General features: G+C 40.4%; 3 protein-coding genes and 3 long non-coding RNA genes across 6 annotated transcripts in view; 5 read left to right on the forward strand and 1 right to left on the reverse strand.

The window, feature by feature from the left end:
• LOC143711991 (uncharacterized) overlaps positions 1–1,419 on the reverse strand; it is a 1,902-nt gene extending 483 nt beyond the window's left edge. Inside the window, exon 1 of the long non-coding RNA XR_013194950.1 lies at positions 200–1,419. This is a non-coding gene — a long non-coding RNA (uncharacterized LOC143711991). The remainder of the gene's footprint in view (positions 1–199) is intronic.
• A 4,874-nt stretch (positions 1,420–6,293) lies between these two features.
• LOC143712076 (zinc finger protein 862-like) lies at positions 6,294–9,601 on the forward strand. Its single transcript, XM_077204293.1, has 7 exons — positions 6,294–6,461; positions 6,566–6,735; positions 6,828–7,066; positions 8,541–8,795; positions 8,892–9,074; positions 9,154–9,384; positions 9,452–9,601. Exons 1-7 carry the CDS (start codon positions 6,331–6,333, stop codon positions 9,599–9,601), a joined length of 1,359 nt encoding a protein of 452 aa, XP_077060408.1. The 5' UTR covers positions 6,294–6,330.
• Positions 9,602–10,958: 1,357 nt separating this feature from the next.
• On the forward strand, positions 10,959–13,047 carry LOC143712077 (zinc finger BED domain-containing protein 4-like). Its single transcript, XM_077204294.1, has 2 exons — positions 10,959–12,295; positions 12,525–13,047. The coding sequence occupies exons 1-2, from the start codon at positions 10,959–10,961 to the stop codon at positions 13,045–13,047; spliced, it is 1,860 nt and encodes a 619-aa protein (XP_077060409.1).
• A 6,829-nt stretch (positions 13,048–19,876) lies between these two features.
• On the forward strand, positions 19,877–21,336 carry LOC143711992 (uncharacterized). Its single transcript, XR_013194951.1, has 3 exons — positions 19,877–19,955; positions 20,902–21,087; positions 21,255–21,336. It is a non-coding gene; the product is annotated as an uncharacterized LOC143711992 (long non-coding RNA).
• Positions 21,337–41,452: 20,116 nt separating this feature from the next.
• LOC143712179 (uncharacterized) lies at positions 41,453–42,282 on the forward strand. Its single transcript, XR_013195021.1, has 3 exons — positions 41,453–41,561; positions 41,899–41,969; positions 42,142–42,282. It is a non-coding gene; the product is annotated as an uncharacterized LOC143712179 (long non-coding RNA).
• Positions 42,283–44,935: 2,653 nt separating this feature from the next.
• LOC143711993 (axonemal dynein light intermediate polypeptide 1-like) lies at positions 44,936–46,980 on the forward strand. Its single transcript, XM_077204226.1, has 6 exons — positions 44,936–45,285; positions 45,411–45,547; positions 46,013–46,182; positions 46,270–46,448; positions 46,635–46,799; positions 46,875–46,980. The coding sequence occupies exons 1-6, from the start codon at positions 45,205–45,207 to the stop codon at positions 46,914–46,916; spliced, it is 774 nt and encodes a 257-aa protein (XP_077060341.1). The 5' UTR covers positions 44,936–45,204; the 3' UTR covers positions 46,917–46,980.
• Positions 46,981–72,089: the final 25,109 nt, after the last annotated feature.

A 72,089-nucleotide genomic window follows, 5' to 3' on the forward strand; every position in this document is an offset into this window, starting at 1 on the left:
ATTTGGCAGACGCTTTTAGCTATTTAATTGCAGTTGTAGCAACTGGGCAGCTTAATCATTCTCTGAAGATGCTGCATGCAAACTATATAAGGGCAGCATTGTCCCCCCCACTCTCAGAACAAGCATACAACCTCCACACCCTCACAAAGATAATGGAAGAGCAGTTAAAAACATTAGTTGATACCAGTGATATACTTACAATTCAGTTACGTTCTATTTCATGCAACATGGGGAACAAAATGAATCCTGTGTCAGCTTCACCAGGGTTGGCTGGCAGACAGACAACTTTACGAATCAACTGCTGTTTGCTGATCAGTCGACGTGTAGTTCTACTGATATCTCTAACACGGATGATGTTGATCAGTTTAGAATCACAAGGATCAGTGAAGAAACTCTCTGTGTTGCATTTGCGTAGCACATCGCAAACCAAGGTGCCTTCTTCATGCATTTCCTTCACAAAGACATAGTCCTTGTTCTGAAGGATGAAACAACAATCTCTTGGCCTTGTGGATATGCGAGTAAAGCTCTCTTTGGTAAAAGGCCTAGATTTTGTAGAATTTTCTAGTTCTGCTAGACGCTTGGCAACTTGGGCTATAGGATTGAGAGATTGTCTGACCATTTTCTTTAGATTCTGCAGGTAGTTCTCAAATGGAAAGCATGAAATCCCATTCAGTGAACAGTTGAAGTGTTCCACATCATCTGGTAAGTGAATTAGTGAATGAACATTGTATGCAGCAAAGGTGTTTCCATATATAGCCTCACACTTCTTTAAATAGTACATGAGTAGCTCTCGGGCATAGTCTAAGTGTTCCTTACGGTCTGCATCATCCGAATTCAACAGGACTGACACCCCAACCATCAAGGAAAGAAAGTGATGTATACAGCATGTGAAACCACTTTTCTTAGAACCACTGGTCCAGTATAAAGGAGAAACTGTCTAAGTTCCGTAGCCTTCCATCGGTCCAATTCCAGTAAAGTCCTAGGTTGCCGTGCAAACTCACTAGGTAGTTCTCCATTCAATGCCTTCAGTTTATCTGAAATGTCACTCCTTTGCTGAAATGACAGTCTGCATCTGTGGGGTCCTCTCTGCATGTAGTGAAGCATTCTCCCAACTACACCCAAACACCATAAGTGCATGTAGTCCAATGCAAATGGCCGAACACATGGAATTCCAGCTAGTGTCAGTGGGGATTTCTCAATTTGATGGTCTTTGTAGGCAAGTCTACTGAAATCTGCTTCAGACCTTGCAACAACACCAGGCGCTGTAGCACCAAGAGCAACTCGTCCCACATAGGTGCCTTTAACTGTGCAGCGCTCACAAGCGAAGTAGCTATTGTGATTCTTTATGCATTTCAGGAATGATCGAGCTGGTGCATCACAAACAAAGGCTTTGACAGTCACTTGCAGTGCTTTCTCTCCATGGACCAGGGTTTCCCGCAGCACTTTGTTACTAAGGCGGCCGCCAAAGCAACACACGCCTGCTGCCTTAACTACGTCGTCAAAAAAAATTATGACCGATATCCGCCGTGTTACTCTGTCCTGTTTTCTCCCTTTTTAATCTTTAAATATGTGATAAGCCTTCGTGTTCGCTTCAGTCTTGTTATCAGCGCGTTCTTCCGCAGCGGCGCCAAGCACGTGAGAACTAACAGAAGACAGGGTGTGTGTCTGTGTGTGTTCATCTGAGCCTCATTGGTCTGTCACTGGTCGTCAATGTCAGAATATTTGAGATGACAATCAAATCAAAGTAGGCGGGCTTTATGTTCGCAGCGCGAATTTTAGTAGAGCGACTCATAGACAGGAGCGACTCGACGCACTTCAGTTTACGGTCGGTCAAGTGCGAGAAGATGTAAGTTTCTAAACTAAACATTTCCTATTTGACAGTTTTTTTAGGTCATAAATGTTAAACGAATCACACAAATAATCAGGCAAACTAATCAACTTTTGTCTATTTTCGCCATTTTGAACTGAAAATAGGCCACTATGTGACGTGACTCATGTAATGTAACCTTAGCCTAATAATTAGTTTTTACTGTCATTGTGAGGGGACAAGACACATTAACCAGGGTACCTGCGGGATCTTAAAAGCATTGAAAAATAATCTCAAATTAAGGCCTTACAAGCCATGAATTTGGTATACAAAGTCTTGGATTTTGTTACAAAAGTATTATATATTTTTTGCCTTTACTAGGATTAAGTTCATCATAACAAAATTAACTGTTACTAAAAATTCATGTAACGATGAGTGCACCTCGCACTCCACGTCATAGCAGAAAGACCGAAAGCGTGCGCACCGTTACTATGGTTACTAGGCAAGTGAGTTACAGAACATGATAGTAACGTTAGCCAAGCGTAGTTTGTCGTCTGAAATAGGAAAGTTTCAGTTTAATCCGCTGTGGCCACAAATGCCAGAATTCAATAATTTAACCCCCAAATCAGAGCTTTTCTGTTAAAAGAACTTGTTTTCTACCCGGTCTTTTCAATAGTAGCTGGCAACCATGCGCGCGCGCTCTCTACACTGCTCAAAAAGCACGGATGATCTGAAAACGCAGACAAGCTGGAGTTCAGCAATCTTCATTTGAGACTTTCAACTTAAATTGAAGTGTCATTCAGTCGGTCTATGTTCTGTCACGAGCCGCTTGCGCTGTTTGTGCGAACAAAATGCAGGCTGATATCCAGCAGTGTTTTTAATGTTGTTGATGCAATGTTTCCCGAATATCCACAAGATTTCAAATGTGACATTGATTTTATACAACAGTTAAAAAACAAAACAAAAGGGTAACATTAAGTGATTTACTACATTTAAAACAGTATAGTCAGGTGTAACCCCTCCACCCGGGTCCCACTCGACCCGCTCCGAGGGGGCCTCGAACCCGGGTCTCCGGCATGAGAGTCAGGCGCTCTAACAAGGAGGCTAAAGACTGCAGCCTCTAGCATCTGTCGCTAGAGAGCCTTTTGATATCAGAGGAGTGAGGTTTACTCGCACAGCGACTACTAGCTGGCCTTCGTTACACTCACCCCCCTAAACCTCACTCCCATCCGGGTCACGGCACCAATGTAACCCCTCCACCCGGGTCTAGAGATGCTCCGATCAGCATTTTTGGGGCCGATCACTGATTACCGATCACCAAAATCATGATCTGCCGATTGCCGATCACTGCCGACCACAGAATGGCAGGGGAATGGGAATCTTTTATCTATAATCTAGCAGAGTTTGCACCATTTGTAGAAATGTGTTTATTTAATTGTATTTAGAGAATTAGATGTCTTAAGGCTACTGTAGGTCAGCTTTCCCAAATAAGGCAGAGTAACATTAAATTATTCCAAAGAAAGAGGGGTCAGGCAGACCAACACACATCAAATCAGCCTAATGGGAGGGGATCAAGTTACACTTAGGCATATTTGGAAATTGTAGCCTCTTAATACACCCACTACATTTACTAATTGGCAACAAAGTGTACAACTTGTTACACCAAAACTGGCTACTGATAAAAGGACAAAACTATGGCAAGTTTTCGTCTGTTATTATTATGAACGTCTGATGTAGTTGAGCAGAATGCTCTTTTATGAAGTTACTTCATTAAATGACATATTTAATGAGATTATGCCTGAAAAGGTTTTGGATTTTTTATCATATGTTCATTTAAAAATATATATTGTATAAAATGACTTCTTGTTTATATTCGTTTTGTTTTATTGTATTTATATGATATTTGTATTTTTATAATTTAATTTTTGCCATGAAAATAGCTTTGAATGCTGACATGGCATTACATAAAATAATCTGAATCTGAATCTGATGTAGTTGAGGAAAAAAAAAATACCACCACCACTTTTGAAACATCTCGCGGCACAAATGTACCAATACAAATAAATTAAAACATCTACAGTTAACTCAGAGCATTCATTTTGTTCGTTGTTAAATAAGAGGCGATCTAGTGCTGAAATTTCTTTTTTTTTTTATAAAGTGATACGCGCAGATACCGCGTTCTGTTGTGGCTCGCGCGGTGCACGGTCTTCAGTCGAACGCGCGCTTCAATCCGTTGGGAGACTCCCTATTCGTTCCGGTGAGGGAGAACTCATGTTGCCACTGCCAAGCTCCACTCTGCTGTTGTGTGCCCGTGCGCCACACATGCACGTGGGAAAAAGTCGCGCGAGTAATTTACGTCACGTGATCGGCTTTTTTGATCGGCGCTTTTGGGGTTCGCCAATCAATCTATTTTTAGCCAATATCGGCCGATCATGATCAGCATCCGATCAATCGGAGCATCCCTACCCGGGTCCCACTCGACCCGCTCCGAGCGGGCCTCGAACCCGGGTCTCCGGCATGAGAGTCAGGCGCTCTAACAAGGAGGCTAAAGACTGCAGCCTCTAGCATCTGTCGCTAGAGAGCCTTTTGAGATCAGAGGAGTGAGGTTTACTCGCACAGCGACTACTAGCTGGCCTCCGTTACACAGGCTTATTGCTCTATTTTGCAACGAAATCTGTGGCTTTGAACGAATCGTGAGATTCAATGAATGACTCGATGACACACATAAAGACAATGAGTTACCGCCACCTACTGGCGATTTTAATACAATATTTTTATTAATATTAAACGATTTTTAACATTGCCTATTGAACATTGTTTTATTTAATGAATTATTTATTTTTTAAAGGTATTACAAAGGTAAAAAAATGAAATGGAAAAATTGATTAAAGGGGGCAAATATTGTCCCTCAATGGAAAAGGTGTGACTGCAGTCTAAGTGGAAGAGGGGGTACGGCACTCTAAAAAATTGGAGAACCACGGAATTAAGGAAAAGGGATATATATGTAGAATTGCACAAGTGCTACTGCTAAAGAGTTTAATGTCAATAATTTCTCATAATCTTAATTGAACTGGCCTAGAGAGAATAATTATGACATTTTCTCTCTAAAGACTACATATTAAATAGCTACCAATAGTAAAGTAACTGAAGCTTGGCTAAAAGTAATGACTAAAAGTTTACAAAAAATGCAAAGACTTTTCGTCAACTAAAACTATGAAAGACAGAATGACTCAAATGTGACTAAGACCAATAAGCATTTTCGAGCAAGATGAAGAAGACTAAATCAAAAATGGCTGCCAAAATTAACACTGGCCTACACACACGTGCGCGCTACAACGTGGTTGTGTATGTATTAAATATGACTGATAATTTAAATAAAATGTTTTATTCAATTCAAGTAGCCTACTTGTACATAATTATTTTCTAGGGTTGAAAATGTATACAGATTTGACATTTTCCCCTCATTCTTCTGTCGTAATGGGTACGAAGTTGGCATTGAATTTCGTTTGAAATGGTATTAAAAAGGTCTTAAAAAGCCTTGAATTTAAGTTTGAGGATCCTGGGGGTACCCGGTTAACAAACCGTTTTCATCATGTTAGGGCACAAGATTGATAATGAATGTGTACATATTGATAATGAAAAATACAATTTGTAGCCTTCAGTAAATTAAAAAAAGCGAAGATGGACCGAAACCCAGGCTAAAATTGCGGGCTTCTTCGTACAACGAAGCAGGCCTACCTCACCTTCCGCACCGCCTCCCCCACCTCCACCGCCGGGTCCCCCGCAATCCTCTAAACACCGAGGTAGTGGGTGGAACCCGGAGTGGGCTATAGACCCTAAATATGCAGGGTGGCTGTACCACACAGAACATGGTGAGTAGAGTATTACTATTTATTTTATATTAAATGTTGAAATGACTAAGCTATAATAAATGAGTTATTGCATTATTCCTAGGGATGTTTTGCAGATTGTGCAGGATGCACCGTCAAAGGGCATCACGTGGCCCCTCTCAAAGGCCTTTCATAGAGGTCCCCTGCACTAACTACAGGCGTGATGCCTTGGACTCACACTTGAGCTCAACCAATCACGTTCATTGTATGGGCATTGCAGCCCAAACAAGCCGAAGTAAGTGTTTGAGTTGTTCAGGAATAACAAACTAGTGTGATTTAATTATTAAATTTAAACTAACAGTAACAGCTATTGAATGTTTCTTTATTAGGTCTTCCCATCAGTGAGGCATTTCAGCCCATTTTGAATGTGGAGCATGAGGCCGTAATTGGCGGCTTTAAATGTCTTTACTGGCTGGTAAAGCATGAAATCGCGCACCATACAAATTACCCGGCATTGCTGGATCTGGCAGACCTCCTAGGCTGCCAATATTTTTGGCAAATTGAAGGTAAGAATTTTATTTCATTACAGTGTACATTTGCTGTCATGGATTTGTAATAAAACTATGATGTAAGAATGTATTTTCCTAGATTGATCAAAGGACCAACTACAGGTCCCACAGGATTGTGGACGAAATGCTACAGATTCTGGGAGAAGTGGTTGAGGAGCCCATTTTAGAAGCCATTAGAACACCAAAGGCTATTGGCTTGGAAATTGATGAGTTCACAGACATCTCTGTGACAAAACAAGTAGATATACATGTCAGGTACAGTAGCAGTCACCTTCTTATTAATTTTTAAATGGGTCATGATGACATCCTGTAAGTGTAACAAAACCAGGATTAGACTATTATTTTCGTAAATATTTCAGGTATACAGTCAAGGAAGGACAGGTGTTCTGTCAATTCCTGGATCTTGTATCCATTCCAGATGGCACGGCCAGAACTATTGCAGAAGCTGTGAAGCAGGTCATAATAAAACAAGAAATTCCTCAGGACCGCATCTTTGGCCTTGGCACAGATGGAGCAGCAGTGATGACCGGTAATGTGAATGAATGAAGGAAAAGGACAGTTAAGTTAATGTCGAAACACTGAATAGGTTGCCTTAATCTAAAACTTTATGTTTTATTTTAGGAAAACAGAATGGCACAGCAAAATTGTTGACCGACACCTGGCCAGGATTAGTGTCGGTGCACTGTGCTGCTCATCGCCTGGCCCTGGCATGTAAAGATGCAGCAGAGGAAGTGCCGTACATGAAAACTTTCAGAAAGCACCTTCAGGAGCTGCACCTTTATTTTCAGAATAGTGCAAACCGCACTAGTGCTCTAAAAGCAGCTGCCAGTGTTCTCCAAGTAGCGGACCTGAAAGTCACAGTAAGTGAAAACATTGTAGGCTACACCAAATTCCTTATCAGGGTTTTTCCTGCATAGACAATTATGAGGCGGCCGCCTCAGTCAAATTTCCTGCCGCCTCCGCCTCTCGACAAAACTCGGACAGACAGTCACGTGCTCATATACACTTTTTCCACCGTGACAGTTCTGTCGCGATTCCCGCTTGTGTCCATTCTCTAACCGTGTAGTTTGCCGATAGTGCTGCACGGATCATAATCCGCGGGTCGAGCGGGCCGAGTAATAAAAACATTCCATTCAATCGAGGGTGGATGACAGCTAAATGAGTGTAATAAAGACACAGAACTCCCATCATGGTACCTAATGTACGGACGGTAACAGAGTTGCGCTGTTGAGTCTCGCGCAGTTATTTATAACATTAATTATAATTAAGAAACAATATATAGGCTACACACGACCAGAGTGCTGTTTTCCTGAATGCCATCACGATTGAAACCGAGATATTAATTTCATAACAGTTCAATAAACAAATAGTTAAAATTAAGTTACTTACATTTTTAGACTGTTTTTGTCCTGTTTTAGCAGCGAAAATAGTTCCAAACAACAAAACCATATCGCGTCTCACAGCAACACTCATCCATGATTCATTACTGAATCATTCAGCGTTTTGAACTAATCGCTTGAGTCAAAGATTCAATAGCCCATTATTAAACCGCCTCATTCTGAATCAATCAGCCGTTTGAACGAATCGTTTACATTAATGACTCAATGACTCGCTCATTAAGACGGCCGCCTGCCGCCTCCTACTGGCGGTTTAGTTTCAAACTATCATTCTTTTCAACATTCCTTGTATATTCAAAAAATATTAAAAATAATCTCATTTAATACAGTTATAATTTTTCAATGTAAATTATTTAATTTGATTGGTAACAGCCTAGTGTCTTATTATTTTAATTGAATGTATTGATAAAATATAAGAATTTTAAATGAAATTTAGAGCATACATTAAATAAAATTAGGGGGAAAATGCCCTTTATAAAGGTACAAAAAATTGTTCTGATAAGAGTGTTTTCAAAAATGAAATATTGACAATAAGTTTAAAGGGAGTAAAGCCTCTGTTTAGGCTATAAAGAAAATGTAATTTTGCCAAAAGACGAACTTTTAATTTAAATAAATGTTAATTGTGTGATATGTTACCATATTATCATGCTTAATTGAATAATTGTAATGTTATGATCAGATGCAGATATCTAAATCAAAGAATATGGGTGGTTGGCGGGTGGATTATTATTTATTTTTAACAACAGATTCGAGTGACTCAAAGTGCACCAGATTAATGAATTTATCTTTAAAATGTAAAAATAATCTCCCGGGGGGGCATGCCCCCCCGACCCCCCTAGTGTTACAATTTTACCACCTCCGCCTCATTTTGAGCTACAAAAAATCCTGCCTTATAGAAATATGGATTTGAATTAATTGCCCTACCCCACCGCGGGAGGTTAAGGACACTAGGTGGCTATCACAAGAGAAGGCCATTTCAAATCTTCAAAGAAATCTTCCTGCAGTGCTTGCTACACTTGCTGAGCAGGCAGATATAAAGAAGGACCCAGTGGCACGAGGGTTGTACACATACTGTGCAACTTACAGATTCGTTGCAGCGGTTTACCTGCAGGCAGACATCCTACCCTACCTGGCACAACTTTCCAAATTGTTCCAGAAGGAAGATGTCAATTTCATGGCAATCAAAAACCACGTAAGTTTGTCATGTCACATTTATTTTTATTTATAGAATTAAATGACAGTTTTCCTCTGTAAATTAAATCATGTTTAATTTGCATTGTCTATTTAGGTTCCTGTTACTATTGAGACATTAAGAAAAATTAAAGCAGCAGGTGAACAGCAACCCGAGGGCTCCTTTCTAGCTCAGGTCAAAGAGAAGGTGACCCATCTTAATATCGATGCCGAAGAAGAGAGGGGGAGACGTGGGGCGCCTCTTTCCAACCTCACCTTATCGGCACGTTTTCAGACACAAGTAAGCAAGCTCAAGAACGGATAAACAATAACGATTATCAGATTAAATTAAAATTTTCTCTCACATCTAATGATAATAGGTCATGGAGCCCTACATTGACAGCCTCATTCAGCACCTGGAGCTGAGGTTTCAGCAGCTTGCAATTCTTGGTGCCTTTAGTGCAATGGGACCACCAGGACCACAAGGTGATGAGAGTCGTACCATCTCAGACCTACAAATGCTGGCCAAGCAGTTCCGGCCCATCAATGAGAAGACACTTCTTCAAGAATGGCAGAGCTTTAAAGTGCTTACAACAACTGGAATCTTAAAAGTGAGTCATTAACATCACGCATATGTATCACGCATATCTGTAATTGACCAATGTTCTAACCCATCAGGGCAAGTCCCAACTAGACATCATGACTGCAATGGCATCTGGGTATGATGAGCTACATCTGCTTTACCCAAACCTGTCCCTCCTATCAACAATCGCCCTCACAATATCGGTCTCAAGTGTGAATTGTGAGGGATTTCCCTGCGATGAATAGGGTAAGTCCATCATCATCACTAAATCTTGATTCTATCAAAATTGTAAATATTACACAAAAGTATAAATTAATCTAAACTTCAATCACTTTCCATGTATAGATCAAGACAGACTTGCGTAACAGACTGCAGGGGAACAGTCTGACAGCCTGCATGAAAATATGCATAAATGCTCCACTCGTAAAAGAGTGCAATTACCGAAGGGCCCTTGAATTGTTTTTTTATAAACCAAGGAGGATAGCCTGTAGCGATGCTAGGTGTCAGCTCTGCCATAAGCAGTGATTGTAACATTTTTGCACATTTTGACGGAGGTGGGAAATTACTTGAGTAAAAGTGATTTTCTGAGTTAATCTGAGGTCACAAGTTTTGGGAAGTCCCTAATTAAACCCTTTAACCTGTTAAGCTTCACCAGTGCGCCAACACACTGAATCGTTCTTTGTTTAAATAGGTCAAAGTTACTATCAGATGTAATGTTATTACCTTGACAAACTAAAAAGATATAAGACTCAAGTTTCACTATTTGTCTTAATTTGTGTCAGGAGTTATGCAATTTCCTCCCGGACACCAGGTAATGTTTTAGGTAATGTTATATTGTTAAAACTGGTTTCATAAAATTGGTATCGAAAAAAGTATCGTTCAGGAACCGGTATCGAAGTCAAGGTATCGGTATTGGTATCGAAAATTTTGTTACGATACCCAGCCCTAGCCCTGTCTCTGTAAGTCAAGAGCGGGACTCATCATTACTTGGTACTTGTATTATTATATTATCAATATGTAATTAGTCACATAAAATATAAGATCTGGGGCAGCGCATCGTGAAATGTAATTGAAGACATGATAATCGTGATCGTATTTATGTGTTTTGGTGAGGGGAAAGATGTGGAACTCGGTCCATTGTTACACCAAACAGTACATAGAGGCTGATCACATTGGATCTGTGTTTTATTCATTTTTATTTTGGCGATAACTGTCTGTGCTGTTTAGCTTGTTGCGTTTTTCGTCTTTTGTAAATGTGATGCATTACCTAACATTACTGTTAGGGATGGGGCCGATCCGATCCAGTATCGGTATCGGGACCGATACCAGCGTAATTCAGGTATCGGATTTTCCCGATCCAACCTGCGTTGATATCCGATATCCATGACCCATGTCTGCGCTTTAATGTTGTCTGCTGAAATGACTCCAAAAGTGATTCCCGCCGGCGAGTCTGCTAGCTGGCTGCAAACTGTGGAATGGATTTTGCTGAACAGAGGCGTGGCTCAATGAGACACAGAGTTATGAGACCGCTCAGGAAATCCATTCCGCAGTTTGCAGCCAGCTAGCAGGATAGTATTGAGCAGAATTGTGGCTAGCTAAAAAATGTCCGCTGTGTGGAAATACTTTTCACTGGAAACACCCCAGAGCAAGACCGCGAGATGCAATGTTTGCAAAGCCGTTATTCAGCGAGGCGGAAGCTCCCTCGCGTCGTACAACACAACGAACGCTATCAAACATTTAAAAAAGCACCACATTAAAGAGCACGAGGATTTTTTAGTCGGGGGGCAGAAAGACAACGGGAGCCGTCAGGAATCACTTTTGGAGTCATTCCAAAAGCAAGGTAAACTCCAGGCAGACAACGTAAAGGCTATAGGGATTACCGAAAAGTTGCTCAACTTCATCGTACTCGATGACCAACCGTTATCAGTGGTGGAAAACCCTGGATTTCGCAGCCTGATTGAACACTTGCAGCCACGGTATAGTTTACCATCCAGGAGATATTTATCAGAGACTGCGCTACCTGAACTATACAGCCGAGTGTCAAACAAATTAGCTGAGAAGTTAAAAGGAGTCCCAGCCCTGAGCTTTACTACAGATATTTGGACTTCAGATGTCTGCCCAATGTCGCTGATAAGCCTCACAGTGCACTGGGTTGACTCAGATACACATAGCCACTGCAGTGCGGTGCTTCAGGTAAAAAAGTGCAGGGGTTCACACAACCGAGCTACAATCGCAGGCTCCATTTCAGAGATGTTAAATCACTGGGAGATCCCTCTGGAAAAAGTGCATGCCATTCTACGGGACAATGCACGTAATATGAAGGCTGCGATGGAAGACTTGGCAGTTCCTAATTTGGGCTGTTTTGCTCACTCGTTGCAGCTCGTTGTGCACGAGGGACTAATGTCACAACGCAGCGTTAGTGATGCATTAGCAAACAGCAGGAAGATCGTAGGACATTTCAAGCATTCACAACTCGCACAGTCTCGCTTGGAAGACCTGCAGCATGAAATGCAAGGTACGGGAACCACGACCACCCCAACTCGTCTTGTTCAAGATGTTCAAACAAGATGGAACAGCTCCTTCTATATGATCAAGAGCCTTCTGAAAGAGAAGCGACCTCTCTGTGCATATGCTGCCGACCACAACTTGCCAGCAACATTGTCAGCCAACGAGTGGGGTTTGCTTGAAAAAATAGTAACTGTGCTGGAGCCCTTCGAGGAGTTAACCAGGAAAATCAGCTCAGCGACCTCCACTGCAGCCGACGTAATCCCAGCCGTCACCGTTTTAACACGCCTGCTCGCCGAAGAGAACAGTACTGACAGTGGCATCAAAACAATGAAAAGCACGCTCCTCCAAGCTGTCAGCAGGCGATTCAGCAGCATCGAAAGTGAACCCCTCTATGCAGTTGCCACTTTAGTGGACGCTCGATACAAAGATAGGTGAGTCAGTCATATTTTTATTAATGCCCTATTTATTAATGTTGGCTAAGTTTTAAAACTGAAAAAGTTAAATCCTGACTACAAAACCAAAACTACATGTTGATTGATTGTTAATGTGGCCTACAATTAATTGGATAAGGGGGGAGGTGGCTATGTACATGCATGCAGGCTGGGTTCTTGCAGCAGCAACAAATAAAGTTGTACTCAACCCATTTATTTTTTGTGTCAGATTCTTTATGGGTGAAGAAACTGCCAGGAGTGCGAAGGCTCTCCTGACACAAGAGCTTGAGAAGATGGAGCAAGCACTGCTCAGGGCATCAGCTGATGAAGCAGGAGCAACAGAGGCAGAGCCAGCAGAAAAGGTTGCTCGCATGGAAGCTGGTCCAAGTACTGGTTCTCCTCCAAGCACAAGTAAGAGCAGGTTCAGCAGTCTGTACGACAGAATTCTGGAGGAGCATGATGAACCTGCAGTAGGTACCCAGGCAGCGGTTATCCAAATGCAAATGTATTTGAAAGAACCAATGATGGGCGAGAAAGACAGCCCTTTCCAGTACTGGGCAAACAACCATGCTCGCTTTCCTCTCCTTGCTGCTGTTGCGGTAAAGTTCCTGAGTGCCCCTTCAACCAGTGTGGAAAGCGAAAGACTGTTTAGCACGGCATCCAATATCGTGGATGAAAAGAGGAATCGTCTGACAGCAGAGAGAGCAGAAATGCTCATATTCCTCAAAAAGAACCTGCCAATGTTTAAGTGAGATTTGTTGGACACTACATCACTTCCTCGGTGTTAACTTTTTGAGGAGTCATTTACTTTTTATTGTTTTCTTTTGAAGAATAGTTAGACTCTGGCGTTAAGCTTAATCCAGGTCATCTTCAGTGCCAAACCTCCTACTGTACTTGATTTGTGCTGTTCAGATGCACACTGTTTTATTGATAAAGTGTGTGTGTTTGTGTGTGTGTGTGTGAGTGTGTGTGAGAGAGAGATGTTTACAGTTATTGCACTTTTCTTATATTTCAAATATTTTACATTTTAAAACCTTGATGTGTTGATGCTACAAGAGCCAGTGTACTTGATTTGTGCTGTTCAGATGTACACTGTTTTATTGATAGAGAGAGTGTGTGTTAGTGTGTGTGTGTGTGTGTGTGTGTGTGTGTGTGTGTGTGTGTGTGTGAGAGATGTTTACAGTTATTATTGCACTTTTCTTATTTCAAATATTTTACATTTTAAAACCTTGATGTGTTGATGCTACAAGAGCCAGTGTACTTGATTTGTGCTGTTCAGATGTACACTGTTTTATTGATAGAGAGAGTGTGTGTGTGTGTGTGTGTGTGTGTGTGTGTGTGTGTGTGTGTGTGTGTGTGTGTGTGTGTGTGTGTGTGTGTGTGTGTGTGTGTGTGTGTGTGTGTGAGAGAGATGTTTACAGTTATTATTGCACTTTTCTTATTTCAAATATTTTACATTTTAAAACCTTGATGTGTTGATGCTACAAGAGCCAGTGTACTTGATTTGTGCTGTTCAGATGTACACTGTTTTATTGATAGAGTATGTGTGTGTGTGCGTGCGTGCGTGCGTAAGATATTTACAGATTACAGTTATTGCACTTTTCTTATATTTGAGACATGATTTTTAAAACTACAAGAGGCAGTGTACTTGATTTGTGCTGTTCAGAATGAGATATTTGATCTGTTCAGAATGAGATTTGTGCTGTTCAGAATGAGATTTGTGCTGTTCAGAATGAGATTTGTGCTGTTCAGAATGAGATTTGTGCTGTTCAGAATGAGATGCACACTGTTTTATTGATAGTATGTGTGTAAGATGTTTACACTTGCACTTTTCTTATTTAATAAATATTGACATGACAATCAATTTGAAAACCCTTACAGACAGTTGCATATTTCTTTTCAGAATGGGATTTTTCCTGTTAACAGGATTTCCTGTTTTTCTGACATTATACTTACCTCAAGTTGCCTTTTGGGACATACATGCATACATACGTACATATCATACTTGCCTGTTGAGAGGAGTTTATTACAGCATCATATAAAATCAACAATAATGCTAATAATAACATTAAAGCAAACACAGGTCTGGTATCGGAATAGTATCGGTATCGGCCGATATCCAAATTCAAGTATCGGGATCGGATCGGAAGTGAAAAAATGTGGATCGGTGCATCCCTAATTACTGTGGTGTGTTTTTTTGTGGGGGTGTGGGGGGAGGGGAGGGGATTTGTCGGGGCGCGCACGTCATACTGGTCTCCCATCAGACAAATTTAAATTGTAAAATATTACTGATAGGCTTTAAAAAGGCTTACATCTTCTAAAACTGGCCTTTCATATTCATAGACGAGTCATTTTACATTCATAAGGTGTATTCTCAGGGTTTTTCCTGGTTCAAAATGAGGCGGAGGTGGTGTCATCCTGATCTTGACTCTTACACACACACACACACACACACACACACACACACGTAGGCCTACCGTACCTTTAAGTGGCTTAACCAAAGTGACTTCAACTTATTATTTAAAAAAAAAAAAGATGAAAGATTAAGATGAAAATGACAATTATTAAGTTCTAAGTTATATAAAACATTACTTTTATTCAACCAAACAGGAATATTTATTAATCAAATAAAGCTTTTTTATCATCTACAACTAACTTTTCAGCCCACAATGGCTAACTGAATTAACCAGTCTTACTAAATGATCAAAGCTCATTCACATCTGATCTTGCATTCTCTATGGTTCACTTTAAATGATTAAATGATCTCTTATATTCGCTTTAGTGACTGAATATTTCAATAGCTTAAATGAAGCGGTTCAAATGAGTCATTCGTGTGCGAGTCGTTCTGAACGCAATGTGCGTTCATACTGGCGAACTCGCTGTGTACAGTATACGCCGATTCAACTGCACTGATAAAGACATTACAATGATGTACGTCATGTTAACTTGAGAAATTTCAACAAATGAAACGTACTTGGATGCAAAACAAACAGCTGTGGAACATAACAAGCTCTTGTTCTGCAACTCTTTTAAGCGCCTCGTTGAGCTCAGAATGAAACAGCGCCACTATTGTGGCGTAATGCCGCAACTGCAGTTACAAATGATTATAATGGGTTATGTTGCATTTTGTCGCATCGGGAAAGAGATTCAAATTAGGGCATTTTTAGTAGCCTTCGAACAAATATTGTAAAACTAACATTACTCGAAACATTTCAAAAAACAATAGTTACATGCTTGATCTAAATCTACCTCAGAAACCTTCACAGTAACGTTACATTAAATGGCGGGAAATTTCAATTCACCAAAAATAACAAAATACTCATTGCAACGTCAAATATTTAATCAAAAAACAATCTTCTAAGTTTTCAAAGTTACCCAATAGAACTTGTTTTTTATTTCATGAGATGTTTATTACTCACCTGATAAAAAGCGCCAACCTTCACGAGCTGCTTGGACTTCACCCATAGAGACTTCACGGCACAGCGCGCACTGGCCTGTACGCAAGACGTGATGACGTGCGTTTCAACGGTCATCAACATAAATCCTCCAAATACATTTTTTTTTTCGTGTAACATTTTGTCATACTAGATTTCCATCAAATTACACACAAAAAAAAAATCAATTGTTGTAGTCCATTCACTAACTTCAGCTGCTGAGAAACCCTAGAATGTGAAAAAGCTAATGGCGCCATCTACAGGTGCTATTAGGAATAGAGAATATGAAAGGGCATTGTAGGCCCTGCATTTTTTTAATTTACAATTAAGAAAAAATGGAATTTGTGAAAAATATGATTTTTTAAGAGCACTAGCATTGCATCTATCAGTTGAAAACAAGAAAACCTAAATAACTTTGAAATATGTAGACTGTTCATTATGAAAAATTTTGACTAACGTAAATTTTCCATAAATGAAAATGTAGTTGTAATACTGTATACACTTATATAGGGTATTACAATTTCACTATCAATTACAGCTAATGTATTTTAATTTTAAAGTATATATCACTATAAATAAAAAAATAAGGATATACATATACTTTATGTGGGGTTACAGCAAAAATGCTGCATATGTTTTTAATTTAATTGTAATTAAGCAAATCAGTATATTTTTTGTAAAATATAATAATTACTGTTCACCTCTTATTTCATATCAGTAATATACACTTTAAATAGTTTTTTGTTTATTTGTTTTTAACCACAGAAGTTACAGAAGTCCACTTTCATGCAGAAATCCAACAACTACATATGATTCAAAAGATGTGTCAAATGGATGCATTTTGAGGCCCAGTAAAAAAAAAATGCTATAATTTACATTGATATCAATAGGCTTGTTTGAGATGCGCCTTATTTAATTCCATTCCAAATAAGTGTTTATCAATCACTTTTTTCGTTAATACAGACATAGGCTTTGGGTTTTTTTTGTGTGTGTGTGTGTGTGTGTTTTATAATAAAATTACATTGAATAACCCATAAAGATCGCACTGTCCGAGAGTTTGGGAATATTCACACATAACATATACACATAAAACATGATATCCGAGTTTTAAAATCAAACATTTTAAAACCATCAACATTAAGGTGTGTCGTCAGCAAGTCGTTTCCCATCATGCTTTTGATCAGCGCAGTCTATGGTGGAGAGCAACTGCGCGCGACTGCATGCAGAATCCGACCCTTGCGCGCATGACATCAGAGACATCAGAGCAAGGCGGACCGCACTCGGACACATTTCTAACCGGCATGCATTACGCGCTGATCACCGGTGATCGGTTCTGCGCAGATTTTGCTCATCTTTTTTTTACATAGCTACTATGATCTCAAACCATGATCTCAAACAAGCCTATTCCTGCAGAATTGGGCGGGGCTACACGTGTCGCTCCACCCACAACTAGTCTCATTGGCCACGAAATGACGTCAACGCTTTGAATGCATATAGTTTTAGTTCTTTGATAACTGAGGCGGGGCCAAGATGGCGACTTGACTAAACGCTCATGTTCTAGCGCTTATAGGGTATATCTTACAAAAGTTGATGTAAGAAACAAGTCACACTTGTTGGGTGTTATTGAGATTCTTAGAAATAATTACAGTTAATTAAGAATAGGCTACTTACATGGTTTCTTACTCGAATAGAGAGTCTAACGTTAGACGTTATCATGAACTTGTCAGCCCCTGAAGAGATGGACTTTGAACTCCAAAGAACGGCCGAAAAAAGACTTATTAGCGAAACTCATCCCTACATTTGTCAACAGGAAAAGGGAGGAGAATGTCAATCAACTCCAAATACGCCATCCAAAGCACCTCCGTCGAAAAAGCATGCAAAAGGTGATGCAACGGATGAATTAACGTTAAGTCAGGTATAGCAAAGCATCATTCAAATAATCAGGCAGTCATCCAAGCAGAGCCGTCGCAAGGGCTGTGCGAACTGTGCAACTGCACAGGGCCTCGCGCCACTAGGGGGCCTCGCAATCCTGCCGGGTTTTTTTTCCCCCAACAAATTAAGCGGGTTTTTCATAGGGCTCCCTGTCGATTTATTGGTCTATGTTCTGGATCAACCAAAATTCTGATTGGTCGATTTTTTGACGTGTTAATTTCATCAAGTGGGAAAGCACTTATTGCTAATGGGGGTGTTTTCAGAGCACCCCTGTTTCACAGGTAACAGCCTGTCTTCAGAACACCCCCCTTGTTTTCACTTTTTTGGATTAACCCAACCCACTGGAGACAGATTGAAGAAAGTACTAGAAGGCATTGGTATGGTGGTTTGCTGAATATTAATTTAATTGTGAGCGTTTAATTTACTGTCAGTCCTCCTTGTCCTTTACCATGTCAAAGACATCGGCAGTGTGGCAACATTTTACGAAAATAGATAATGGAAAAAAGTCGAATGCAAAGTTTGCAAACAACAGTTTGCACATCACAGCTCGACTACAAACATGGCATATCACCTTAAAACGGTAAACTAACTTGTCTGCGTTAGGTTGCCCCGTCTGTTTTGAGTAGGCTATATGAATGAACATATAAGAATTGGCATAAAACATTGAAATATGCCAATTAGTAATAATCGTTTTTATAACTGCAGGCACACCCGCACGCAACAACAGTAAATCTTCTAGTCACTCTGAAATTTTTGACATTCGGAAGGAGAACGAAGATTTGAAAAACAAAAACGAGGCGAACCTGAAGATCATCTCTGAAATGGAGGACAGAATGATCAGGATCGGTACTGTCAGAGATGGAATCTTCCATAGACCAACGCTACTTTTGCGTCATGGAAGGGTAACGCCCCTTTTTGGGTGAAAACAAACGGATTCCTCTGAAAAAAGAACTCGCTCTAGAGCTGCAAAGTTTCTTCAAAAAATGGCAACAAACATACACTCTCTTTGCCGGCCGAGGACTGTGAGCGGTATTTAAAGAAGCTACTGGATACAGGGTTACAGAGGTGTCATTTTGAAATTTTTGAAAACTGGATTAATGACCCAACGCAGTGGCCAAATATGGACTATTCAGACATCTACCACTATCTCGTGGAATCACCAAGTAGCCTGTTTTTTTTTCTCATTAACACACTCACAGTATGACAAACTAGACGATGAGGCCATGTCGCTTGGATCATATTTAACTTGATTTAAGCTATTGACATAGTTTTGTTGTCGACTAGCTATAAGTTACTAGTTAGAAAGACGAAGATGCTAGCAGCTACGTGATTAACTCTCACTAGGCACGCTACCTTGGCTGTTAACTGATTTTACTGTTGAAATAGTGGCAGGCTAGGACTAAAGTGGACTTGGCTGGTTTCTGCTTGTGTCTAGAAATGCTAGGACTTTGAAAGTTGTAAAAATGTTTACAGTGTATGTCAAAATATGTATGGGACCTATGCATGTATGGGGCTGTCAAATAGGATGTTGTGACATTATATAACGAAGGCCAGCTAGTGATTGCTGTGCGAGTAAAACCTCCCTCCTCTGTTCTCAATAGGCGCTCTGGCGACAGATGCTAGAGGCTGCAGTCTTTAGCCTCCTTGTTAGAGCGCCTGACTCTCATGCCGGATACCCGGGTTCGAGGCCCGCTCGGAGCGGGTCGAGTGGGACCCGGGTGAAGGGGGGGTTACAATTACGCTATCCTATCTAGCCTAGACGGCTTAATCTACTGCCGTGCGTGTTACATGTAGCCCAGAGCAGTGGTCGTCGAAAAGTCATATAGGCCTAGTGCTAATCTTAAGATAGAGCAGACACCACTATAGCCAGAAATGATAAAGAATGTCACTGTTTGTGTCTGACAGGCCTGTATACATCGGAAACAATGAAAAACAAAAGGTCCCTGGAGGCCCATAAGTTTTTCGTCAGTGGTTGGGTCCAGGCTGTTTTACACATAAAAACTGACAAGTGCTTTGTTTTTAAAAGCACTGTTAAACCTTCTTGGAGGGTAACTAACAAGCCCCACAACACCTGGGTAGCTGTGGAAAATTGTGGCAAAGTTAGAGGAGCTCACTGCGACTGCATGGCAGGGTAAGAGATCCGTACTGTTGACTTGTGCTCACGTTTTCGTGGAACTGACACTGTCTTTTAAAAAAAAAAAATGTTTTACCCAAGACTAGGTGAAAGCTGTTCCCATGTGGGTGCAGTTCTGTATAAATTGGAAGCCTCGGTCCGTCTGGGCATCACCACCACTGTCAGTACCAGTATAGCCTGCCAATGGAACGCTGTTTCTACTAAAAAAGTTGAGCCATCAGAAATCCGCTCAATAGATTTTGGAGGCAGAGGCAGGAGAGTCATAGGTAAGGTCAAAAGACCCATCCCCAAAGCCTCAGCAAGCCAACAGGCACAATTTTTACAAATGCTACACGCGACAGGTGAATGTCCTGTGGTGCTGAGTACTTTCAGTAAATATGCAGGCTCCACACCACACCACTCCTAGTGGTTTGAAACACTAACCTTTACCAAGGAAGAGGCAGATAGAGTGGAGGCAGAGACTGTAATGCAGGCAGCCTGTAAGGCCTGGCGCAGGCACAGAGTAGGAAGAATCACCAGCTCGTTTGCTCACACTGTTCTTCACACTAATCAATAGCAAACCTCAAACACTGTAATTAGAACAATCATGTCAGAGGCTAAAAACATAAATAGTCCTTACCTTAAGTGGGGAAGAGACAATAAAAAACATGCCCTAGAGACCTACAAATATGCACTGGGCATTGGCCCAGCCACTGACCAATTATCTACCAACATATTGGTAACTGAAGATGTATGCAAAGTGCATGAAGGATTAAGAGTGGACAGATCAGGCTTTAGAATCAGCCATGAAAGACCATACTTTGGTGCATCATGTGATGCCTATGTGTCATGCGATTGTTGCGGCAAGGGTGTGGTGGAGGCAAAGTGTCCGTATAAGTGGGCAGGTCAGCAATCAGTCAGTTGGACAGATGATGAGAAAGGGCACCTTTCCACATTGTTTTCTTTGAAGCCCAACCATTCTTACTACACTCAGGTACAGTTTACTCTGCAAAGGCAAAGCTATACACAAAGAAATCAGTAGCTGTCGACAGAATTGTGACATTGTTTAACAAATACTGTAGACACATTTTAATAATACTTCCTTTCCCTCTTCCTCCTTGCCAAAGGTTCAGCTGCAAATGTTTGTGTGTGCAGCACAGTATGCAGACTTTGTTACTTGGACCCCACAGCAGAACACCATCTTTAGAATCTTAAAAGATGATGAATTCATTCACAGAACGGTGGACGTGATCAGCAGATTTTGGGCAAAACACATCCACCCACGATTGATGACAACAGTACTACAAAGTGAGGTGAGAAAAATAATAATCTTTTTTAAATAATCAAAAAAAAAAAAAGAGACACTACTGAACATATTGTAGTATTTATTTAGTAATATTTTGTGCCATGTTCACAAGTGCTGCACAAACATTTATAAGTTTGTCAACTGTTGCTTGTCCTTGTTTTTTGTCCCGTGCAGACTGAACCAGACAGCGAGGGAGTGGACCGTCAAGGATGTGAAAGCGACCTTTCAGCACACCAATCACCCGCTCTGTAAGGACGACAACAACAAAAAAGGTGTGCTTTTCTAAATTAACTTTTCAAATAAAACAGCATTACAATAATCTAGTTTTACTTACCAATATGTATCCGGATGTTTGACTTCCTACTAGACATTTCCACCTCTCTCCCAGGTAACTGCTTCCTCCCTTTCGTGAATGACGGTGTTAGCAGCTCGACACCGAGCAGGGCAAAGTCATTCTGGAGTGTAAACCCCTGCTAATATCTAGAGATTTAAAAAATCCACCATAATATTGCATTGTATCTACTTTAATCTGCTTTCCAACCAGAGGGTGGTGACATGACACCCTAATCAAATGACATGAATGTGGTTAGTTGAGATGCACGTAATTCCAATTTTACCTGATCACCTGGAGAATGGTACACTGAGGACAGGAATCCTGACTGTCGAACAATATGCATATCAGAGGCCCTTCCTCCCCATCCATTTGACAAAAATGTAATGCTGCCAGATGGACTGCATGCTATTAAATACTTCACTGTTGTCCATTTCTTGTAGTTAGTGTATGATTTTGCTCTAAGAAAGGATACATAATAGCAATGACATCTAGCCTTTTATTTCAATATGGGATGTGAGAGTGTGTAAAGATATTTCTTGTGACACTCACCTAGCTTTAAGGTTGCTGGGGTACTCTGTCCTGATTTCAAAACAATCTATGATTGCCGTGAGTCGTGGGAACTGGGCCTTCATTTGTGGAGGTATCAGTGAAAAACATTCCCAATCAGGCCAGTGAACTAAAAAGTAAAATTTTCCCATACATCAGGTCAAGCCCTCAGATAAAAATTAGCCTGACAGTTGTTTGAGGCATTTTCAGAAAAAGAAGGATGGGTTTTAATGTAGTTTTATCAGTGTAATAAACAGCTGGTCCCGCGGTGGAAGGGAGATGTAGCCTCGCCTCTTCACGAACTGGTTAAGAAATGTAAATAGGCTCAAAAACATCGTCCAGCTGAGTCTGAGTCCAGTCATCTGTCGGCACTTTCCATCATTTTCCTCCAAAGAATAAGATGACAGGCAGTTCCTTGGCTCACGCATTTCATCAGGGACATCGTCGGCATCATCGTTGTCAGCTGGGCAATGGTCTTCATCGAGAACTAACGAGAAAAATAAGTTGCTTTAGCCCGCACATCTAACCCCAATCCAGCTTTAGCCTGACCCTCTTAATACAATCTCAACAAGTGCATGTCATTAAACTTACTTGTAGGTAGATCTGGGATCACAGCAGTCGTTTTTGCCACCTTGCGTTTGAGAAGGGGTGACGTCTGCTCACGTTTCCTGGCGTGTTTATACCGATTTAATTTCTGGTTTGGGGCACAAATATTGTGGGCACAAAATCCGGGTGCAGGGGTTCTTTAACATGATTTCCTGGAATTGGTTTAACATTGTAAAATACTGTTTCAGTACATGCATATGGTATAAAAACTCTGGTATACACCCTAGGCGGTATCCTTGCTGCCTAGTCATAGCTAGATGCTTGCTAGCACTAACTGGCTTAGTTGGTATGGTAACGAAATTAAAGTCAGTAACTAGCAAGTACACTACTTCATGTTAAAGGGTTAGTTCACCCAAAAATGAAAATTAAGTCATTAATTACTCACCCACATGCTGTACCAACCCCGTAAGACCTTCGTTCATCTTCGGAACACAAATGAAGATATTTTTGATTAAATCTGAGAGGTGGATCACTGCTACATAGGCTGCCTGAGGGAATGAAACTTGACGGCCCAGAAAGTCATTAAAGAACATGTTTAAATATTCAATGTGCCTACAGTGGCTCAACTATAAGTTTATCAAGCGACGAGAATACTTTTTTTCCGAAAAAAAAACACATAAATAACGACTTTATTCGACTATTCCTTTTCTTCCTTGTGGGCCTGAGACGAGAGTTCAAGAGATTTCCACGACGCATGCGCGAGAACTGAGAAGAGGACGTTCTTCTTCTAATACTTCTTGTTCAGTTCTCGCGCATGCGTCGTGGAGATCTCTTGAACTCTCGTCTCAGGCGCACAAGGAAGAAAAGGAATAGTCGAATAAAGTCGTTATTTATGTGTTTTTTTTCGGAAAAAAAGTATTCTCGTCGCTTGATAAACTTATAGTTGAGCCACTGTAGGCACATGGAATATTTAAACATGTTCTTTAATGACTTTCTGGGCCGTCAAGTTTCATTCCCTCAGGCAGCCTATGTGGCAGTGATCCACCTCTCAGATTTAATCAAAAATATCTTCATTTGTGTTCCGAAGATGAACGAAGGTCTTACGGGGTTGGTACAGCATGGGGGTGAGTAATTAATGACTTAATTTTCATTTTTGGGTGAACTAACTGTTACTCCTGTTTGTTATCTTGGCGGCATATCTCGCCATAAGGGGGCACTGTTGTGGGGGTGTGGGGAGTAGCACCTTGCTTCGGTGGGCGATGAAGAGTATCTTGTGTTGGGGGTTGTTCCTCGGTGTACATGAGTGACGGAATAAAAAAGAAATGTGTTTCAACTAAACGTGGAGTTATCTTACGATCTAACATTGGTAGCAGAGGATGGCTGCTAACTACAGGGTTCCACCAACGTTTGAAGAAGGAAAACCCTACGAAAGCTGGAAGAATGAAGTCAACATTTGGACCAGAGTTACCGATTTGGAAAAAAAAAAACAAGCTCTTGCCGTCGCCCTGGCGCTATCAGGAAGGGCGCGGGATACAGCGATGGAAATTCCGGTAGATGATCTAAATGAAGACACTGGAATGACCACCTTGTTAGCGAAACTGGATGCTTTGTTCCTTAAAGAGGAAAAGGACAGGATCTACGATGCTTACTCAGATTTCGACCGGATTATGAAAGAAGCGAACGTGTCCATGACGGACTATATTATTGATTTCGAACAGCGCTATTCTCGGATGAAAAAGTACAACATGGAGCTACCCGACGCAGTTTTAGCTTTTAAGCTTTTGGATACTGCGTGTTTGGATGCGACGGACAGGCAGTTGGCTCTAACTGCATGCACTGACTTAACTTATGCCTCGATGAAGTCCGCTCTGAAGAGAATATTTGGCGGAAAAACGAGCGCGGCAGCACAAAGTATTAGCCAGGAGTCCGTGTTTGTGACAGAGCAGCGACGGCAAAAAAGTAAGTCCTGGCAGCAAAGCGCTCATCAGAAAACTCCACAGCCCGGTACTAACCCGCTGGATAAGTACGGACGGCGATCGAAATGTGCAGTGTGCCAAAGTACATATCACTGGGTCAAAGATTGTCCGCATAAAGGTGAGAGTGTTAAGATTACAGAAGATAAAACTGACATGGAAGAGTGTAATATTACTCTGTACACCAAAGAATCACCGACAGATGCAGAAATATTCATGACCGAATGTTTTGGCTCAGCAATAATAGACACTGCTTGTACTAGGACAGTCTGTGGACAAGAGTGGCTTGACAACTACAGTACTGTGTTACAGAAGAAAAGTGTAAAGATGATGAAAGAAACAGAAGCAGAAAGTCACAGGCCTTTCAAGTTTGGAGATGGAAAAGTAGTTTACTCAGGAAAAAGAGTAAAAATTCCTGCAAAGATTGGCAACATGAAGTGTAATATTGAAACAGAAGTGGTACCTGTAAACATCCCCCTGCTTTTGAGTAAGACATCATTAAAAAGGGCAGGGACCGTTCTGAATATGGAAAATGACAGCGCAGTAATGTTCAACCAGCCGGTCAAACTAGACTTTACAAGCTCTGGACATTATTGTGTGAACATTGTGGACAATGAAAATAAAAATCCTGCTCACTCTGATCAGATATTAACAGTTGAAGATGAAATATTGTCAATCACAGACAAGATGAACACAAGTGAGAAGATGAAAGTTTTGGAAAAGCTTCATAAACAGTTCGGGCATGCCTCTGCAGACAAACTACAAAGACTGATGAATAATTCTGGCAACAAGGACGCAGAATGCCCCAGCCTGTTGCAAAAGATCATAAATCAATGTGAAGCGTGTCAGAAATATTGTAGAACCAAACCAAAACCTGCTGTCGGATTACCACTGGCATCTACGTATAATGAAACAGTTGCTCTAGATTTGCACGAGCTTGAGCCAGGGGTCTGGTACCTACACATTATTGACCAGTTTACTCGTTTTAGTGCTGGTAGTGTCCTCACCACCAAGAGGGCTTCTGAAATTGTCAAGCGTTTTATCCACGATTGGATCAGTGTACATGGCCCACCGCAAAAGCTATTCAGTGACAATGGTGGCGAGTTTAATAATTGAAGAACTTTAATATTGAAGTTAAGACAACACCTGCCTACAGCCCCTGGAGCAATGGGCTGTTGGAGCGCCATAATCAAACCTTAACTGAGATCATAATGAAAGTGAAAGCTAGTACTGAATGTGACTGGAGCACTGCAATGGACTGGGCCTTGATGGCAAAGAACTGTATGCAAAGTGTCCATGGGTACAGTCCACATCAGCTGGTGTTCGGGCAGAATCCTAATCTGCCCTCAGTGTTAATAGACAAAGCACCGGCTCTAGAGGGGACTACCAAGAGTGAATGGGTTGCTAAGCACATTTCAGCCCTGCATGCTGCAAGAAAGGCTTTTACAGAAGCTGAATGTTCGGAGAGGATACGGAGAGCTCTAAAGAAACAGTTACGGCCCACTGACGAGCGATACGAACCTGGAGATAAGGTTTATTACAAACGAGTGGACTGTCCAGAATGGAAAGGGCCTGGAGTGGTCATCGGACAGGACAGTGCAGTTGTTTTTGTCAGACATGGAGGCACCTGTGTCAGAGTGCACCAACTGAGGTTAAGAAAAGTTACTCATGAAAATGAAGAGCCTCAGATTGTCTCTGAGGAGAATAACCAAGGACAACGTACAGTGGACATCATTGAAGAAGAGAAAAATGTAGAAAACGCAGAGAATGATCCTTTACCTGCTGTTGAAAATGCAGAAGCAGAGAGATCAGACATTGGAAACATTAACATAAAGACTGGACAAATTGTGACATTTAGAAACCAAGCAAGTGGTGTTTCACAAACAGCAAAGGTGCTAGGACGTGCTGGAAAAGCCAAGGGAAAATATAAGAACTGGTATAACTTGGAGCTACTTGAGCCTGCGGAGGTAGCTGGTAACAGTGAATCAGCAGATCTGTCACAATTAGAGGATCTTCGTGTCCAGAAAGAGGTTCCAAATTCGGATACACATGAGGATGTTTTTGTGACTAAGGATGTGTCTTTTGATGAAGCAAAAGAAAAGGAAATACAAAATTGGAGACAGAACGAGGTGTTTGAAGAAGTTGAAGACAAAGGACAAAAGTGCGTCTCCACTCGATGGGTGTGCACTTTGAAAGAGACTGAAAATGGATTAGTTCCCAAAGCAAGACTTGTTGCACGAGGATTTGAGGAGCTACAAGTTTCTGAGCTGCAAAAGGACTCGCCGACTTGTGCCTCAGAGTCACTGAGACTTCTAGTGGCAGTGTTATGTCAAAGACAATGGGAACTTCACTCAATGGACATAAAATCTGCCTTCCTACAAGGCATGGAGCTGTCCAGAGACATTTTTATCAAACCACCACTGGAGGCCAATGGCACAGGGACACTTTGGAAACTAAGAAAATGTGTGTATGGTTTAGCTGATGCCTCATTGTATTGGTATAACAGGGTTAAAAGCATTATGACTGAAGCAGGAGGTATTGTGTCTAAGGTTGACCCTGCAGTTTTCTACTGGCTTGATGAGGATGCGAAGGTAACTGGTGTGCTTGCTTGTCACGTTGATGATTTCATATGGGGAGGTTCACAGCTGTTTTCAGAGAGTGTCATACCTTACCTTAGATCAAAGTTCAATGTAGGTCGTGAAGCTCACAATAACTTTTCCTATGTGGGTGTGGATTTTGTGACTTTGGGCAAGAAGGTACAAATACACCAAATGACATACATTCAGCACCTACAGCCCATACATATCACGCCTTCACGAGCAGCAGAGTCCGCTTCACCTCTCACAGAAGAGGAGAGAGAACAGCTTAGGTCAAAGATAGGTCAACTTCTGTGGGTTGCGAGACAGAGCAGGCCTGATGTCATGTTTGATGCAAGTAATTTGGCATCTTGTCTCAAACAAGCTACAGTACAGAACATTAATGAAGCTAACAGGGTAGTCTGTAAACTCAAGACCAAGTCAGTTCAGTTGAACTTTCAACAGCTTGGGAAAGACAGTAACTTAAAGATGGTTACATTCACTGATGCATCATTTGCAAATCTTTCAGATGGGGGTACTCAAGGTGGGTACTTCATCGTTTTGATGGGTGAAAATGGGCAGTTCTCTCCTATTTCATGGCAATCTAAGAGAATTAAGAGAGTTGTCAGAAGCACTCTTGCAGGTGAAACGCTTGCTATGTCTGAGGGGATTGATAATGCCATTTTTTTGTCAACTCTGTTTTCTGAACTGAATGCTGGTTGTACTGTTTCTCCTGTACCCATTATCTGTGTCACTGATAATTTCTCTCTTGTTGATGCACTGAAGTCTACTAAGTTTGTTGCTGAGAAAAGACTGCGTTTGGAAATCAGTTCGATAAAAGAACTGATCCAAACTAAGAGGGTTGATCAAGTGTTATGGTCTGAAACAAAAGATCAACTTGCAGACTGTCTTACAAAAAAGGGAGCTTCCTCAACCTCACTTCTTAAGGCTCTCTATGAAGGATGCTGGACTGTTAAGTGAACTCAAGCATGAGTTCCCCCTTCCCTTACTAATAACCTTTTGTTATTTTGTTGTTCATATTTAATACACCATGACAGGTTAGCTGGTCGTTTTTTGTTGTTGTTTTTTTTTTTAAGAGAGGGAGATTGTTACTCCTGTTTGTTATCTTGGCGGCATATCTCGCCATAAGGGGGCACTGTTGTGGGGGTGTGGGGAGTAGCACCTTGCTTCGGTGGGCGATGAAGAGTATCTTGTGTTGGGGGTTGTTCCTCGGTGTACATGAGTGACGGAATAAAAAAGAAATGTGTTTCAACTAAACGTGGAGTTATCTTACGATCTAACACTAACCCTTTAAATACAGATAGTTTGGGGGGTTGAATTAATGAAATAATCGGCTTACCTGTTATGAAATGCTTCCCACATACATATGTGTGAGGGGTCTGTGGGTCCCATAACCCTCCATCTGGTGCTTCCCTCTTTATCGCCTGAAGTCATAACATTCTTCTTTCCACTTGTTTTATTCGGCATGGTAAATGTATAAATTTTAAACCGGGTGTTTTAAAAACATTTGAGGTGCAGCTCACCACGCAACAACATTTGGGCATGTTATTTTTGTTCTTCTGTTATCCGAGTAAACAGAATTCAGACCGTGTCAAAATGGAGAATCCAGACCGTTTGTTTTCCCCCAAAAAGGGGCGTTACCGTTCGATGACGCAAAAGTAGCGTTTGTCTATTGGAGGGGCTGACCGAACGCGCAGAGGATAATGTCAAGACTCGGGTAATGGAAATCTGCAAAGCGGTGGTTGTCGAAGAAGATCGTAATTTCGTTGCAAACAATGTGGACATTGCTCACCGAGTTGGAAGACCCATTGCAAACAGCGGCAAGGATAAGAAACCAAGGCCGGTGATAATAAGATTCACTTCCAGAACAGCGAGGGACCTCACATGGAAAGGAGCAAAGGGAAATGAATTTCTTAAGAAGAACAAGATGTACCTCAAAGAGGACCTCACGATCAAAGACAGGGCTACACGGAATCTCCTTTGGCCTTCGATCGACAAAGCACGGAAAGAGGGCAAAAGGGCCTTCTTTGTGGGAATCAAGGCAATTGTTGATGGTAAAGAAATTAAAATGTAAACCACTGCTCTGTTATTACGGATTCTGAATCTTAAATTACCAACATGACATCATGACTTTGCGTAAACATACACGCCACTTTCAAGTCAAGTGGCTTGTTATCTATATGCATTTTGAGCTATCCGCGTGTATGTCCACGCCGAAACAAACCGTCATCTTCCGCGTGTATGTGTACGCCGTTAAATGTCCGAGTGATTCCGCGTGTATGTGTACGCCGTTAAATGTCCGAGTGATTCCGCGTGTATGTGTACGCCATTAAATGTCCGAGTGATTCCGCGTGTATGTGTACGCCATTAAATGTCAGAGGAAACGAAGCAAAATGCATATCTACATCTGGGGAGTGATATTTTTTTTCCTAGGGGAAGACTCATAAATGGTATTAACCCCAGTGACGGGTAGGTTTAGGGACGGGGTTGGGGTAGGTCATATATTTATATATACAGTGATGTAACGTTAAGTCAACGACGTTGATGAACACGCTGAAAAGCGATTATGCGTGTTGATAGCACGCCAAAAATGGAAATATGAATTGGTGTGTCATACATACAACAGGAGGCTGTTATTATTTTCTGTAATTCAAATTGAAGCAAACAGGATCTCAAGACTGGTTACTGATTCACGAGTTCACACTTACATATAATTTGAGGAAATAAGATTTAATGCGTATTTGGCGTGCTGTCCGGAGGGAGGGCTCCGAGCTCGGAATTCAGCCCGAACCCAGAGTACTCCCCCCGTATGTAAGTGATTTTTGAACTAGGACTGTGGAGAACTAGGAGTGTGGAGAACTAGGAGTGTGGAGTACTAGGAGTGTGGAGAACTAGGAGTGTGGAGAACTAGGACTGTGGAGAACTAGGAGTGTGGAGAACTAGGAGTGTGGAGAACTAGGAGTGTGGAGAATTAGGAGTGTGGAGAACTAGGAGTGTGGAGAACTAGGAGTGTGGAGAACTAGGAGTGTGGAGAACTAGGAGTGTGGAGAACTAGGAGTGTGGAGAACTAGGAGTGTGGAGAACTAGGAGTGTGGAGAACTAGGACTGTGGAGAACTAGGAGTGTGGAGAACTAGGAGTGTGGAGTACTAGGAGTGTGGAGAACTAGGAGTGTGGAGAACTAGGAGTGTGGAGAACTAGGAGTGTGGAGAACTAGGAGTGTGGAGTACTAGGAGTGTGGAGAACTAGGAGTGTGGAGAACTAGGAGTGTGGAGAACTAGGAGTGTGAAGAACTAGGAGTGTGGAGAATTAGGAGTGTGGAGAACTAGGAGTGTGGAGAACTAGGAGTGTGGAGAACTAGGAGTGTGGAGAACTAGGACTGTGGAGAACTAGGAGTGTGGAGAACTAGGAGTGTGGAGTACTAGGAGTGTGGAGAACTAGGAGTGTGGAGAACTAGGAGTGTGGAGAACTAGGAGTGTGGAGAACTAGGAGTGTGGAGAATTAGGAGTGTGGAGAACTAGGAGTGTGGAGAACTAGGAGTGTGGAGAACTAGGAGTGTGGAGAACTAGGAGTGTGGAGAATTAGGAGTGTGGAGAACTAGGAGTGTGGAGAATTAGGAGTGTGGAGAACTAGGAGTGTGGAGAAGGGGTGGAGGGGGGATGCTGCAAACTGTCAATGGATCGAGGTAAGACTGTTGAGTCTATATGTACCCTTCAGGGCTTGAAAACGAAAAAAAAAATCAATCGGTTCACTCCGAGCAGAATCGATATTTTAACGTTTCCGTTTTTGCGTTCCTCATTAAAAATTACTGTTCCGAAAACGGGTTGATTAGAAAAAAAAAACGGTTAATAACGTTATTTTAATTTAGCCTATACTTTAAACAAATATGTATAGGCTAAATAAAGACTAATTTTTACTCAAATAAGATAAAACATGATAATTAATCTTGAACATTTATTTCATAACATTGTTTAAACCATAACAGAGATACCTGCATTAATTACAAAGCAAACAGCTGGAAAATATTGACCTGTTTCACTGGACCGTTAGACAATTGAAAGTGGCTCATTTTATGCCTAATTCTTTTCAGAAGAGTGATATCATTCTTTGTACATAACTTTTTTTGCAACACGACTTGTTTAAGAAATTACATGAATAAAAAATAAATAAACTGGATAACCATTGCTCTTTAAATGCACTGTCAACTGCTAATTTCAAAGCAAACACTCCGCAACACGTCCTTGCATCACATAATCAAATTCAGTCAGCTAATAAACCTCAATCATTCAATGCAATATAACATTGTAAAACTACAACAACATTTCTAACATTTAATACAAAGCATTAACAGTCCATAAAGAAAACATTGACCTGTCCTGTTTTGGCTACCTCAAAGACTAGGCTACAGGAAAAATGTGCGAGTTGCTAGTAGGCCTACTTGAATAAACTTAAACAAAATCCACAAACTAAATCAGTCTATTTGAGCTTAAAGTCCGTACTGCTTGTTTAAACGTACAAAAAGAATGTCCTCCAATACCTGTGCATTCATTGAAGACCTCAGTGGGGAAAGAATGTACTTGAGGCATGAAAATGCTCGCTCTACACTGACTTGCGTTACAGGTAGTGCAATTACATTCATAGCAAGTTTGTGCAAATCTGGGTTAGTGGGAGCAACACTTGCCCAGTACTTAAAAATACAGTCACTCCTCTTAAGGCGTGCTTCTCTTGAATACATATCCAAAACAGATGAGATGGAAACCCGAGTGTGTTTTACTTTTGTACTTTCTTTTTCTTTCACCATCAACAGCTGTTCTATCTCGTCGTCATCGTCGGATGACTGAGATGGAGTGTACTGTGTAGTTACTTTGCTGCCGGATAAAGTCTGAATGGCTTCCCAGGCACGACATAAGTTAATTTTTGCGCTTTCGGATTGAAGTTCGCTGAGAAAAAGTCTGTATCTAGGATCGAGAAATAAAGCAGCCACAAAGGCGTCATTGTCAAAGAGAGCTGTTTGTCGTGATTTGAGACACTGAACTAGGCGTTTTGCAAAGGGATTGTTAATTCTGTCTGTACAGTACACACTGAAGCCAAACACCATAGAAGTCACCTGCTGTGAGCTGGTCCGACTGGAGGGTTTTTCGTTGCAATTTTCGCTGGTTTCAGTGCACTCACCAAGTTGGATATTGTCTCCCATTCATTCTCACCTAAATGTAGTTCTTTAATATTTGGTGACATGTCCTCGCAAAAATTCTGAAGCTCTAAAAGCCGCTCCAGCATATCGTGTGTTGAATGCCAGCGCGTTGGACAGTCAACAATGGCCTTTTTGTGTCCCATTCTTTTAAGAAGAGTAACAACGTTTTGTGTGCGCAACTTTTTTGCAACACGTCTTGCTTTAGAAATCAAATTGGATGACCGTTGCTCTTTTAATGCGTCGTCAACTGCTAACTGAAGGGTATGAGCCGAGCACCTCACACTGCGCAACACATGTCCTGACATCACAGAGTCAAGTTCAATTACCACATCCGGTGTTTCGCCTTGGATTGCATCTAGCTCATCCTCTTCCATTCCTGCGTCCAAGGGATCAGTTTCATTCGCTTCATTAGATGGGATGCCCTCTTGCATATCGGATAGTAAAGACACTGCCTTTAACATGTTAGCGCCGTTATCTGACGTAACTGAGAAAACTTGCCGTAATTCAACATTATATTCCTGCAAGACATCCTTCACAACGGATGAAATGTATGCAGCTGTGTGTCGTTCAGTCAGCTCCCTTACGGCCAAAGTGCGCAACACAATTTTTTTCTCCGTCAGTGTACTGTACATTTATACCCAGAACAGATCGGTCTCTGCATGTGGCTGAATCAATTTTAAGCATTAGTAGTCATCCCTTTAACTCATTCTTGAGCTTTTCCCTTCTCACCTGAGCAACACTTGACACCATATCACGGATATTTGAGGAGTTGATAGCGAAATCATTTCCTATAGCCTGTTGTAATGGGTCAATAATTTTTCTGAAGCCAGTGTAGCGACTGACCGAATCCTGTTTTCCTTTCACTACTGAACAAATATGAACACATATATGTTTAATTCACAAAACCTTGAATCATGTGAAATGGTGCCCCCATGTCTGCCAGCAGGTCATTGATTAACTCCATTTATGACGCATTGCGCAATCAAGGAACAGGTCCCGTTGTTCTCGAAACCCTCACGTGGTGCACACCACGGATGGACAATATGCCCTAAGGATACACACACACACACCACACATACCCGCACACAAACGTCCTTTGTGTGCAACTTAGGATAGGAATGTCCTTAATGTATATAACACAGAATTGTATCTAACCTTCCTGTATGCATGCATATCTAATTAGTTTTGTCTTATTCTATAGATGTAATTGGAGACTGGTCTGTAACTTCAAATCTTAAGTGTATTTCTAAAGAAAGATTACCTAACAGTATCATCTTCTGTAACTCTCCCTCTTGCTAGGTCATAAAACTTTATGACCCCCAAAAGGAATTCCAAGGGAATCACAGCTCCCACTTGAATTCTGATAAAGAAAGAGGAATAGACTCTGCACTTATATATTTTCTATAAGTATAACCACTTAAGAAATGTATAAACATGAATTTGATCTTTCCTAGGTCATGGTAGCCGGTATTATGGCTTTATAGTCGTGTGAGTGAACATTAAATGTGTGTAATTCTGCATATGAATGTAACTTTATGTTTCTTCTACTCTTTCCGGCCATTCTTGGTACCTGTTTGACCGTCTTGTTTTGACTAAACCAGTCATACATAGGATATTACAGTAAAATGTATTGTTCTGTGTGTACAATCTTTCTGGCTAGAAATGACAAAATTTTATAGCATCATCAATTATCCTGACAAGACAAAGAAGAACTTTTCCCGCTCGAGATGCTCTAAGATGATTGGTTCACATACGCGAAGCAGGCGTGAACCCCTCCTCTCTATAAGAAACTGACACAGGAGTTTCTCAAAAAAAAGCACTTTCCCTGTGAGAGGTTTCCGGTCCCATGGCTCCTTAGGGAGCTTTACACCGCGTTTCTTTTCTTTTCCTTTCTTTACTAAGTTTTATTTTCATTTTCGCCTCTCCCTCCCGAGGGAGATGAACTCTGAACGATTTCCTTGGTAACTTCACGTTCGGTGAACCTTTAAAACTTCCCGCGAGTCTGCTCGCCCCGGAAGACACGAGAGAACAAGCCTATAGCGCCGAAGGACAAACACGCACACGACTCTGCGTTCTTCAGCTCACACAAAGAGAACCATATACGCAAGAATAGGTTATTGATTTGATATGATTGATGTGATTTCTTGTTGCCTCTCTAAGGGTTATTGTCTGTGATTTTTGCCATGCTGCGATCACCCCGGAGATCTCTCTCATCCTGACCGTTAGTTTCACTTTCTCATCCTCTATCTCTCTCTCTCTCTCTCTCTATATATATATATATATATATATATATATATATATATATATATATATTTCACTCTCTCTCTCTCTCACTCAATCTCTCTCTCTCTCACTCCCGTTGTTATTCGTTTGTCTCGTTAGTTTTACTGTTTATTGTACATACATGTATCCCGGGTTTAAATGTAGAATTCTGTATCCGTAGTTTCTTTTTATTAAAACCATTATATTCTTGATTGCTAATTGTCTAAAGTGCTCATTTTTACAAAGTCAATGAAGTGTTCGACCCTTTAGCTACAAAGCTTTACAATTCGTTACTATTTCAGTAACCTAAATTTTATAATAACAAGAAGGTGATTTTTCATGGCCAGAAAATAGCTTTTTTGGAATTATAAGAAAGAGATAATTTTTGTTGAAAATTGATAAGTTAATCTTACGGCCGTTTGCTGGACAAACAGATTGTTCGATAACTAAATTAATTCCATTTAAGGTTATCTCATATAATCGATCTGTAATAAGACTATTGATATATTAATGACGAACCATAACCCATTATGGTGATCATTCATATATACAATCGATCTATTTTCAGCTTCGATAATTTAACTGTAATATGCAATATATTAATCATTCATGATTAATTATTAAATTCCCTATATATAATTTGAGCTAATTTAATGTAAGACTCATTGTCGCTACACCAGAGTCTTCCATTAATGTAAATGGTCTCCCGTTTACAGTTACTAGCTCTATGCACGCAAGAGAAAAATCAGGGAAAGGTAAGTTATAAGAGACATGAAATGTTTTAAAACATCTCCAAGCAGTAACGTAGGATTGAAGGGTCCTGGGAGATACTGCTTGGAGGATACCGTCGAGTGATGCTTCGAGCAGTGGTTTTAATGGGTGGGTTACGGGAATATTAGCTCTGAATAGCGAGGAACTGGAGTTGGGAATTGATCCGCCTCTAGAGCCAGCATCCTGAATTTCTGAGAGGATCTGAGCGCGGATGGATTGAGAAACTGGTGGGGGTTCCATGGCAACTGCGTTGGGCGGCACAGGCATCGGAGTGGCTGTGAAAAGAGAATATGGTGATTTAGTTTGTATGATAGAGCTGGGAAGGGTATAATCCGGGGCTGTGAATGTCAGCGGTGCCCTTGTGATTGGATGACCTGCTGTAAATTGAGAAGAAAAGTTAGTCGGAGGAAGTGAGGGATGATAGAAAGCAGTGTGAGCTTGGGCTGCGAGCGGAGGCGGGCCCGCGCTTGTTTGAGTTACTTGTGCTGCAGGCCACTGGAAGTGGGCGGGGTTGTAACCTGTTGGGTAGAACTGTTGACATTGTTGGGTCTGTGATGCTAGCGGCGATAGCTTCGCGCTAGTGTCTGCAACTGGAGCTGGAGGCCACTGAAAAGGAAAAGGGTTATGTACAGCAGGAGAATATAACTGAGCGGCTGCGGGGAGGCCGCTGGGCCCGGCTGTACGTGGTGCTGCGGCGGCGGAAGCAGAGGTGGAGGGCTGGGCCTCGTCAAAAGGTGGTAGTGGACCTGCCGTGATGAAAACTGGAGCGCGGCCCTGGCTCGCTGAGGGCCTGTTGCTGCGGCGGCTCGATGGGCGAAGCGAGCCGCGTCCTGTGCAGGGAGACGAGGATGGTGACTGGGCAGGCGAATTTTGAGCCCTGCGGGCTTTGCTCTGCCTGTGGGTCGACTTAGGAGTTGACTTTAAGGAGACATACAAATCATACAGCTCCGCTTTATTCATTTTCCTTGAAGCTTGTAAATCGGAGTTACCCAGCGCTTGCCTCAATCCAGCTACGGTCCATTTCCAGATGGGTGGGATCGTCGGGACGGCCGAGCGGTAGGAGGAAGCTGGGGAAGAAGATGGAAGTCTTGCCGGGGGCGGCGAAGACTGGTCATGGCGTCTTGATGAGCGCCGGGCTGATCGGGCCGGTGTGCGGCCGCGAGGAGAGGCCGGGGGCTCAAGTGCACCGACCGGCGTAGGAGGGATGACCGTGGGATCGACGGAGTGAGAAGATGCATCCCTGGTGATTTCTTCGTCGAATAGAATACTAAATGCTGCAAACAGTCAATGGATCGAGGTAAGACTGTTGAGTCTATATGTACCCTTTATCATTGATTGCTGATTGCTGTCCACTCGTGTTAATTATCTGAACGTGCTCCTCCCGAACTTAGTTAATAAAACTTCATAATGTGACTGATTCTCGAAAGGATGGAAGTAAGATTAACCTTTATACATTCTCAACACTTTCAACCTTAATTCGCTCATTGTTCACCTAATTGTTAGGGTTTTTTTCCCCCTTGTTCGAGGTTATGTCAATAACAATATTTTCTGTTAATGCTAGGGGTATACGAGACATGCTAAAAAGAAAAGCTCTTTTTGTTTTGTAAAGGTAAAGAAGCAGATTTTTGTTTTATTCAAGAAACTCATGCCTCCTAAGATGATGTGCTTTTTTGGAAGAATCAGTGGGGTTGTGACATTTGGTTTTCTTTTGGTGCCTCAAATAGGTTAAACATTTATTAATTAAACATAATTGACATATGGAGGAATAAAAATCCACAGTCACTTTTGTATACATGGAGTAATAGGGACAAATCTCAACAATCGCGTATTGATTTTTGGCTCATTTCAGAACATCTAAAAGAGAGAGTTGAATTTGTTACTATCAGTTTTAACAGATCACAAAGGCATATCTATTAAAATTAATTTGGTAATTTGTCAATCAAGTAGAGTTAAACGAGGATATATGAAGTTAAATAATAGTCTATTGAAACATAATGATTTTTGTGAACAAATTGAAAATGAAAATGAAAACAAAATAATTAATGAAATAATATCCCTCACTTGCAAAAATAACAAAAATATGTCAAGCACTGAATTGTTAAAGCTTGCTACATTGCAGAATGAGCTGGATAATATTTATGAAGAGAAAGCTTTTGTCAGGTCGAGACAAAAATGGATGGAAGCAGGAGGAGAAAATACTAAATATTTTTTTGGTTTAGAAAAAAGAAATAGAGAAATAACTGTAAACAAATTAATAATAAATGGACTTACTAATGATAATCCCAAGGATATTTCTTGTTTTGTTAATCAATTTTATAGTAAATTGTATAGTTCAAGTAGTCAGTTAAATGATGCAGATTGTTTTCTTAGTAATTTATCAACCAGTATTAATAAGATTACGTCAGACTGATTCATGTGATAAAGAATTAAATATTGAGGAAATTAAAAATTGTATAAATAGTCTTAAAGATAATAAATCTCCTGGGAATGATGGCTTGACAGGGGAGTTTTATAAACATGTTTGTAATGACCTTGCACCATTTATACTTGCTGTTTTTAAGGAAGCAGTTGATTTAGGAGAAATGCCCGCATCACTACAAGCGGTTATTACACTTATACCCAAGCCTAACAAAGATAGATTGTGCTTAGAAAATTGGAGACCAATTAGTTTGTTAAATAGTGATACTAAAATCTTTTCTTTCCTACATTGGAAATAATATTAGACTTTAATTGACACCTTATCCCAGATGATTCTTTTATATTATTTATTGATTTCTATAAAGCGTTCGACACTGTTGAACCTTTATTTATGTTCAAAGTTATTGATTTCTTTGGTTTTGGTGATTTTTTTCAAAAAGCAATCGGTACGCTTTATAATGGTTGGAATAGTTGAGTCCAGTTATCTCACGGCACCTGTCAGAGATTTGATATGGGCCGTGGGATAAGACAAGGATGTCCTATATCACCGTTTCTCTTCACATTGGTTACTCAGGTCGTGGCTGCTCATATCAAAAAAGCAAGTTTTCAAGGAATTTCAGTGTTTGGAAAAGAGATTAAACTTAGCCAATTAGCGGATGATACCACCATTTTTGTCAAAAACAGTGACGAATTGGATGAAGTTGTTAAATTTATTGGAACATTTTCTGGAAAAAAAGTTTACAACTTTGAATGTTTTGTATGTCACATCTTTTGGCACTAAGAACTATAAATCGATATTTTAATGAATAATGTTTGTTTACAACTTATAGTTGTTTATTTCTGGCTGTTTTTTATCTTTATGATAAAAAAAACATGATAATTGACATCTTGATTTACATTTAATCTTGGGGGCGTCAAAACGTGTGGAAAATTTTAAAGGAAGTCAGTCTATTAAATAAATAAATAAGAATAAACTAACTAAATAAATAAATTAGAATAAGTTAAATAAATTTGATTCAAATATATATATTTTTAAATTAAGATAAATAAATCAAATTTTATTTAAACAAAAGTGAGGAGCCGATCGCTGTCGTTAGCAGCAGAGACGGCCTTTGCAATTCTATCTCTTTAACCAGAACTAGTGTTACTGAAAACATAAAAACATGAGACATAATAACAGCATTCAACAATCTTCATCCTTCAGTTCCTCAGCTAAAATGAAATGATACTAATACCGCCAGTAGGTGGCAGCAAATCGTTGTCTTAACGAGTTACTCATTGAATCATTCAGTCAACCGATTCGTTTAAAACGGCTGATTCATTCAGAGAAGAAGCAGAAGTGAGTGAGAGAGTCGAGGAGTCATTCATTAGAACGATTCATTTAAAAAGGACTCGTTCAGTAGTAACTGTGTTGCTTATCATGTATTACTCATTTACTTATTATTGTTGGAGGTTCGTTTGCACCAATTTAGTGAATTTTCAAGTAACAGGGAAACAAGTGGTATTTGAAAATTGAGTATTTATTCTCTCTTTTTTTAACGAAACCAGGGGCATTTCGAGTGCTACATTTTGCATGTAGGTTTTTTATTTTTTGATCAATCATTTGCGCCTGTGCTCGTGCACGGTTATGACCTCATCTTCCTGGAGAGAAAGACAAAATGGGGGTTACCGATGATATTGAAGTCAGTTTACACATTATCCATTCATATCTATGGAGTTTTTTGTAGCCTACTTGCACCTCCATTTTTCTTTTTTTCCCTTTTCCCCCCCCCGCGTCTCTTCTAGATGTTTCAGCAATATCTTCATCTCCTGACAACAGATCAAAAGCATTACAATTCAAACTGGAACTGTTTTTTCTTCTTCAAACAATCACCTTTTTCTGAATTTCCAGTGCTTTCATCCTATTCTGAAATCCGTATGTAGCTCTCCTCCTCATATCCTTCTTAAATATTAAAATATGAACAATCTCTGAGTTCTGGGATTGACTTAGCTACTTTTCTCCCAAGTAGCACATTAGGAGTTTAAACAAATTAAGGAGCGCATTAAAAACTTTAGGGGCGCAATGCAATTTTTTTCAAATGTTTTATATTAATAAGGGGATATAAAGAGACATTATGAGAATATTAGGCTATACACAAGGTTTTTAAATATTTCTGCTTATGTAATAGCAAATTGATAGTCCTACCTTAGTTTAAACTTTATAGACATGTGACGGTATAAAATTCTCATTTAACATTACATTTAATTGAATTGCTGAAGCTTTTATCATAGTACGATCTCAGAAAAGAAGGTACAAAAGCTGTCACTGCGGCGGTAGACGGGTACAGAAGCTGCACATTTGTACCTATTAAAGAGTGCATATTAGTAGGCTACTATGAGGTAGAAATGCTTCTGTACCTGTCTACCGTCGATAGGGCGTCTATCTATACGATGTCTGATTACATGCGCCAAAAGCTGCCAACTTTTGAGTTTAGCTTGGCGTGAGACTTCTCCAACGGGGGGGGGGGGGGGGGGGGGGGGGTGGGGCAGGGGGGGATGGAGGAATGGAGATGGCATTGTCCAACGGGGGGCGTCTCTGCACACGCAAGGTTGCGCGCGCGCTACCCGGTTTGAAGCACAATCTCTGTCTCGCGTGCGCGCTCGCTCTAGATTACGGGAGATTTTAACTATTTTGCGGTATAATTAGTCGATCACGAGTGGCTCAACAGGTAGATCTATAGATAAACTCATCTTTCAGGCATTTGACCGACCGGGTTGACACTTCAGCGTGAGAAATCGGGAGTGTGGCGTGTGAGCGTGTGAAACCAATCAAATGCGTGTGTCTCACGGCCAATGCGTGAGAGTTGGCAGCCCTGTGGGCCATATAGAGTGATATAGAGTGAGAGCTGCGACAGCTCCAATGACTTCAATGGGACGTTTTATCAGTTTTTTACCGCAATGGCGGTGTCCTGACATTCCATCCTACCCGTCAGATTGTCCTACCAAGGCTTACTGCGCATGCGCACATCAATTTTGCGTCATTTTTGTCACGCTGAACAACACGCCCATAATATTTTACTACTTGCGTGAGAACTTCTTCATCTGAGGTAAGTTTTTCTCTATTTATGTTAATTTTTATTATACAAAGATATATAGCAGTAATGAGAACTGTTTACGGGCACATTCATACAAAGCCAGCTAGCACCATTGATCATATTAGCATTTTTCATGAAAACATAAGGCTAGATATGGGCGGGGCATATGATTTGATTGTTTGGTGTAAAATATAAACACACACAATTATGTCAAAATGTCCGTTTTGTCGAGTGTCCTCATAAGATCAGTCTTAAATTAATTAAATAAAGTATCAAATGATCGTAAAGAGTGTGAGGCGTGTGAGATCGCATCTCTCTCAGCAGCGGCAGGTCTTAAAGTGACAGCTGTTTTCATTCATAAAAATTCTGCGGAACTGGAGGTAACCTTTTTAGAACTGTTTCATCTTTTTTTTTTTTTTTATGCTATTCGATTCTAAACAGTACAAATGTCTCGACGACATCTAGGAATTTTTTAAAACTGAGATGTGATGAGCAAACAGCCCAGTGGCAATTACGGACCCTGAAGCACGACCTGCAGATGGATTCCAGCAGTTGTGGAGTATTGGTATTGAATGTATGTGTTCATATATTTTCAAGAGTGGCTTCAGGTTTGGAAGTGTTATAATGAATTTAATTAAGTCATCTGTCAATTAATGTTTCAGTTTGCTGAACAATACCTGCTGACAGGAACGATCAGCAATGTTCAGACTATGCCTGAAGCGGTCAGCTCAGCACGCATGAAAGTAGCCTGCACACTTCTTGGATGTCGAGGTGAGTGCTGTTTTAATTCTGTAATACCGTAGTAGTGTATGTATTGTAATGTACAGTGTGTCATGTAGTACACCTCTGTAGATGCTATCTTCACTCTATAATTTTCTTCTCTATCCCCTCTGTATATTTGGATATTCTTACTTGATTAAATACATTTTTCAGAGTAGAAAATAACTTGAAGGATGCAAAAAGTAATGCAAGAATGATTTGATTTAATGTAATTTCAGAACAGGTCTGAGAATTTTTTTCATGGCGTTTATGTTGACATTTAGTACACTATGATATGATTGTCAAATGAATTCATATTAATCTTTTTTTAATGTTAACAAATGTATAGGTAATGCAGAGGAGTACTGTGTGCTTTGCAGCATGCTGGAAGACGACCCCAACGAAAGCATGATTGAAATGGTACAACTTATAATGCACACACCCAAAAAGCAATAGTTTAACTTTATGTGCCATGTTTTTTTGTAGAATTTTGTTATTTAAATGAAAAGGTAATTTTTCTTTTCATGTTTTCAGATTCTATATTGTTTTAAATGTACTAATTTACATATATATTCATCTCTTTTATTTTCAGGTACAGTGTGAGAGCTGCAATAGATGGGCACATTTTAAATGTTGCAACTTCAGTAGCCTAAATGTGTTTATGTGCAAAAAGTGTGTAGTATAGTTTGAGTGTATGTCCCTTTATCATTTGCATTGATAACAGTCTGCAGCACAGTGTGGTCTTAGTTCATATTTATATTAATAACTTATTGTTTTACTTGTTTTGTATTGTGCCTCTGTGTTGCATGATTTTGAATTTTGAAATGAATTTGATTAATAATCTCCTTTCTGTATATATTCTATCTGCTTGATTATAAATGATCTCAATAACTAATCTTATTTCAATTTACATTATCATCTGGTTTAGAGTAAATTTGTAACATCTGTCCAGGGACTATACAGATTAAAAACTTAGACTGTCAAATCAATCATCCTATCTGTTTATTTTTCCAGGACAATCTGATGAGGTATTTTGCACTGTAAAATCATCCTTCCCGTTTATTTCATACTGGTAAGACAATCTGATGAGGTATTTTGCACTGTAAAATCATCCTACCCATTTATTTCATAGGACAATCTGATGAGGTAACGTTACTTTGCACTGTAAAATCACCGTACCATGGCCTAATAAGAATATTCGGCAAAGTTACACTGAAATATTTTATGTAGTCACAGACGCGAAGCAGAAACGCGCAGTAGGATTTTACGATGTGGTAGGATGAACCGATAGATATGGCTATAATTTTGCGCTACAGTAGGAAAAACTGACAAGGTAGGACAGATCGACAGAACAGCGGCTCGCGGAGGCTCTCAATAGTTCCCGGAAGTAGCAGCAGCGCGGTAGAGCTACAGCAGAACAGACCGTTTGTGATGCACTTTAAAAGGTAAGACATTTAAAGAACAAAATTGTATATTATCAGTACATCTGAATCAAATTAACTTATGTATTAAAGCATGCTAGTTGATTATTGCTCTCTAAATTAGTAGTTTTAGGGGACGTTATCAGGTAAATAAAGGTCATTGGATAAAGTTAATACCGCATTACAAACCACGAACAGCCTATTAATGGTTAAACCCGTTCTATTAATGCATGTTTATCCTTTGTTGTGTAATAAGAGGGAAAGACTTCTAAACAGGGGTTAAATATAACATTGGGGAGTGTGATAGTTGTAATTGATAAAATGAGAATATCGGTTTCATTCCATATTAAATGTGCAATAACGGGAAAAAATCCTTATTTTAGATTTCATGTTTGAGTAAGCACAAACGTAGGAGTTTTTTATTCATTCTGTTTCTGTGGACTATTACCTGTCTATGTTTCAGCTCAGCTGATTTGTATTGATGGGAAAGGGAGATGGAAGTTTATAAGTAAGATTAAAAAACCATGCTTAAAACGGCAGCAAGCCATTTTCTAGATCAAATCACACAATGGGGTATTATAAATACCATAACTGTATTATATACTGACTACTATATACAATTTATCCCGTTTTTGTTTCCTTTATCTCTTTCAACACAAGAAGCTCAAAGGGGATTGAGTGGATCCTGAAGACTCCTGCACTGACGCTGTTCCTCACCTTCAGTCTAAGATCCTTGGATTTTGCAAGACTTTACTTGCTCCTTATTTTTAATAAATATTTAACTTCCCAGTGTTGGTCTTTGTGAAAAAGTGCAGATACACCCAAGTATGATTAGCACAAAATGTTTAGTTCTATTTAGATGCTCCTGACTTGAGCATATTTCTGCTCTGTGTGTCGGACAGAACAAGAACAACATAGAGGAAAAGACAGACAACATGCTTGACGTACAGTTTATTAGACATTTATAAATCCCTTTGTGCTAAATCAGTGCTAAAGTGTATATATATATATATATATATAGGTCATTGACAAATAAACAAATAAATGTTTTTTTTTAAATCTTTTCAAAACTGATGTAATGTATATATTTGTGTCATGAACAATGTATTTAAACAAGTTTCAGTTGTGAACATTTCTAAGTGTTTAAATTCACCTGAAAGTGTACGAACCTACTCCTACTTGTAAGCAGTTTTTACAGTATTTGATAGAGATCTACAAGGATCATTAAGGCTCCTCTGGACAATGCTTTATCATGCATACTGTAATTACCATAATAAGAGAGCCATGTCTGCAGTTGTGCCATTCTGACATGCAAATTGCTTGACAAAAGGTTTTCAATTATCTCAACAGCTATAAATCTACTGAAATGTATGAAATTTGTTTATATGAACGGTTAAAATGATGCCATAGAATTTCATTTTTATTCTTAAAACACCATTTAAATTAGTATTTTAGTCTGTTCATTTGTGCGGACAGTTGCACAACCTGACATTTTGGGAGGTTTAAGATATAACAGGACTATAAATATATTATGTATTCATTTATATAGTAATAAGTGCATAACCAGAAAATATGTTAACAAAGGCAGGCAAGGCTGGTTGACCACAATAAACATTACATATTAGCAGATTTTTATCGTTTAAAAGCAATATTGCTGTAACTACATACACATACTACATCCAAATGTCAATGTATTATATTGTAAACCAACGCATTTATTGACTACAAACTACCAAAAATCACAGTTCTGCTTTCTAACTCCATCGATTTGAAATGGCGCCGAAGCACTTCCTCGAACTATCTGAGGCTTACGCGAATCACGTGACAATCAAGCATTTAGAACTTCCGTTGTCGCAACTCTCTCTGAATCAGTGGCTCTGGATCAGTGGTAGTGCCACCAAGTGGCGAGTTCGGTCTTGTGTTTTAGGACAGAAATATTAGAAAAATAAAATACCACCCATATATGTGAGTAATTTATTTTAAAAGACTTAAAAGTCATAAATATTTAATCGGTAAATTTAGCAGTATAGTTTGTAAAGAATTGATTTAAACGTAAATTCATTTTAATTTGATTAATATTTAACGGCTCTGGCTATTACAAGCCCGGTTGTTATAGCAACGTAAACGAAACTTCTACAGCGCTACCGAGGGAATTTTGAAGTTTTCCTAAAACAAAACCCAGACTTTTTCTTTTACTTCTGCGCTTTTTTTTTTGCCACTTTATCATTATAAGCATGATTACTCCGTCTAACCCCTTGTTGAAGTATGATTATCCGGTGTTTGTGAGCAAATATACAGAGAGGAAATCTCCAAAGGTAAGTACAGTAATTGTATGTTACGTTATACGAATAAAAACAAACCTGCCAAAGTAAAGTAACGTTGTTGTAGTAATAAAGCGTTAACATTTGATTTTCATCTCTTCCTTCACATTTGACACAAGAGTCGCCCTTGGAAAGTGAGTCCCCAACAGATGGTTGACACCGGGCCGGTCCCACCTCCACCCAAACACAAGAGTCCCTCAGCGGATGCCAGCAAGCAGCAAACCCAAGAGATCCTAAATGCCATTCTACCACCAAAGTAAAATAAAACTCTTACAATGATTACTAGAAGTTTTCTTCAATTGGGTGCTGATACCTACCATTAATCACATCACACACTAGTGTGTTACCACATTAGTTAGCGTTTAAAATGTTGGGCTCAGTAAGATTAATAATAATAATAATACTTTTATTCAGTAGGGCACATTAAATTGATCAAAAGTGACAGTGAAGACATTTTTAATTTGACAAAAGATGTACAGAAGATAGATGCTGTTCTTTTCAACTTTCTATTCATCAAAGAATCCTGAAATAAATGCTTCACAGCTGTTTTCAACATTGATAATAATTAGAAGAAACGTTTCTTGAATAGCAAATCATCATATTATACTGGTCTCTGAAGGATCATATGACACTGAAGGCTGGAGTAATGATGCTGAAAATTCAGCTTTTAAAAAAACTTTTGAATGGAACTGTATAAATCATACAAACGTTTCTGTTGCAGGGAATGGATGGAGGATAACCAGTTATGGGTGCAGCCAGTGTCCAGCGCTCCATCCACACGACTGGATGTAATTCATTTGCAAGAACAGCTGGACAAAACCCTGCAGGAGAGGCAGGCCAGAGAGACCGGCATCTGCCCAGTCCGCAGCGAGCTCTACTCGCAGTGCTTTGGTAAAAATACATATATTCTAAATGAAGTGTCATGTTAATATCTCTTGACGTCGATTTACATGACATTCCCCTCTTTCAATCTCTTAGATGAGTTAATCAGACAAGTCACCATTAACTGTGCCGAGCGAGGCCTCCTGCTGCTGAGAGTAAGAGATGAGACTCGCATGACCATCGCTGTCTATCAGGCACTGTACGAGAGCAGTACGGCCTTTGGCATGAGGAAAGCACTTCAGGGGGAGCAGGGAAAGTCTGACATGGAGAACAAGGTCCTTATAGGGATAATTAAGTCAAAAACTTGCTTTCTTCTGCAGAACACACAAGAAAAAACACTAAGAGACATTATTCAAAATATCTTTATTTGTGTGTGTGTTCTGCAGAAGAAAAATCTTTATCTTTAAAGCAAGACCGGACAGTTACCATTTTCTACTCATTGAGATAAAAACTCTTGGTAGATTTCAGAGTTGGAGAGCGAGAAGCGAGATTCGGAGAGGCTATTGAATACGCAAAAGGCTAAATGTGAAGCAATCGAGAGACAGGAAGCAGAACGGGATGAAAATCAGAAAAAGAAGCATGCCAAAGAGGTCCATGTCCTCAAACGAAGCAACCACCAACTCGAGGTAAAGCAGAGATCATCATAATCAGGATTTCTGACATTACTTTTTCAGACTCTAATGTGTCCATTTATTTTTTAGGCACACCTGAAGGTCATAAATACCTTAAAGAATAACGCCTAGATGTTATTAGAATATGAATACACAAACTATTCAGTTTCAAAGAATAAAACATTTATAAAGCATCTGTTCTGAGTATTTATTCATTCTTTTTATTCTCCAAACAAAAGAAAAAGAACAGACATAGATACACGTGTACATGATCCACCATTCAACACTGCTGAATCAGGACACACTGTCTTAAGTTAAAAACTGTGAAAATGCTCAGTGCTGAAATGAATTGTAGTCATAATGTTCATGAGGACGGCTGGAGACACAGTATGAATAAAGTGCATTGGAACGATTGCATCACAGATCAACCAAACCTTCACCTTTACACCAATCACTGTGATTCCACTCCAGATGTTCCAGTTTAGCCACCGACACGACGATGGAAACGGGGATTGATGCGACTGGGTTTCTGACCAGGTCTTATCGCTTAGCTCGTTTGGATTTCTTTCCATCCAAGGGCATTTTTTCGGTTCTTATTCTTGTTCTTGACATTGTGCGTCTCATAATAGCGGACTCCCACTTTCTTCAGTCTCTGTGCGCGCTCCAGGCTTCTTTTCTGTTTGGGTGAAGTAGTTCGACAGAGAGGAAGAGATTAGTTTGGTCTCAAGCTGGGATAAGCTGGGAGAACAGTCCATGCCTCTTTAGATGTGAGTTTGGTAGCCTGGGCAGGATCCTCGTCTCCCACAGCTTTCCTCTTTTTGCCCACTGTCACAGCTGGAAAACAAAAAGAGGTTGAGTGTCTTTTACTCACTTCTTTAAAGCACCAGACATCCCCTAATCATTGAAACATCTCTGAAAAGACTCTGAGGAAATATTCAGTGTATTCAACTGGGTTTGCAAGTCTTACCTTGCATTATGGAGATTTTTTTAAATATTGTTTATATTGCTGTCTATATCAATATTGATTCATATTATTGTGAAGATTTAAATATTGTTTAGGGTCAGTAATCATTTGTTTTGAAAAATGTAAATTACTTTTATTTAGCAATGATGCATTCAATTGTCAAAAGTTACACGCCCCTTTCACCTGATTGGTCAAACCGCTCCGCCTTCAGTACGAGCTTTTCTTTTTGTCACGCAGAATAAGAGTCAGTAAGAGTGCGGCACTGACAAATGCACTTTAATAAAATAATGTCTGAAACCACCACTTACTGTTAACCCCTTAACGCCTGCATTTATATCGCTGTATATAAAAAAATGTTTTATGTGTGTTTTTGCCTTTAAGTAGATGGTAAATAATGTTGAGATTATCAATTTCTCTTTTGCACAACAAATAAATCGAAATTTTGGTATGTTGCAAATTTGCAACAGCCGGCATAATGGTCAATAATAAGATAACAAAAAACACAGTAAAATAACAGTGAAAAAACAATGTTTTATTTATTCACCCTTTTTTTAACTTATTTATATAAATCTGCAACAGCAGGTATTTAATAATAAGAATTATGACCACTTTCATGTCACCAACACAATATACACAAACGTTACTGTTAAGGCTATAGGAAACATTGCATTAAAGAAGAATATGATTTAGAAAACAAAAAACACAAAAACCTAGCCCTATTTTTTTCTTGTTGTATTGTATTTCTTTTATGCACCTGTTCTGTATATTCTTATGCATTCTATTCTAATGTACTTTCTAATCTATTCTAATTTTTGCACACTGTCGATTGAAAGGGCTATATATATATATATATATATATATATTGAAATTAAAATAAATGTAACTAAAGTATAATGAATAAACACAATTTTGTAATCAACTTCCAATATTTAATGATATTTCAAACTGTTTGCTATACTGTAAGTTCTGAGTTTCAGATTTTTTCACTTTCTCGTTCCGAGATATAAGTGAAAAACCAAATTTCCATTCATTCATTTCAACTCAATAGGCCGTAATACCACTGATGTCCACTAGAGGGAGCAGCAGGATTATACATGTGTAATCTTTTTATCAGCTTTCAGAATTGGCTAACAAACAAATGCTTAAAGCTATTTTTTAAATTAGTTTTATATTATTACATCACAAAGAAATATGTGAAATGCTTATAGACCATTAAAAGAGATTTTCACAATAACATATCCCAAATGTGTGTGTGTGTGTGTGTGTGTGTGTGTGTTAAAGCTATTTTTTTATTATTATGATGGACTGGTAATATAGTTTAATATTATTAAACTATATTACCTAAATATTCAACAAAACTAAATTACATTTTATCAACTATATTAAACTAAATTAGATTTCCACAATAACATCCCAAAAGTGTGTGTGTGTGTGTGTGTGCGTGTGTCTGTGTGTGTGTGTGTGTGTGTGTGTGTGTAAGCATGCATTATTGAGTAAACATGAAAATTTGAGACATTTTTTTCAATAAAATTATATGATTAAAATGAAAACTAAAAATTGTGTTTTAAATGGGAAACGTCTCGGTTACGTATGTAACCCTAGTTCCCTGATAGGGAACGAGACGCTGCGTCAAACGCTGCGGGAACGCCCCTGCGTTGTGCGTCATGAAGCACGTATGGAATCAGCCCAATGGAGAGATGAAACGTCATAGGCGGGTGACGTCATCGACCAGGAAACTATAAAGCACCCCAAAAACACAAGCGCATTAGCTTCTGATAGGCTTGAAGGAAGCGCTAACGGGAGTGCCGGGAGTATGGCGGAGCGACGCAGCGTCTCGTTCCCTATCAGGGAACTAGGGTTACATACGTAACCGAGACGTTCCCTTTCAAGGGAACTTCGAGCTGCGTCAAACGCTGCGGGAACGCGAATACCCACGTCGCCATAGGACCAAACGACCGTCATGTGAGACTAGCGCACAGAGGACGAGAGCACCTGTGCCCCAGGGGTAGAGCTTAAGTCTAGGTCATAGAACTTAATAAAAGTATGCGGTGAAGACCATCCAGCCGCATCACAAACATCACTCAGGGAAACCCCCGACAAAAGAGCTTTAGAAGCAGCCATACTCCTGGTAGAGTGAGCTCGGACAACCAAAGGTGAAGGCTGGCCAGCCGACTCATAAGCAAGTGAGATAGCCTCAACCACCCACTTGCTCATTCTCTGTTTAGACGCCGGACACCCTTTCCTGGGTGGCCCGAAACATACAAAAAGTTGTTCTGATTTCCTCCACAGGGCAGCTCTGTGGAGATAAGCGTCTAATGCCCTAACAGGGCAGAGAGAATTAAGTTTCTCCTGGTCCGATGACATAAATGGAGGAGGACAGAAAGCCTGCAGAACCGTAGGTCTAACAATATTAGTAGGAACCTTAGGAACGTAACCTGGTCTAGGATGCAGAAAAGCTTTAACCATGCCAGGTGCAAATTCCAGGCACGAGGGTGAAACCGACAGAGCCTGCAAATCTCCGATTCTTTTTAGTGAAGAGATAGCAAGCAAAAAGATAGTCTTAAAAGTGAGAAACTTCTCGGGAACTTCTTCGATAGGTTCAAAAGGAGCTAGGGAAAGACCTTCTAATACAATGGCCAGATCCCAAGTCGGCACCCTCGTACGAACTGCTGGCCTCAGCCTCAAAGTGCCACGGAGGAAACGAGTTATAAGCGGGTGTCTCCCAAGAGAAACTCCACTGAAAGGGACGTGGTAAGCAGCTAGTGCCGCCACATACACCTTTAGTGTGGAGGGGGATAACCCTGTGGAGAAGCGCTCCTGCAGGAATTCCAGCACTGCACCCACTGGGCAGTTAACTGGGTCCTGCAGGTGTTCTCCACACCAAGAAGTGAAAAGTTTCCACTTCAAGGCATAAAGCTTCCTCGTGGATGGAGCTCTGGAGTTAAGAATGGTCTCAACAACCTCGGTTGAGAGACCGGAGTCTATGAGCTGGGCCCCCTCAGAGGCCAAGCCCACAGTTTCCACAATTCTGGGCGGGGGTGAAGTATCGTGCCCCCCGCCTGGGAGAGTAGATCCCTCCTGACCGGGAGCTCCAAAGGAGAACCGTCCAGGAGAGAAATCAGGTCCGCAAACCATACTCGGGCCGGCCAGAACGGGGCTACTAGTAGTAGACTGACCCCGTCCCGGCGGACCCTCTCCAGAACTCCTGGTAACAGAGCAATCGGGGGAAAGGCGTACAGACGTGACCTCGGCCACGGCTGCACCATAGCATCCAACCCCAGGGGGGCTGGAAGAGTGATGGAGAACCACCGATGACAATGAGTGGTCTCCTTGGAAGCGAATAGGTCCACCTCGGCGCGACCGAAACTCAACCAAAGGAGCTCCACCACCTCGGGGTGGAGTCTCCATTCCCCTGGCCTCGGCCCCTGCCTCGACAGGGAGTCTGCTACCACATTCAAATACCCAGGGAGATACATTGCTCTCAGAGATAGTAGCTTCCCTTGGGACCACAGGAGGATCTGACGGGCCAACTTGTAAAGCCGGCGAGACCGCAGGCCCCCCTGATGATTTATATAAGAGACCACCGACGTGTTGTCTGATTGAACTAACACATGATGGCCTCTCAGGTCTGTTAGGAAGTGTTTCAGAGCCTGAAACACAGCCAACATCTCTAGACAATTTATGTGCCACGAAAGATGATGATCCTGCCACAGACCTTGGGCTGGGCGACCACTCATGACCGCCCCCCACCCTGTGAGGGAAGCATCCGTCGTTAGCGTTATGCGACGACAAAGAGCCCCCAGCACAGGACCTTTGGATAGGAACCAAGTTTCTCTCCACATGACCAGAACACGAAGGCAGCGCCGCGTGACTTTGAACGTGCGGAGCGGATTTCCCCTCGGGGAGAATCCCTTGGTCCTGAGCCACCACTGTAGCGGTCTCATGTACAACAGGCCGCAAGGTATAACGTTGGACGCTGCTGCCATCAGACCCAACAGTCTCTGAAACTGCTTGACAGTGAGTAGCTGGCCTAGCTTCACTTGTTTCACAGCTGAGAGAATCGAAGCGATGCGGGTCGGAGAGAGTCGCGCCCGCATCGATACCGAATCCCAAACGACACCCAGAAAAGTGGTCTTCTGGGAAGGAGATAATACACTTTTCTTTGCGTTCAGCCTCAACCCCAACTTTCTGATATGAGCGAGGACGACATCTCGATGCCGAACCGCCATCTGCTCGGTCTGAGCTAAAATCAACCAATCGTCGATGTAATTGAGAATACGAATGCCCTGAAGCCTCAGAGGCACTAGTGCTGCATCCATGCATTTCGTGAAAGTGCGGGGAGATAAAGCTAGGCCAAACGGAAGAACCCTGTACTGGTACGCCTCGCCCCCGAAGGCGAACCTCAGGAACTTCCTGTGTTGTGGAAGGATGGACACATGGAAGTATGCGTCCTTCAGATCTATCGTGACAAACCAGTCCTCGGACCTGATTTGAGACACGATCTGCTTGATAGTGAGCATCTTGAATTTTAGCTTCCCTACCGAGCGATTCAATATGCGCAGGTCTAAAATTGGACGCAACCCCCCATCCTTCTTTGGAACGATGAAATATCGGCTGTAATAACCTGACTCCAAACTGGGAGGAGGAACCCGTTCTATAGCCTCTTTTTGAAGGAGCGTTTTCACCTCCTGTTCCAATACCAGAGCCTGCTCGGGGCCCACCACTGTGTGCAGAACCCCTCTGAATTTTGGTGGACGACACCTGAACTGGATAGCATAACCCTTTTCTACTGTCTGCAGGACCCAATGAGATATTTTTGGAAGGCTTTTCCACTCTGCCAGAAATTCTACTAAGGGTACCAGCCTCTCGAGGCTGGCCTCTGGTGTAACTTGAGCAGCAGACGCAGCGCCCTGAAACGGCGCACCGGCAGGGAACAACTGGTCTGACCGCTCTGAGACCCTCCTCAGAGGGAGCGAGCGTCCCTCGGGAAAGCGCTCGCTGGGATCGTCTGTGCCCCGGCATAAAGGCGGGGTTGGCAGAACGAGCCCCTGAGGGCACCGAGGAGGAATGGGCACCGTAAAAAGAGGTGAACACCTTTCCGCCTCGGTGGGGACCACCCTCAGCATCCTGAACGGCTTGGCGTCAGGACTTCTTCTTAGCCGAAGCCTTCTTAGCCAATATAACTGTCCTCAGATCAGTTCTACTGGGAGAAGGCTTCGGCTGAGAGTGTCGCGGCTGAGCCCACTGTCCAGCAGGGGGAGCACGAGACGCGACACTCTGCCTCTGCTGCGCTCTATGTGATGAGCTCGAAGACGGCCGGGGCTGCTCCCGCCCAGCAGCCCCAGGGACATGAACTTTAAGGGGAAGAAACTTTTTAAAAGCTGCAGTTTGTTTCTTTTCTTCTTGGAATTTATCGATAACTGAATTCACAGCATCACCAAACAACCCCATGGGAGAAAGAGGAGCATCTAAAAGAAAAGCTTTTTCTCTCTCTTTAATATTAGTCTGATTTAACCACAAATGTCTTTCTGCGGCCACCAGAGCTGCCATAGAACGACCCATTAATTTGGCCGATTCTCTGGTGGCACGCAGGGATAAATCAGCAGCCTGACGCAGTTCGCGAACTACGTCAGTACTGACCTCCTCACTCTCACTCATGTCCCTTAGCAGATCAGCCTGGTATGCCTGCAAGATTGACATAGTATGCAGACATGACGCAGCCTGACCTGCTGCCGAATATGCTTTACCCACCAAAGCCGAAGTGTTTCTTAAAGGCTTGGTGGGTAATGCCGGTGCCTTAAAAGATGATGCTGCTTCGGGGGAGAGATGGCTCGCAAGCGTCTCTTCCACACGAGGCAAAGCACCATAACCATGAGCCTTGGCTCCCATAATATTAGCGTATGTTGAAGTCTGGGGACTAAACACTCTATATGACACCGGTTTTCTCCATGATTTCGACACCTCGGTGTGGAGATCATGGAAAAACGGCAGGCACCGGCGTGGAGGCTGCACACGTGACGGCAAAAATCTCTCATCCAACTTTGATTTAGAAACAGACTCCTGTCTAGTCTCTGGCCATTCAATATTAAGTTTTTCAACAGCTCTTGTTAACACCTCCATAAGCTCATCACTCTCAGGAGTGTGGGGTGGCGAATCCTCCACATCTCCCTCAACACTAACAACATCAAGTTCCTCAGAACTGGATAGCTGCAGCATTGGTGCCTCAGCCCGAGCGGGAGAAACCACAGCGCGTGCTTCCGAACCCGGGACTGAGGCACTGGATCTCACAGGTGAAGGGAGAGATAAGGCAGAGCCCGTCTCAAACCCCGCTGTGAGATCCATCTGCGATCCCCACGATAAGCGCCGCCGCTCTGCCTCGGCAGAAGCGGGACCCGAACCACGGGGAGCGCGCACCGAACCGCTCTCCTCAAAGAGCGATCGGCGGGAGCGGAGCGTCCTTAACGGCAAACGCTCGCAATGCTCACAGTCTGCTCCCTCGAGAGCAAACTGGGCATGCTGAACTCCCAAACAAACAACACAAAGATCATGTGTATCCCCGCTCGTTAAATAACGCGAGCAGGGAGGAACACACTTTCTAAACTGCTGTTCGTCCGCCATAATCTCTCAATATATATATATAGGGATAAATTGTTTGTGTGGTGCAGGGTATGTAAGACAGACAATATCACACAGGGACAGATTCACATGTAGCGCGACTGAAAGCACAGAAGCTAATGCGCTTGTGTTTTTGGGGTGCTTTATAGTTTCCTGGTCGATGACGTCACCCGCCTATGACGTTTCATCTCTCCATTGGGCTGATTCCATACGTGCTTCATGACGCACAACGCAGGGGCGTTCCCGCAGCGTTTGACGCAGCTCGTAGTTCCATTGAAAGGGAACCTGTATTAAGCATTTTTTTACCTACCATTTATTTCAAATATCTATAGCTATAACAAAATGTGTTTAAGCATTTTTATTAGAGTTAATATGAAAAATGTGCCATTACATTTTTTTTTAAAACAATGCCTATGAAAATAAGTAACATGAAATAGTGAGAGAAAATCAATCAATTAATTTATTCAAGTTCAATTGTTTGGATATTGAAGAATGTCTCTGTGGTATCATTTCATTCATATCAATTTTTTGCACATATGAAAGAAGAAAAGTATTTGCATTAATATATGTTCAAAACTATATTGCATATTAAATAAGAATAATTTCGAACTAATATGTGAAATTACAGAATATAAAAATTAAACTAAAAATATCAACAATTCACAATAACATATCCCAAAAATGTGTGTGTGTGTGTGTGTGTGTGTGTGTGTGTGTGTGTGTGTGTGTGTGTGTGTGTGTGTGTGTGTGTGTGTGTGTGTGTGTGTGTGTGTGTGTGTGTGTGTAAGCATGCATTATGGAGTTAACATGAAAAAAATGGTTTGCTTTAGTGCAGAATAATGGTGAAACCAAGTAGTTGAAAATGAAAGTGAGCCAATAAGTGGTCTTCTACTGCCCTCTGCTGGCCATTATACTTATTAACAGTCTTTTCATATGTGCTTTTGCATTCATATATTTAGACACTTAAAAATCCCTTATATAACAATTACTATTATAATACAATCACATTTTGTCAGAGTTTATCACTTAATTTGTTCTGATACTTCACATAATTGCTAGCAATGTGGTAAATCATGGTAAATAACGATAGAAACATGGCAAATCATAGTAAATAAGGTCAATCATGCTAGAATCCTTGTAAATCATACTAGAGCTTGGTATATCATGGTAAACTATGGTAAATCGCCGCGGGAGCCGAAAATGGTTAAGCTTAACTTCACTTAACTTTTCCCATTCATTCTCTAATGGTAGTGCTTAACACTACGGATGCAATATACCTTTGGCCACACGTAGATTTCCTGGCGCTGTTCCGCTTTTCCGTGGCGGGGAATTTAACAAGCGTAGTGTCATCGGTCAATCAATCATTCGAAGTGGAGGGGGGAGACCCGTTTTACGATCGGAGAGATATTTGTTTACCAACTTGCTTGTCAGCAAACTTGTTTTGTTTTGTTACTGTCTAACTACCTGCAGAACGATTTTAACTCAGGTAACCGCATTTACATTATTATTCAAATATTTTATCATTTAAATTGCATGTATATTTATCATTTAATCGTATTGTTATCGTGTTGAATGGTTTGTGACGTTAAGAAACAGTAAACCAAACTCCTGGGTGTATTTTAAGGGTATCTTTGTTTGTAAAGGTGAATGTTTCATCATTGATTTCTTACTATGCACTCAAATAATATGTTTAAAATATGTTAAAAGTGAAGTAAGATGTAATGTGCAGTAGTATGGAGGACCAAACTTGCAGAATTTAAAAATGAATAAATAGATAAATAAATAAATATGATAATAGGAAAATGAATATTAGGAATAAACGACTATAATAAAATAAATATATTCATTTTTAATCAAATGTATTTTTGTATTATTTGTCCCCTAATGAATTATTATTTGCTTTTATATGTTAATGTATTTTTTTTTATTTTTTTTTGTAAATTTCCCCATTTATTCTTATATATTTATTTATACATTCATTTATTTTTATATGCATTTATTCCAATACGTATTTATTTCCAAATTTATTTATTTTTAACCTTTATTTATTTTCTTTCTTTCTTTTTATATTTATTCTTACATTTCTTTGCCGTGCATGATAATTAGGTGGGTTGGTCTTGCTCACCAAATATAAAAATGAATTACAGAATAAATAAAAGTTAAAAAATATTTTTTATGTAAAAATGTATAAAAGCAGAAAATAAATTAAGGAAATAAACTACAATTTATTCTTTGATTAAGTATAAATCATATTTATTTTATCAATTCATTTAATCCTTTATTTATTTTCCTATTATCATATTTATTTATCTATTTATCTTTTTATTCGTTTACATATTTATTGATTCATTTTTAATTTCTGCAGGTTTGGTCCTCCTATAATGTAATTGATATCTCACACACATGTATTAGATTTAAATTACCAAAAAATTGGTAATTTAAATTGTGTGTGTGTGTGTGTGTGTGTGTGTACAATTTAATGGTATAATTTAACATTTTGTATTTATTAAACTTGTTACAAAAAGTTATACATACATTTGTACATATTCATTTTATATAATATTTTTACACATATATTAAGCAATTTAAATAATAAATATTAAATAATGCAAATTTAATAAATACTAGTTTCAATTTTTCTAAGTCTCTTGTGCTGCATTTATTCAGTTAAGAAACAGTAATATTATGGAATATTATAGCATTTTAAAATAAGTCTTTTATATATATTACTGATGCTTTAGTATTAACTGTCTTATTTCACTTTGTTAAGTATTTCCATGCTTATGCTGAGACGCTAATGAATTAATTCTGATTTCAGAACAGCATCATGAAGAAAGCAGTGTTTTTCCCCGGGAAAGTCAAAGTGTCTTTCAGGAAAGGCCCGTCGGGCCATTTACGCCGGGACCCATCAGAAGAAGCAAAAAAAATGTAAGATAACCCTTCACTGCAGGACAAGTCAACAACTCAAAGAGAAGATCTGGTCAAGTTGAACGCCCGTTCTGTAGTGTTACACAGAGGAGGGGATGTCTCTGACAGCCAAGAGGTGTTGGGAGAATACATTCTTCAGGTCGGCAAGTACAAGGGCAAGTCTTTCAAGTGGTTATTAGAGAATGATGTCAGTTATGCTTTGTACCTGTCCGATAAGGTTGAGGAAGAAGAACAGGCTGGGCAGTTCAACCCAGAGGGTCCATGCAAGGATAGCCTAATGTCCTTTCTTGAGTACTCAAGAAGCTTTAAGGGCATTGAAGATCTTAAACAGTATCTGTCTCAAAGGCCAGATCCAGTGCCAGTTTTGACAGAGGATGACAATACTGTTGGATTTGGATCAAGAGCACAAGACATTTGGAGGAAAATTTGGGATACCAGGGCAGACGGATATGCTTTCTTTATAATGAGGCAGAAGTGTGTTCCAGGCAGCAAAATGTACAATTTGCAGCAGTATCTTTTAAAACAGCCGCAAAACAACTGACCAAAAACACTCCTCCGTTGCCCTCACCATCAGCTTCCGCTGCAAGACCACCTGTTCCTTCCATTACTGCCTCTGATCAGCCTGGTGAGTTAATAAAATTCATGCAAATTTGCTTATATTGATTCTTAAACCCTACTGATGCATTTGTTTTTATTTTATAGCAATGGAGGAGGATGAAGAACTGGAGAGGATGATGCCGAGTCTTTCTCCAACAAAATATCTCACACAGCTGAGTAAGTAAATCAAGGATCATGTCATGTGTGTTATATATACCCATGTCAAATTCAGGATCTTTATGACATAAAATTGCACATACTAGAGAAAACGCTCAAATTACAACGCTTAATTTTTAGGATCATCTGCAGCCACGGGATCCACAGTCTTATCTACAACAGGTTACTTTACACATCAGTTTTGGAGGCTTATTAGGTTACATACAGACTTATCCTCATTTTTTGATTTTAATTCTCTTATTTGTTGTTTTTGGCAGTGTTCTTGCCTGTTCTAAAAAAACATGTTCTTTTGTTCTAGTTAACTGTTAAGGTTTGAATATACCAGTGGTGAGGGTGAGTGCACTTCATGAATTGTATGCATGCTATTTAAACTGTTTTGATTTGTTGTGAAAAGTGGAATGTGTTCTTACAGACATTTGAACATTATTAGAATGTGCATTACTAGAATAAATAACAGAATAAATAGAATAAAATAAAAAATAATGATTCTAGTCATGTGTAGTCAAGACAATCAAATACATATCATGTACATTCAGTGTTTTAATATGTTTTTAATTTCCTCCCTGTGCTTTTCCTTGCAGGTCTGCCGCATCAACATCCATCAACATCAGCTCCTGTGTGTAGGCCTTCTTCACAGACTGATGGCTCTGTACCACCTCCTGTAGCACAATCAGCACCAACAGCTCCTGCATCAATGGCGTCAAATCCTCATGTTGTGTCCTCTGGTGTGGGAAGACCCCGAGTGATCCTTGGCACTAGTGGGCAATATTACATCCTTGCTTCACGTCTGTGCTGTAAGGCATGTAAAAAGGCTGCCTGAGTGACCCTGAGGTGGAGGAAGGAATCCTCTACAGACATGGTGGAGCCCTACAACTGAATCATGTCAAGGGTGAAGGAGCTGCTGTTCCCATCTGGATCCCTGTCAGAGGCACTTCGGAGCAGGAGGGGTTTCATTTCCACCAGGCTCAGTGGGTAACAGTCAATCGCGTCTCTCCTGAGCTGTTCCAGGCGCAGGGTATGACTGGTGTGGCACGCTGGAATTATCAGCGGCTGGTGGACCTGAAGCAGCCTGGGCTTGTCTTACCTTGAGTGTTTGACCCTGTTTTGATGATGGAGTTAAACAGTGCATCTATAAGAGTGCCAGGGCAACCCAAATATCCAGCCTTACACATCTCCAGCAGGGACACAAGTGAGAGGTTTGGCCTACAATATGTGGAGCCAGGCTGTCGACCTGTGCCTCTTGACTTTGAAAAACACAAAAGCAGGAAGACAGACCTAGAGATGGATGAAGAGTCTTCATCCGGCATTGAGTTCTCATTTCCATCTCAGGTACAACAAAAAACAAAAGACTTTATAATTCTCGCTCGCATATACTCATTTTGCTTGATTTCAGAAATGCTTAGAGGACTCCTCTTCTACTGCGACGCCTCTCGCTGCTGAACCAGAGGCCACCCCACAGACTGTCATTTTTCAGTGTTTTTCTACTCAGAGTGCTTTGACAGTGAAGGAACAAACATCTGAGGAGTTTCTTTTAGATGCAGGTAATTATATTATTCAATTTGGGTAATCTGTCTGCCTAATCTATGCACACAAAACACAAACATTTACATTTATCTGACGCTTTTATCCAAAGCGACTTACAATTGCTATATATGTCAGAGGTTGCACGCCTCTGGAGCAACTTAAGTGTCTTACTCAGGGACACATTGGTGTCTCAAAGTGGATTCGAACCCAGGTCTCTCACACCAAAGGCATGTGTCTTATCCACTGCGCCATCACCACAAACACTTCATTTAATAATTTTGTGAATCTTGTGAACCAAGCACACCACCACTGCCTATAGCTGCTTCTCCATGTGCTGCTCGGACTGGACCCATTAAGACAGGTGGTCGAGTCTTTGTGTTGGACCATAACAGATGGACAGATCCAATGAGAAATGCCATTGATGGTTTGCTGGCCAAGCATCACGGGAGCAAGGACCTCCTTACAAAGGTGGATGCTGAATATGCTGCTATGGTACAGAGTGCCTGCACTGACCCTAACAGCCTTCTGCACTCAACCACAAAGCAGCACATAAGCAGGTACATAAAACACCTTGCTAAAGAAAAGAACACTAATGCTTCACTTAACACCAGCCCAGAAAAGCTCCTGGAGACACAGCAGTTATGGCAGCGTCTTCACTCAGGCAGTGAAACCATCAGTGTCCCAGTGACAGTACTGCCACCCACCCCAGTCAATCCACCCGCAAAGAGTGTTCCTGAGGCTGTCTCTCTGGACCAGGCAGTGCTTGAGAAGATGGTGAAGGACATCGTAGAGAAGCAGCAGGCTGTTCAGCAGCAACAACAACAGCATATGCTGCAAAAAAGCACACTAGATCCTGTTTAGCCTGTGGTCAGCCTAAGTCTCGATATATGGGTGATGGCACCTCAATACATTTCTTTTATCAAGGTGGTGATGTTAAATACTTCTACTGCTCCAAGAAAGTATTTAACACATATTCAGCAGAGGGCCTGACCAACCCCAGAATGCCTTTTGAAGACTTTGCAGAGACTCCTTTTCTTCAGCGGGAACTGCAGGCCTCTAAGCAGAGAGGGGCAGAAATGAAGAGTGTGACTGAGGAGAGAAGCAAGAGGAAGTCAGCAGTGGAGCATCCTACTGGTCGTCTGTGCAGATTCTGCCACCTGCCACTGAAACAAGGACCCAACAGTCCTCATAGTCGCACTGGTTTCCCAGGAGTGGCAGGCAAATACATTTACTGTCCTGCTAAAGTGTTTTCCCGTTATCAGGCTCAGGGAATGAGTGCAGAAATTTCATGGAGAGACTTTCAGCAGTCTCCATTCTATGAGGCTGAGAAGCAACGGTGGATTGAGGAAAAGAAAAAATGACTTCACTGGCAAATGACATGCCCAGACCTCAAATGCTGTTTTATAGCACAAAGACGGTCCTTGCACAAGGTTATGCATAAATGTGTATACATATTATTGCACTTTTAGTATATAAAACTGCTTATATATATTTTAAATATTTCATTTATTTCCAGTCGTTCATTAAAATACCAAAAGTATTGTATTTTATTGTATTTTAGTGTTTTTTAAAAGTTAATTTATTGACTTGCATTGTTGTTTTATCTTTCTCAGACTTGAAAAACACTAAATGTTAATTATTTTTACAATTAAACTCTGTACATAATTGTTTTTTCCTGTGTTCTCCACAACTTTAGATTTTATTATAATTGTTGTTTACTTAAATTCAATTGTTCATTAAAATACTGTACCAAAAGTTTTGTCCTTGTTTACATTGTATCTTAATATTTTTAAAGTTTGTTTTATTGACTTGCATTATTTTATCTTGCTTTTATCTTGCTCAGATGTGTAAACACTAAATGTTAATAACTGTAACTTTTAAAACTCTGTACATAATTATTTAATTTAAAATATTTTTCTTTTTTTCCTGTGTTCTCCAAAACTTTAGAGAAGTTTGAACAAAATTTTTTAAACTGAATCATTTGATTCACGAACTTTGATCAACTGAGTCGTTTATTCATGAACTTTTTAAACTGAATCTATTCATTTTTCCAGCATTTCCAATTCATATAGTTGGACACACTGTTTACTATTGAACGTAAAGGTGGTTAATTGGAAGGAATTCTGAATCATTGTGTTTTGAGTCAAATCCAATACCTGAAAATTTCATATCACGATTATAGTAGTGACCGAAATGATCGTGATTATCAATATTATCACGGTTTTGTTAAAACAAGATGAAAGTGTTAAAAAAGAACTGATGCTCACACTGAAAAAATTTCAACAAGTTTTATATTTGAGAATCAACAAACAACAAATAAAACAAGCCGCTCTATGCACTTTTTAAAGTAAGATTCTATTCTGTGGCATTTCCTTCCTTATAATGACCGTCGTCAATAGCAACACATTATAACAGCGCACATCCATGCATCACAACGGACGCGCGCTCTCATTTCATTCAAATACAACTTGTCATCTTGCGTTTCCGTTTTTGATTGTATGAAAACGAAATCAGAGTTGATTTATTGTTTACAGAATTTGATAATATTGTTGTGATCATCTTGTCTGGACGAGTTTTGTACGCTGTACAAAATGGATTTAACAGGTAAGAATAGAGACATTAATCTCTATTCAATATGTCCCCGTGATTATGTGGTAAAAAAAAATCGGTGTTATAAGTGTTCAATTACTATACATTATCTCTTAAATGTCACTCTTAATAGTCTTGTTTGAACTTGTTCGTTCGTCTTTGGCTCAAAGCCACTTGCTGCGAACTTTTCTTCGCGTAAGCTTCAAGTTTATTTCAAGTGAGTGAGATAAAATATTTCAACTCAAAACAACATTTTGTGCCCAATTATTTCCCAGATGTAGTTTTAGTATTGAGGTCAAAGTTAACTTGCCTTGCGTTCGCTATAGGCTACAACAGTGGGTGATGGTCACACAGGAGTCTTTGCTCCAGTCGAGTTCCCCACTCAGGCGAACCCTGTAGAGTTCCTCCGCACCCCTTCGGCAGTCAGACGTTGCGGAGCGTCTGACGCCAGGCCTAGTGCTCGTATGCTTGTGTAACTTGTGCTAGGCTGGGTTCCATATGTGGTGATCCCTGCGGCGATCCCATATGCGTATTCTTCCACGATCAGCTCCCTGCGGTGAACCCGTGTCTTTCCCTTGGCAGAGTCCGCTCTGCCGTCACTGCCTGGTGTTGACTCCCCCTTCTCAGGCTGGAGCCACCCCAATGACATTCCATATGTTGCACTGCCCTCCGGCCAGTCCATATGTGTATTCTCCACGTTACCTCCCTTCGGGCAGGATGTGGCTTCCGCAGCGTCCCTCTCCGCCAGAAAGGCACGCTTTGCCAGTGTTATCCAAAGAGTTCCACTGTGTGGGGTATAACGGAACAGCAGTGAACTCCCTCTACGCAGGTCTTCCGTCCCAGCCAGATGGGGGTCTGAGAGTCTTCCGTAGGGCGCTGGATGTGGCAACAACCACAGCGTTTTCCATGGGATCCCATTACATTGCCACGTCGACGTCATGTCGAACGTGAGCGACTCAAAGGGAACGTCTCGGTTACTAATGTAACCCTAAATTCCCTGAAGGAGGGAACGGGAGACGTGACGTCCCGTCGCCACGGTTGCTGACCATCGCTGTACGGCCGTCTCTATCTCGGCTCCTCAGCGAAAAACAATGAGTGCGTGCGCCCGTTTCCTGTTTATACCTGCGGGGCGGGGTGCGTGATGCTTTTCACGCACGCCAACGTTCATTGGCTTGTTCTGTAGACACTCGAAGTTGATAGGGCTCCCTGAAGTGATCCCATTACATTGTCACGTCTCCCGTTCCCTCCTTCAACCGAGACGGTTTTTATATTAGATTTAAAAACAGCGAGTGTTTGAGCCTGTCTGATGTGCAGTGGCAAACTGTTCCAAAGCTTCGGTCCTGCTACTGCAAATGCTCTTTCACCCCTGCTCTTCAGCTTGACCTGTGGGACAACTAAAAGCAAATGGTCAGCAGACCTAAGCAATCTTGACAGAGCGTACTGCTTGATCAGCTCAGACAGATACTTAGGTGCAAGACCGTTAAGAGATTTAAAAACCAACATCAAAATCTTAAAAAATTAATCCTTAAATGGACTGGCAACCAGTGAAGTGAACAGAGGAGAGAACAGGGGTAATGTGTTCCCGCTTTCGTGTACCCGTCAATAGGCGAGCTGCTGCATTCTGGACCCGCTGCAGTCTGGAGAGAGAAGCCTGATTAATGCCTATAAAGAGGGCATTACAATAATCCAGGCGCAATGAGATAAAAGTGTGAAGAAGTCTTTGAAAGTCTATAAAAGACAGGAAGGATTTCACCTTGGTGAGTTGTCTCAATTGGAAAAAAATATATCAAAGGGACCTCCGGAACACCCTCCGGAAGGTCAAAGGTTAGCCCTGCCCACATGTCAATCATAGGGTCATAAATCATCTTGACACATGCCGAATCATATTAACTACTTATAACAATGCATTGTCATTTACTTTGTACTTTTGATACTCAAGTACTTTTAAAAACAAGTACTTCTGTACTTTTACTCAAGTAAAAATCGGTCTTTACAACTTTTACTTGTGGAGTAATATTTGACCAGTAGTATCTGTACTTTCACTCAAGTAAGGAAGTTGTGTACTTTGTCCACCTCTGTTGAATGGATACGAAAATGACTCGAGGGATAGTATTTTATACTGACAGTAGGTTCCTGGGCTTATACTAATAAGTCTGTTTTGGATGGGTTATTTTTATTATTCGGTTTGATGTAGATACAAGGAAACGAAGAAGGATTTTTTTTTTGTAAATGTGTGCGTACGCATGTGTGCATATGTGCCTATTTGAATCACTTTTAATAATTTTGGAAGATTGTGCTGAGATGTAGGCCTTCAGATTATTTACCTGATATTTTTGATTGTATTATATATGTGTGTGTGTGTGTGTGTATGTATATATCAAACATGTTCAAAATAAGCTTAACTAACTAAAATTAATATGAACTGCAGATAGGCTACTCAAACGATTACAATCCAAAAGTAGGCTATATTTTAATGTCGATTTTAGCCACTTCTTTTGTCAGGTCTATAATGTTTTAATGTAAGATGTCATATTGTAATTATATAGCGTAATATGTTATATTAATATTATTGTAATATATTATTTTTTGATTTTTTTATGCTTTATTGTCATTGTAATATATTAATATACATTATATTATGTTATTACTATACTATACAATTTGATTTCCAAAACACACACACATACAAATGCGTCACTGACTACGTTTACATGCAGCCAAATTTCGGGTTATGGTCGGGTTAAGGTCACTATTCGGGTTTCTGAAACATTAGGGATAACCCGTTTACATGCGTGAGCAGAGAGAGTTACTCCTGTATACATGGAATTGCAATATCCCGATGTAAACGCGACGTGCGGTTAGCGTCTGGACGTACGGACAACCTTAAGACGCAATATGCGTCATTTCCGATTCTTCTTCCTGTATCCAAAGACAACAACAACAGCAGCACGCGGATAATGAATAGTTCGGGGCAGATAGCGATCGCCTTTGTTTGCGCTTTGGTGCTGGTAACGTTACTGACCTCGCTCCAAATGTATGCTGTGCTGCGTCTCGCCATGTTTACTTCCGGTATACTGCACGCGGGTTTCTGTATGCGCCGAGAAGTTTCTCTACTCAAAAGACCAAGATTCCTTGCGAATAGAACATGCGCAGAACACACATCACTATGGGGATATGCCGATGCGCGTTTACATGACCAAAAATTTGGGTTAGAAAAGGGGTACCCCAGGTATAATATCCCGGTTTTTAAAATCCGGGATATGAGCATATTCGGGTTTTTGCCGGTGTTTACATGGCCGTTCAAAACCGGGTTATTGCTAATATCCCGGTTTTGAACGGGTTATTGGCTGCATGTAAACGTAGTCATTGACCGTTTGAGATTAGCTTGATTGCGCTTTATGATAACACCTGGCTAGTCAAAACCCTAATTTCTGGAGAGCCGTGATACTTCGACCTAGGAAACTTCTGATCATCATTCAAGACAATTATTTTGTTATAGGTGGTATTTTGTTAATTCAGTGTGTTAACTGTTTGTTGCCTTTTTTTTTCTTTTTTGCTCGTGATTTCATCTTCCCATTTACTTCAATTTACTTGTTGCTAGCATAATGTCCCTCGTGTGAAAATGTCTTGCTGTGTAGCATACATGTGTTCTAAGAGACAAGTCTCTTCTTCCGAGTTTAGCTTTTTTAGGTAGACCCAAGTCTACTGTTTCCATCAGTATAATGCAAGACTATGATTATTTGAATCATCATTATATAGGCCTAAGCAGAGGTGTAAAGAGTAATGTTACCTGAAAACCATACTTGAGTAAAAGTACAGTAAAAGTCTTGTTATAAACCTTTTTCTTCTTAAGTGTAGGAGACTTAGAAGCGAATAACCAGGAGACGTTGGGATATCTTTCAATGCAGAAGTTACTATTTATTGAAGACTTTGCTGTTGCGATGCTGTAGTCACCAAGTCCAAAATCTTACCCAAGTCTAACTAAGGGAAACGTTCCTTTGCAATTTATAAACATTTTAGGGGCAGGGCTTAACATTGTGATGAACAAAGCATGTAAATGATGTATACCGGTTTAGGAACCGGCCTTATACATGAAGTGTTCCAAATTCCAATCCAATCAGCATAACTATTCAAACAGTGAGACTACCAAAGTTTCAGTAATCTGCTTACAATAGAGAGAAACAGGAATAGCCGGTTAGATAGAGAGAGCAGTATTTTGCCAGACACAGAAAACAGGATTTGCCGGACTCTCTTGCTGGAAAACTGTTTCACAGCAAATATCATCATCATCATAACCTTAAATGCTGAATTCAGTATACGAAACTGTCTGTTTATATACTATTGTATTGGAACCTAAATGAAAACATTTTAATAAATTTGTAACACTACATTTCCCCCTTTGAGAGTTCTAATAACTCTCACATTATATACAAATTTAAACTCTTAAAAGTTCATTCTTGTAACTTGTGATCGTTACAGGCACATAACGCGTTTTCTGTGTTTGCTTTTCTACAATTGCATGCTGACACAGAAACAAACATGCAATTTTAGGGTCCGTGACGTTTTTACGGGTAATAGTCTTTTCTGGTAGGAACTGTGATTTTCTCGTGAGTGGCGTGATTCATATGTTGAATGAAACACTTGATACTGTGGACGTCTACCAATCAAGTTTCCGAATCATGAAAAAATAACTTCAGTCATCTGGTGTAATTTTGCTGAAAGATCAAGAATGTCTTGTTGGATTTTGTTCAAGTTCTTTGTTGGATCCATTAAAACCGGTGCAGCCACTCTGTTCTGTAAGATCATTATCTTGTGCGAAGAGTAAGAAAGAAAACAAAAGACAGAAGAGCAGTATTTGTTCACACACTAGGGTTGTAAACTTTTCAGAGTCTGCTATTGTTGTTCCATTTTTCCCTATTTCTTAATTCCTTTGACACTTAAGGAACAGTCAAGTCAAGTCATCCTCATTTATATATGTAGATAACAATGTATATATGTTAATAACATTGTTAAACTCTTTTAACAATGTAGATTGTTTCAAAGCAGCTTTACAGAGATAAACATAATTTAAGGTAACAGAGATTGGTTTAGTTTTATAGTGGTTCTTGAAAAATGTTTTTTCCAGCTAAAGTTAGTTTTGATTGATTCACTACAATTTAAATTATAGTTTGTTATTAAATTAGGGGCCGCTAAGATGACACCGTTCTCTCTAAACAGACTTTAAACGCGAACCTCTGATAGACGCTGATGGCGTTCACATGCGCATTAAGAATTGATTCTGTAGTTATGTGCGTTTGAATATATGTGCGCAGGTTTGTAATTCCTTACAAACCATGCCTAAACAAACTACTTGTCTTGTCTATAAATTTTGATGCAGAATTTTTTTTAATCTTATCACTTCGGGTAGGTACGCAAACCAAAAAAAAATCCACAACGCTTTATCTGTAGAGTGGTATAGGGATCCTCCATAGGGAGAGGCTAGTTGGCACTTCAGCACTGCATTGTCATCGGGTCCAGTCGAAAGTCCTTCGTCTCTGCGGGAAAACCTCGGGATAAACAAAGACACTAAAATTAGCGTAGATGCCATTCTTCTTATGATGTAACGAGTACATCAGGATTTAAGGGAAGTGTTCCCAGTTCCGGCTGACCTAATCTAAGCAGCCTAATATTGAATTATAGAAGTCTATAGAGTGTTATGTGAATGCTAGGTCAAAGAGATGTGTTTTTAGTCTAGCTTTGAACTGACAGACTGTGTCTGCTTCCCGGAAAATGTTAGGAAGATTGTTCCAAAGTTTTGGTGCTAAATAGGAAAAGGATCTACCGCCAGCAGTCGATTTAGATATTCTAGGTATTATCAACTGGCCAGAACTTTGAGATCGCAATAGACGTGAAGGACTATAATGCGTTAAGAGCTCGCTCAAGTACTGGGGAGCTAAATCATTTAGTGCTTTGTAAGTAATCAGCAATATTTAAAAATTTATACGATGTTTAATAGGGAGCCAATGCAGTGTTGACAGAACCGGGCTAATATGGTCGTACTTCCTGGTTCTGGTAAGAACTCTAGCGGCTGCGTTTTGAACTAGCTGTAGTTTGTTTATTAAGCGTGCAGGGCAACCACCCAGTAGAGCATTACAATAATCTAGCCTTGATGTCATGAACGCATGAACTAGTTGTTCCGCATTTGTCAATGACAGTATATGACGTAATTTAGATATATTTTTAAGATGGAAAAATGCGGTTTTACAGACACTAGACACGTGACTTTCAAATGAAAGATTGGTATCAAAGAGCACACCCAGGTTCCTAACTGACGACGAAGACTTAACAGAGCAGCCATCAAGTGTTAGACAGTTTTCTAGGTTATTACGTGTGGAAGTTTTTTGTCCAATAATTAGAATCTCTGTTTTTTCAGAATTTAGTAGTGAAAAATTACTAGTCATCCAATTTTTTATATCAACTATGCATTCCGATAATTTTGTGAATTGGTGAGTTTCGTTAGGTTTGGAAGAAATATAGAGCTGAGTATCATCAGCATAACAGTGAAAGCTAATTCCATGTTTCCTAATGATATCTCCTAAAGGTAGCATGTACAGAGTGAAAAGCAGCGGTCCGAGAACTGAGCCTTGTGGTACGCCATACTGAACTTGTGATCGATAAGACATCTCTTCATTTACTGCTACAAACTGATAGCGGTCAGATAAATATGATTTAAACCATGCTAAAGCAATTCCACTAATGCCAACATAGTTTTCTAGTCTATTTAAGAGAATTTTGTGGTCAATGGTGTCAAATGCAGCACTAAGATTAAGTAACACTAATAGAGAGATACAACCACGATCGGATGATAACAGCAAATCATTTGTGACTCTAATGAGAGCTGTCTCAGTGCTATGGTGCGGTCTAAATCCTGACGGGAAATCCTCGCAGATATCATTTCCTTCAAGAAAGGAACACAGTTGTGAGGATACTGCTTTTTCTAATATCTTTGATAGGCAAGGTAGATTTGAGATCGGCCTGTAATTTACTAATTCTGTAGGATCAAGTTGCGTTTTTTTAACAAGTGGTTTAATCATAGCCAGCTTAAAGGTTTTTGGTACATATCCTAGAGACAAAGACGAATTAATAATGTTAAGAAGAGGATCTATGACTTCTGGAAGCATCTCTTTCAATAGTTTAGTCGGTATAGGGTCTAACATACATGTTGTCAATTTAGATGAATTAACGAGTTTGCAAAATTCTTCCTCTCCTATGGCAATGAATGAATCAAATTTTACCTCAGGGAGACTATAATGCACTCCCTGATGCGATACTGTAGTAGACGGTTGCATAGTTATAATTTTGTCCCTAATATTATCAATCTTATAAGTGAAGAAGTTCATAAAGTCATTACTGCTGTGTTTCTTGGAAACTTCTGGGCTTGAAGCTTTCTTTTTCGTTAGTGTAGCCACTTTTTCAGATAAATACCTAGGATTATGTTTATTTTCTTCTAATAGGGTTGAAAAATAAGCAGATCTAGCAGCTTTTAAAGCCTCTCTGTAAGCAATCGAGCTCTCCTTCCATGAAATCTGAAATACCTCTAGTTTTGTTTTCTTCCAGTTTCTTCCTTTTTCTGGCTGCTCTCTTAAGGGCCCGGGTGTGCTCGTTGTACCACGGCGTTGGACTATTTTCTTTAATCTTCTTTAGGCGCAATGGAGCAACTGTGTTGTTCTTCTAAGCTATCTGGGATGCTGAGATGATGAAACTGATTAGGAAGATTATTGATAATGCAATCTTTAGTGGCAGAAGTGATAGATCTAACATACTTGTAACACGGAGTTGGCTTTGCAGCCTTGGCTAAATGTAATTTACATGAGACTAGATAATGATCTGAGATGTCGTCGCTCTGCTGCAGAATTTCAACAGCATCAACATTTATTCCATGTGATAATATTAGATGTAGAGTATGATTACGACAATGAGTAGGTCCTGACACGTGTTGTCTAACTCCAATAGAGTTAAGAATGTCTTTAAATGCCAATCCCATTGCATCTTTTTCATTATCTACATGTATATTAAAATCACCAACAATTAGGACTTTATCTGCAGTCAATATTAATTCTGATAGAAAGTCAGCAAATTCTTTGATAAAATCTTAATGGTGCCCTGGTGGCCTGTATACAGTTGCCAGCAGAATTCTCAAACTTGATTTATCATTTACATTATATATTTTTACATTAAGCACCAACACTTCAAAATAAGTATATTTAAAACTAGATTTTTTATTGGTTTTGAAAATATTACTATAATATTTATATTATAGTATCATGTTTATTATAGAGGTTCATGTTTATAACAGTAATCATGGGGGGTGGACTCATTTAGAGTAATGTAATCGTTTGGTTTTAGCCAGGTTTCTGTCATACACAGCACATCTAGGTTATAATCTGAAATCATATCATTAACTATGAGCGCTTTTGAAGTAAGGGATCGGATATTCAGCAGCCCAAGCTTTATCGTTTGTTCATCTGTATTATATCTATTTTTTATTTGTTGAGTATCAAATTACATTTTTAACCTTAGATCGGTTTGGAAGTTTTTTGGATTTCCAAATTCGGGGAACAGACAGTCTCTATATGATGATATCTAGGTGAAAGAGGCTCTATGTGATGGGATTTATTTGATCTTGGTGACGCGAGGCCGCTAGCAGACGGTCGGTTTAGCCAGTCTGTCTGCTTCCTGACCTGAGCCCCAGATTGTCATGTTTTGTCTCTAAGACTATGAGCCAAATTACTAGAGAGAAGAGCAGCACCATCCCAGGAGGGATGAATACCATCTCTTTTCAACAGGTCAGGTTTGCCCCAAAAACTTTTCCAATTGTCTATGAATTCTATATTATTTTGCGGACACCACTTAGACAGCCAGCCATTGAGTGATGACAATCTACTAACTATCTCATCACTCCTTCGAAGAGGAAGGGGGCCAGAACAAATTACAGTGCCTGACATCGTACTTGCGAGTTCAAACACCTCTTTAATATTAATTTTGGTGATCTCCGACTGGCGGAGTCGAACATCAGTAGTGCCGATGTGAATAACAATCTTAGAGAATTTACGATTAGCATTAGCCAGCACTTTTAAATTTGCTTTGATGTCAGGCGCTCTGGCTCCCGGCAAACATGTGACTATGTTGGCTGGTGTCCCTATTTTCACGTTCCGTGTGATCGAATCACCAATTACCAGGGCACAATCAACAGAATTCTCAGTGGGTGTTTCACTGAGCGGGGCAAATTGATTTGTTATGGTAATCGGAACGGAAGAGTGGTTTTTTGATCCGCGACTAGAGCGATCCCTCACCGTCACCCATCTGCCTGGCTGCACAGGCAATAATTCAGCCGGAACCGAATCATGTAAAGAGTTCACTATGCTAGGCGCATCCAAAATAGTATCTAAAGCTCTAGCACACTTACTATCCTCAATTAAAGTTTGGATGCGTGTTTCTAATTCTGTAATCTTCTCCGTCAGCCTGACTGTCTCCTTGCATTTATCGCATATAAACCCTATATTGCCGACGGGGAAGGCTATGCTAAACATGTAACATGAAGTGCAGGTGACAATAACAGGACAAGACATTACTCACCGTGTTTATTGACTGATTCTTACTCACCTGGGTTTTTATGAACTCAGAGGCGCGGGTGCGCGAGAGAAAAATAAATAAATAACTGAGCGCACAGGTGGCACGTTAACAGGCTAGCGAGGTACTAGCGTGTTGTGCTAACAATAACGGAGGCTAGCGATGTCAGGCTAATCTGAGATGTTGTCTAAGCTGTATTTAGTAGTATAAACAACTAGAAATGGTAGTAAATGATGGTTCAAAACAGAAAGAAATACAAAGCTAATGACGCAAAGCTACAAAGCTTAGACGGAGCTTACAGC

The sequence above is a fragment of the Siphateles boraxobius genome, unplaced genomic scaffold, assembly GCF_051911475.1.
Source record: "Siphateles boraxobius isolate OS27281-9 unplaced genomic scaffold, OSU_SipBor_1 5, whole genome shotgun sequence".
In the NCBI taxonomy this organism is placed as follows: Eukaryota; Metazoa; Chordata; class Actinopteri; order Cypriniformes; family Leuciscidae; genus Siphateles; species Siphateles boraxobius.

What these genes read in the sequence shown, in the direction of transcription:
- LOC143711993 (XM_077204226.1), top strand. Translation starts at nt 45,205, where the DNA reads ATGATTACTCCGTCTAACCCCTTGTTGAAGTATGATTATCCGGTGTTT. An exon ending in AATGCCATTCTACCACCAAA is followed by an intron (nt 45,548 to 46,012) that starts GTAAAATAAAAC and finishes TTTCTGTTGCAG; the next exon opens with GGAATGGATGGAGGATAACC. An exon ending in AGTCTGACATGGAGAACAAG is followed by an intron (nt 46,449 to 46,634) that starts GTCCTTATAGGG and finishes AACTCTTGGTAG; the next exon opens with ATTTCAGAGTTGGAGAGCGA.
- LOC143712076 (XM_077204293.1), top strand. Translation starts at nt 6,331, where the DNA reads ATGCTACAGATTCTGGGAGAAGTGGTTGAGGAGCCCATTTTAGAAGCC. An exon ending in TAGCGGACCTGAAAGTCACA is followed by an intron (nt 7,067 to 8,540) that starts GTAAGTGAAAAC and finishes CCACCGCGGGAG; the next exon opens with GTTAAGGACACTAGGTGGCT. An exon ending in CAACAACTGGAATCTTAAAA is followed by an intron (nt 9,385 to 9,451) that starts GTGAGTCATTAA and finishes CTAACCCATCAG; the next exon opens with GGCAAGTCCCAACTAGACAT.
- LOC143712077 (XM_077204294.1), top strand. Translation starts at nt 10,959, where the DNA reads ATGTCCGCTGTGTGGAAATACTTTTCACTGGAAACACCCCAGAGCAAG. An exon ending in GACGCTCGATACAAAGATAG is followed by an intron (nt 12,296 to 12,524) that starts GTGAGTCAGTCA and finishes TTTTTGTGTCAG; the next exon opens with ATTCTTTATGGGTGAAGAAA.